We start from the raw sequence: 72089 nt of genomic DNA, 5'->3' as shown, positions 1-72089 counted from the left end.
CAAATACTATCTCTTTTCGAGAGAAGTGGGTGGCCTTGAATAGGACCGTTGGGTATTTGTTTGTTAGAAAACCAAGCTCAAACTCTTTATTTGCCTTAAGCCCTTGCCACGGCCAAGGCCTACTTGTGGACTGGCTCCTGTCGATGATGATTTGGTAGAAATCACTAAAGGTGGTATCGCAGGCGTAGTAACAGGGTTGGGTTGTTTGTCTCGGGACGTTCTTTTTCTCTTGGGTCGTAACAAAGAAGTCTGATGCATTTGTTTCAGACTCCTTAACTCTGCTAAAATGTCTAAGAGTACCGTCACCGTTTGGCTTTTAATGTTCTCCTTCTCTCCTATACCTTGTTTCTACTCTGCTGATTCTTCCTGTCTTTTCCTTCTTGCCTCTTTTTCTTCTCGCTATTACTGTTGAAGGAGAAAAACTTGCTCTGCTTCTTTCTGCTGTTGTAAAAAATTCTCCAGTTCTTGTTTCTGTCTCTATTTAAAATCGTCTTCGTTTGGTAAAGAAGGAGAAGGTGGCGAAGGTACTGGTACAGGAACAAATTCTTGCGAAGAAGAAAGAAAATCGACTAAATCCCAATTAAAATCGACCTCTTCTGGACGTAGGCCTGTGTTGACACTGGTAGCCCCTACTATACCATCTCTTCTCGTCTCCACTGCCGGTGCACCCCAATTCATTGTCTTCTTAGTGTCGCAAGCGCATCTATAGAGGGAATGTGACGTCACAGTCTGCTCTCTTAGGATTGGAAGACTGACTCCGTGTTGTGACTGAATTTTGTAACGCATGTTTGGATTGGTGAAAAAACTCAATCCGTTTCGATCCCCACTTCCCCTGTAAATAATGGCAGTTCACTGCGTTCCCTTCACCTGTTCTCGTCGCAAGATGTGGACAAACGTAGAATCATTTACTCTCGTGTCGTCAGTGCTGTTCCGTACGGACTTGCCCATGTATATGAAATCATCATGAACAATTATCAGGATCACGGATACGAGCGTTTGGAAAAGAATGATTCATGTGGACAGAAAAGGCTGTTTGAATAGAGTTTTCATCTATGGACCATCAGTCAGAAGAAGTCTGAGGAAAAGAAGAAGGCCTATGATATGTCCTCTATGTTAACGGAATAATGTTAACAAGAAACCTAAGGCCCTTCTCAGGGCCACTCATATACCTCGAACAGATTTGATTTCTTGCCTAAATTTATTTTAGTTAGTTGTATAGTTGTTTTTGTTATCTCTGTTGTATGCTGTAGATATGTCTTGAAAAGATTTGCTTTCTTGCCTAATTTTTTCTAGGTTGAGGTCAGCCCCTTGCTACATTGATACTAATCGTCTTATCGTGACGTCACTTACTTGTTCCATTCCTATTGTCCCTAGACAGTCCCAATACCTTTTTGTCCCTCTATAGTCCCACCCATGTTAAAAGTCCCCATGTTAAATTCCCATTTTCCCTATATCGTCCCAGAGGGGCATTTTAATGGGAAGTCCCATAGTCCCTAAATCGTCCCCATTCACGCTGCAATCTGGACAACAAAATTAAACACATAACACTGATACACATAACGCGCTCCAATTTCTATTTCGGATTCTTATTGAATCGCAAATCCAGTACAAAGTTGTTTGAATGACCATCACGATTGCTTTTTTTTCACATCACCTTGGTAACCGTAGATGTAAGAACTAACTAGACAAGAAAGATTCTGCAACCTATCCATAAGTTTCGTCTGAAAACTAGAACTGTTACATCAGCTCCCATTTTCATTTACAACGACTATTCGGGGTTCAGAATTATTTTGGACAAATTTGTTACCACAAACGTCTAGGCCTATCATAAACATTTTCATGGCTTCCATTTGTACCAACTATAATAAAGAATTTCATGGCTTCAAGTGTTACCAACTGTAATAAAGAAATTCATGACTTCTAGTTCTGCCAACTATAAAAAAGAATTTCATGGCTTCCAAGTGTTCCCAATATAATAAAGAAATTCATGACTTCCAGAGTTACCAACTATATTAAAGAATTCATGGATTTTAGTTGTACAATCTATAACAAAGAGCAGACTGGTAAATAAAGCTTATTTGACATTTTTCCCTTTTTCTGGTCAAAGACGAGGAGGCAATTCTTTCACTTTATCAAAATAAGCCGATCAATTAATTCAAAGCATACATATATACGTTCTTCAATTCACGACAGAGCACAAAAGAGAAACGTGTTATAAAAGCGAGCGTCTTATGGAAATTAGTTATAATCTAGTGCTCCTATGATCAGACACGCGTCAATTTGAAATGATCAATGAATATATAGTAGATACCGTGAGTTATATATTTGTATCAAAGTAGGTAGCTTTAATCTGAAGTACACAGCCGTTCATTCATTCACTAAACTTGTGTCCTGCCCTTTTTATAATTGGATAATCGAATGAATTCAGGTACGAAGCAACCGCTCAAACCAACCGCATGTTGCGACTGGGGTAGGGTGGGGTGGGGTGTGGCAGTCCTAGTGGGAACCCAAACTTGCCAACAGACAACTTTTATTATTGGGAGGAGGCTCCCAAATTACAATTTGCATTGGGGGGGGGGATTTCTTAGAAAAATGTATTACCATGCATGATATTGACACGAATATTAATTTTAATAAGGGACCCTTTATTATGACACATGCTATTGACACCTATATCAGTTTTCGGACCCTTTATTATGACACATGCTATTGACACCTATATCAGTTTTCGTAACTGACCTATTCGCATACCTTTCTCTAATTTATTTTTTTATTGCGGGAATTATGACTATTTAAATGCCACTTTTCACACGATAGGGTTATTTTATGATGGTATAAGGAGGTGAAATTATATATACAATCCATATAAGAATTTTTATGACCCAATACAAATCTAAATATACTTGCCAATAACACGTGATCGAAGTGGTATTTTGATGTAATAAATTGGTTATTATATCGTTCTCATGATTTGTCATACGAAATAAATGTGGGTATGTGCTTATCCTGCTGACGTATCTGTGCTGTCGATTTTCGGTATAACAATATTAAAGTTAAAAACGAAGTGACCCGCAACTCCAATCTGCATAATGTGGATCATCAGTAAATATTATAACTTTAACGCTTCATAAAGGAATATGATTAATTCATTCCTATACAGTTAAGTAAAATATGTGTCCATGTCAGAGAGCTATGCGTCACTTTTAAAGAATCTTAGCTATGAGGGGGGTGGGGATATGCAAATTCAATTCGGGCAGGATAAATCGATAAGTAAAATGTTTAACAAAACACGAGGCCTGCTCGAGTGAATCATTTCGTGGATTTACTTTAGGGATTTAAACATTTTTATTCAATATTTTTTTTCAGAATTAAACCACATTACTGATTTTAAAGATTATATTATATTAATCCACACATTTGCGAATGGACATTGAAAATCCGCATTCACAGCTATGGTGCTCGACATTGTTTTGAGCACAAAAAGTACCTGTTAGTATTACTGTGGATTGAAGATATTCATATCCTCGGTTGTACAAAATGTTTGCGTCAAGGAGCTTTTGGTATTGGTACCGTTTTGAGAAATTAATTCAGCAGCCTGGTTGATTCTAATTTGCTTGTGAAACTAATGAATCAATCGATTTATTTATCTATCCGAAAATCAATTAATGTGCCATCTAAATATATCGATGTGGATACCAAATGTCATGATTACTTTTGTCTCTTACTTTTGGCTTTAAATCGTATATCGATTAACCGCGTCGGCCGTGTATATACATGTACCTAGGAAACAGAAGATCGAGTATAGTGCGTAATTTGGTAGGGTCTGTTGTCGAAAAATTCACAATCAATTCATAGTTGCTTATTTGGTGTGATTTTTTGTTGCAATATTCACAATCAATACATAGTGGGTTATTTCGTGGGTTTTTTTCCCTTTATATTTACAGTCAATGCGTCTTCTGCAAAATAAAAATTTACCTAACAAAAATGTTCTTAGTAACACCATAACATCCGAAGAACACAGCGTGAATGTACAACATCCATAAAGCAAATAAGATCCGATGCGAACGATTTGGGTAATGCGAAGGCAATTAAAATAGAATGTGTACATAAGACTGTTGCAGAAGTTCAGTAATAGAAGACGCCAGTTAAATGTTAGGTGTAAAAGAAAGAGAGAAAAAAGGTCCGCAAGTTATCTATGGCCGGTATAATCTTATTAAAGACATCTCTTGGCATTATACCGTTTTTAAATATATAACTGCGTTGCTTTTAGTGCTTCTAAGGTCTGCGTTTTGAACTCCCAAATTTGCCATTTAAACGTATATGGCAAAGGAAGAAATAATGAGTTTAAAAAAATTCCTACATTTAAATGAAAAGTGACAATAGAAGAACAAGCAAAATGTGTGTGTGTGTGTGTCTGTGTGTCTGTGAATTGGAATTTTAGCTTTAACAATTTTACAGTCATATCGCTACGATGTCTGCAGTGTGACAGTTTATAATGATGTCTAGCACTGTGGCACCATGCCACAAACATGTAGTATTATGTCCCACCCAGTCACAATATTCTGACACCTTGAGCATGAATTTATAGAAATGTATTTCCAACGGGAATAATGTTTCTTATATGCTACATACGGTAAAAACGTGATCACAAGATCAGAAGAAAAATCATTTCTTGTCCTCATTATATTTCTAGATGAGTAATTGGCACAGACAATATGGTTTGCCAATTAAACTGAGGGTTGTTATTACTGCACATTGTAGATTTAGTTTCAAGCATGTTACAAGTGATCGCATCACAGCAAACCCTTCTAAACGCTGAATAATGATTCGGACAAAAATTTAGACGCGCCATCTATGTGCTTTGCATTTCACAGTTTTCTTGGAGTTAATTTGTATATTTGAATTTTTCATGAATGTCTAATACTATTTTTTCTACTTTAGTGAGTATCTAGCTGAGAGCCACATCACATTTACATACATGGGTGGGGGGAGGGGTAATGCTTGCTCCATCTTTAGTGACATTATATTTGTTATATTAAACAATTTGCTAAGTAGGTCACATTATTTGTATTGGAGCAATGGATATGGGGCTTATAAGTGAGAGGATTAACACTAAGTATAAATCCAAATCCCATATTTGACTCTTAAGTCCCTAGTCACATCCCAAACCAGTGTTCTTCCCGTTGGTAAGGCCGGTACAACTTTTCTTCATTTCAAATTATCTGGAATATAAAGTCAGATTTAAATGGCAGCTCAACAAAGTGGAGAGATATTAAAGAGATAATTTATGAGGGTACACATCATTTCCTACTTGCAACCTTGATCAGGTCTGGAATAATCTAAGAGCAAAGAATGCAATTCAAATTCTTGATGTTTTAATAAAGGACATTATATTAATGGGACCATTTTAATATAACGGTGTTTGACCAGAATGGATATAAATAAGTACACAAATCTGATTGCCGATTTTTGTCAAAATAGTTGATATATTGTTTCTTTATGAGATTGTTGTTGTGGGGGGGGGGGGTCGGGGAGGGGGGTGTTTGGGGTTGTATATTATTTTTTGTTTATTAATTGTTGACCGACTGTCGAATATCTACAATTTATTTCATTATTAGAAAGCCAACATATATCGCTATCTTGCTATTCAGTTGCATTTGGCGAAGGCAAATAATGGTGATACCAACAATTTTTATGAGTTTTAGTGCTTAATTTTAAATCAATTCTCTACACTTGATAGAAAAGGTCATTATTCCAATATGACAGATAATCGAGCATTATTAAATTCCATGGACTAATCCACTATTGACTTTTATTGAAAAGCGTTCGCCAGATATATGAACAGGGTAACAATCTTTCCTCGTTTTCAATTTATGAAGCTTGCAAAATCAAACAATACGACAAAAGTTAAAGAGTCTCTGAAACCATTCTCCAAGTATCACCAAATAAGAGATTTACTTTGAGAAAATTGATAAAGTTAACAATATTTATCACCTCTACAGGCATATTCCAACAGTTGTTTTGTTATCAGACAGACAACTGGCGTAGCAACTAATTTTGCTCGCTTTCATGTAGAGTGATATGGAAACTTTGGCATCAGAAACTCAGTGAAACCGTGTCTGGAGATTAAATGTCAGCAACCACATAACTTTTTCTGTCTAAATGGCGGAGGCTAACTCGTTCAGTGCACCAGTCTAGGAATTGAAAAAAATGGAAGAAAAAAAAAAAGGTATTACATGAAGGAATGCCACGCTAACATAGTTTAAATTTAGAAGTTTTATATCGCTTCTTGAAATTTTAAGAATGGTGCTCTTTCTGGAGAATTCGTTTCAATAAATATATACTTTGCTTAACATTTATAATTGCCAAGAGCATATTTTCAATAATTATATATAGCTTACATTTTTAACTGCCAAGATCATTTGGTTCAATAAATATATGTTTTACTTGCATTTATAATAGTTATTTATTCAGTTTTCAGAAACAATCGCTAAAATAGTGAAACCTATCATCGTTGTCAATCAGAAGACATTAGTGTCAACTGATCCTTTGATATTTCATCCACTTAAACGAGTATACGTATATTAAGCTTTAGCGAGTACTAGTTTAGATTTTCCTTAAACGAATATACGTATATTAATCTTTAGCGAGTACTAGTTTAGATTTTCCTACCTTATCTTGCATTAGCATATATTCAAACTTTGTAATAATTATGCTACAACTAGTGTTTTCATCATAAACCAAATAATAGCATTGCAAAGACACAGATGATGTAGCTTCATGCTGCAAACAGTTTCTTTGCAGTTCATAGAAATGTGACGAAACCATAAAACAATGTGCAGGGTAAGTACTCCCACCTTATTCTTTTTTGTTATTTTTATTTTTTTGGTTTGCTAAAATGCTCACAATTAGCTAACGTGTACACTTTTACATTGCACCTCTTTGCAAAATGAACGCTATTTTCTCTTTGATCAGTTTCTTCCTGTGTCATAAAACTAACATATTCATACATTCAGCAATGAAAGCTCTCTCTCTCTCTCTCTCTCTCTCTCTCACACACACACACACACACACACACACACACACACACGTGGCAATATATATATATATATATATATATATATATATATATATATATATATATATATATATATATATATATATATATATATATTGACAAATATTTTTTCCTAAATTTTGGCAAGTGAAAAATACATTACGTTGTATTGCCACAAGTGAAAATATAAGATTTCCCGTCGTGGCATGCGACGCTTGATTGTGTGTGCCTACAAAAGTTGTACCTGCAACAGCAAAAAATATTACTTTAAGAGCTAGAACAAAAAATCAATCAAAGCTGTCTTACATTTCAGACATAGAAATTAATTTTTGACAGTGAAATTTGACCAGACGCCGTTTGCGTCTCTTTCAAGTTATGTTCCCTTCCTTCCTTCCTTGGCAATAACGACAAAAATCCGCTGAGATGCATTGGTGAATCGGACTTTCTTTGTTTTCAGATAAGATCAGATAGTTCACTAATCGACAAAAATCTAATTTACTATGACAGATTATATCAACCCAGTCCTATCACTTTCTTAAGTCTCGTATTCATATGATCAGGCTTTGAAACTGACGTGAATTAAAAAGGGGTTGAGGTTAGCGTGTTGTGCTGAAGAGTAAGTTAAATCTTCTGAACCTCGATTCTGGAGCAAGCTTGATATATAATAATAACAAAATTATCTTTTTCTAATTCATACCGGATATATTTAAATTTTGGCACCAACACTTCGCCACTCGTTAAAGTATCATGCTTTTGGGTACGGCACGATGAAATGTAATCAGTATTAACATCGTATATATATATATATATATATATATATATATATATATATATATATATATATATATATATATATATATATATATATATATATATATATATATATATATATATATATATATATATATATATATCTGTGTGTGTGTGAGCAAGCAGTAGAATACAATCTGTAATAAAACATGCCTAATTAGTTATTAAGAAATAACTATCTTTTTTAACAGATTGAATCATGCTTGTTTGTCTTTGTTTTTATTCATTTATATATGTTTGCCGTGCCTTCTGGTTTTGTTTTTTTATGTCATCAGCCATAATTATGCATTTACGCGTACTGTCTTTGTACAGGAAGGAGAAAACGGTTCAGACATTGCAAGAACAAAATAAATACCAGTTGCCCATGCATACATTCTAGCACATAAATAACCCAGGAAAGTCATAACAAAACTCCCCTACTTTTGAAAATTGACGATGTTGACCACGTTAACTTCACGCACGTGAAAGCACCCGACGTATCCATCAACTGAGTGGCATATATGTTTTTCTGTGTATTTGTTGTATGTATCAAGGTATCGGATCAAAGAAGCAATATATGCCAAAATGGCACATTAAGAATGAAAAATATATAACCTCTCCGTGTAAATCATCCATCTGAGAATTTTTATTTTTTAAAACTATCATGATATTGTATTCGTATTAACAGTATATGTTTTAAAAGGAGACGTTTTGGCGGGAGTTCCTTCCGTTTATGCTTCATGCTTCTTGTAGGACAGCACTTGATCGCTGACGTAATCAGCAAAAGATTCGTATACACCAGTACTTCTTGCATCACAGTACATGGTCGCTGACGTAACCAACAAAAGACTCGTTCACACCAGTGCTTCTTGCATCACAGCACATGGTCACTGACGTAACCAACAAAAGACTCGTTCGCACCAGTGCTTCTTGCATCACAGCACATGGTCACTGACGTAACCAACAAAAGACTCGTTCGCACCAGTGCTTCTTGCATCACAGCACATGGTCACTGACGTAACCAACAAAAGACTCGTTCACACCAGTACTTCTTGCAAGGTTTGAGCAGTATTGATTCTTCTGCATCTAAGCTAGCGTTGTTTTCAGTTGTACGTTTACTCGAGCTTTGTATTAATTCCGCTCAAATATTGACAGAGAGATAATGTATAAAGAAATATGAATGTATCGAGACAAGTATTCAATTCTTAACAAACACCAAAATACGATCCTTTTTACTATCTTAATTGTTATGTTTCATACATATACAAATATACAAGTAATCACAGGGACAATCTCTCTCTCTCTCTCTCTCTCTCTCTCTCTGAAATTCAATGTTTTTATTACATGCCGGTAGTATCCAAACGCTTAGTGATCTGATATTATATTAACAAAGTATTTTCCTTTTTTGATAACATTATAGGAGTTCCCATCCTTGTTTTAATAAGTCAGAAGTACGTAATTTCCTGTATCGTCTCACAACTGGAAGAAATTGGAAGATTTAGAGTATTCTAGAACGGTTTACAACCGTTTCATAAAAGTGATAGAGCGGATAATACACAAATGAGAATAGGATATCAATTACCCATCATACATCGGTTTTGTGTTGAGGATTGGGTGTGCTAGAATAAATTCAAATGGATTAACTTCCAATATTTGGCAACGTTATGGTGAGACAGCTGTTCTAGGCGAAGAAATGTCCTTTCAAAGTTACTAAATGCATCAATAAATTTATTTCGTATTACCATTAGAAGAACTTAAGATTAACGGACGCATCATATGTGCATAGGAATATTTCTGAGTACAAATATTTTTTATTAATCATCGTGTCTCGATTCCAGCATATTTAAGGCAACCTCTGATTAGTTAAAAAGAGAACTAGATAAAAAGAAAAGAAACATACGCGTTAATAATAATAATAATAATAATATGGACTTATTAAAGCGCCTAATCCTTAGAAGCTCTAAGCGCGTACAATATTGGATTATATATAAAACATATAAAAGCATATAGATCAACAAGGTTGCAAACACAAAAACCAAGAAATTGCAAAACAAAAACATGCTGACAATACTTAAAAAAGTAAACATTATTAAATCTTCAAGTCTGTTCTTGAAATCGAAATAGGTGAGTTTTGAGGGCACTCTTGAATGATATTATGTTGTCCTTTTGTCTAAGATGAATGGACAATTCGTTCCAGTTAGCTAGGCCCTATTACGAAAAAGGACTTTGCCGGTATGACTTCGTTTTAACAATAGGAACAATGAGAATACAAGTGGTTGAAGAGGAGCGAAAGTTTCTTGATATGGTGTTTGTATGGGTGAGGTGAGATAGGTATATTGAACAAGAGCCAGTCAAGAAAATGTAACCTAGTTAACAGGTTTTGTGTTTTTGATTCTGGATCGAATGGGTAGCCAGTAAAAGTTATAGAGCAGGGAGAGGGGTGCTCAGTTCTTCGTACACTAAGGATGATCCGAGCAGATGTGTTTGGAACTTTTTGAAATTTCCGTAGGAGATACTGAGACGAACGAGCTAAAATTTAAGTACAACAGTCCATTCTTGAAAGTGCTATAGAACACAGTGATATTTTAGAGGCATCAAACAAAAGAAAATTGCGAATAAATCTGATTTCAACTCCATATATGTATCCTTGCATATGTTCATTGCATGCTGGTGTAATTAAAGCGTACTGTCGAAAGGGAAGCCTGGGTTTCATACTGACTGTGAATTTAATGTTGGTGTTGCTGATACTTACTGTTTGAGGTAAAGGCTATGATTGAGAATATCTTTGCGTGTTGATCAGGATGACCACTTTTATCATCATTGATCAGCAGCTGGTTACATTTCATCAATGATTTCACATCTGAAATGTACATCTCAACGCCTTGGATGGTAGCCACATCTTCAGTTAGGCAGCTCGATATTTATATCTGAGTTTTATCAGCGTACAATTAGTGACACACCAGATGTTGATCTGTGACACTCGAGAACTGCTGTGTTTATAAAATGAAGTAAACGGGCCAAGAACAGAGCCTTGTGGAACATCAAAACATAGATCAAGTGGACTGGAAGGTTTTCCATTTATGGACACAACTAGTGTCCTGTTGACTAAACAGAACTTGAACCATAGCATAGGCTTTATCGTGTATACCAAATGCATGCTAAGGCGAGCGTTATGCAGACTGTACACTGATAAAAGACTGCTTGAATTCAGATACTTGAAATACAAGTTGGGATAGAACAGCTTTTTCTAAGACTTCTGACATGAATGAGAGGTTAGAACAGATGCTTTACAAGGGCAGTTTTCAAAAGTGATGGAAATTTCCTGGATGAGAGAGAAGTATGGAAAACATCGGTTAGTGAAGGTGATATTGTATCTAAGCATTCAATCAGAAGCGATGTTGGAATGGGATCGAGATCACTTGATTTTGTATGTATTAAATTCATAGAATTATGGCTAAGATTTGTTTAAATTAGCCATCCAATGCTGATCAGTCCTATGTTGTTAATGCACTGTGCACGTAATTTAGTTTTAGTTCACTTTTAACGATTCAAGATTTGTTGAGATTTATCAATAGATATTTGAGCTGTAATACAAGAGAACAGTAATGTTTGTTACATTTGTCCAGGGGTTCTTTTGCATGTGTATATGTATGTCTGTGTATGTGTGTGTGTCATTTTCGTATACAGATTTCTTAAGCATAAATAGAAGAGGAAGACAGCATACATTAAAATTACTCTTGTAAATTAGCAGTGTATAATATAGAATAAGGACGACATGACCTCTTGTAAATTAGCAGTGTAGAAAAGAGAATAAAGACGGCATGACCTATTGTAAATTAGCAGTGTAGAATATAGAATAAGGATGACAGGACATCTTGTAAATTAGCACTGTAGAATAAAGAATAAGGACGGCATGACCTCTTGTAAATTAGCAGTGTATAATATAGAATAAGGACGACATGACCTCTTGTAAATTAGCAGTGTAGAAAAGAGAATAAAGACAGCATGACCTCTTGTAAATTAGCAGTGTAGAATATAGAATAAGGATGACAGGACATCTTGTAAATTAGCACTGTAGAATAAAGAATAAGGACGGCAGGACCTCTTGTAAATTAGCAGTGTATAATATAGAATAAGGACGACATGACCTCTTGTAAATTAGCAGTGTAGAAAAGAGAATAAAGACAGCATGACCTCTTGTAAATTAGCAGTGTAGAATATAGAATAAGGACGACAGGACATCTTGTAAATTAGCAGTGTAGAATATAGAATAAGGATGACAGGACATCTTGTAAATTAGCACTGTAGAATAAAGAATAAGGACGGCAGGACCTCTTGTAAATTAGCAGTGTAGAACAGAGGATACGGACGGTAGTACATCTAAGGACAAAGTTCTTAATGGTCTAACACGTTGTTTTGTCTAATGGGAACGTAATGACTCAAGAACAACTCATATAATATAAACAAATCTTTGAATATATACATAATATCAATAATAACAACTATGCAACGTATGTATACAGGTGCAGTCTTTTATTTCTATTTCTCTATATTGATCATATAATATAAACTTCAGTCTGTTGTAAAGACCAATAGTTAGTCATGGTTGTATCTCCGAACATACTGTTAAAAGGACAGACGGGAACTTATACAACTCTAATAAGGAAACATATTTTAATTTAATTTCAATCGATTAACTTAATACAAGTCATTTTAAATACATATTCAGATAAAGTAATTAGTCTTAGTTTTGGAGGTAGCACAAGCATTTTTAATCCTGATTGACCCGTTAAACAATAATAAATATATGAACTTAGTTTCAGCATATCTTCAGCAAATGTATATACATACATATATATATATATATATATATATATATATATATATATATATATATATATATATATATATATATATATATATATATATATATATATATATATGTGTGTGTGTGTGTGTGTGTGTGTGTGTGTGTGTGTGTGTGTGTGATTTTTAATACCATATAATGATTTTCATGAATTGTCCTCCACTTTCCACCACGAAAAATCATTTAAGAACTTGACAGTTTACTGAAAATTTAAAATACTTCATCATAGCTCAAGTTTAATGTGAAATATTTTAAAATTAAAACAATTCGATTAATTACACGTATTTCGCAGTATGACATGAAAATCTGAGATATTTGGGTAAACCCTTGACCAGAAACAGCCGCCCTAACTGTAACAACTACAGTCTCTATATAACATGATACTCGAAAATCAGCGGACATAATACATAATGATGATTATCAACGAGAGATTTCGTTTTATATTACTAATCAAAGATCACAAAATTCGATGACTTCTACAGAGTACTAACGCACATCAAAACATATAATACATGAACAAAGCTTCGTGAATAGCAGTAGTCTAATAATAGATCAATGTGACATACGGTTGAATGACAACAACCTTTCCAATAGCAAATGACCATACAGCCGTATTGTATTGATGGATCGATCGACTGCTCCAGAGAGAAAGAGACAGAGACAGACAGACAGACAGACAGAGAAACAATGAGATAAATTAATAAAACAAATGTATCATCTGAGTATTGTCATGAAACAAGCAAGGCCTATTTTCAAATTTACAGCTGAAATCCTCGAGAATCGCGTTTTGTCAACATGAATAATTTAGTCGTGATTTCATATCACACAGACATGAAAAATTTAAAAAGAAAATTTAAAAGCGTAAGACTCTTTTGTATAATGAAAATTTAGGTTACCCTTATTTTGTTATTTTCCTTAACAAATGACAAAATTTTATGAAAAGTGTGCATGAATTTGTTACATGGACATCCTACCCTACTCCTAAAACGTCACAATACAAACGATATCGGATGACATACGTGATGCGGGCATTTGTAAGTGATATAGAAAATATCTAATGCAACATGGTGGGTAAATATCTGACATGTCATATATATATATATATATATATATATATATATATATATATATATATATATATATATATATATATATATATATATATATATATATATATATATATATATATATATATATATATATATATCTATATGTGTGTGTGTGTGTGTGTGTGTGTGTGTGTGTATGTATGTATGTATGTATGTATGCAATCAACTTTCAATTTTCTTCATCCAATGACAACACTTTTAAGTTTTATTCATCCAATGATAACGCTACAAATTTTAAACATCTTAAGTTGTCACTATTTACCTATTGCTGGGGTTAGGGTGTGGAACTTGGGGTAAAGAACGAGATGATAGGACATCGTATTCTGTGTAACTTTTTGGGGGATGGATCAAATTTGTGGAAGACCATTGATACTCGCCTATTTACTAATACATATTTACTGTTATCTACTAATAAATAGTTACTGTCATTTGCTAATAAATAGTTGCTGTTATTGACTAATAAATAGCTGTTATTTGCTAATAAATAGTCACTGTTACCGTTGTATTAATAAATACCTTGTTATAGCTTGCAAATTAACTCCAGTATAGACGTATAAAGAAGGTTTTATTCCTACTTAATATGTTTCCATTGCGGAACGCAATTTATTATTTAGCACCGTTTAGGATGTTTAATACATGTATTATTTATGAACGTAATTTCTGTAATGTTTCCTATTAATGATGATACTTCAACGTTTCATGCATTAAAGAGCTGTACATTTATACATGTTATTTTTGTCTCCACCATAATACAGACACTGTGCTTTCTAAACATATTAATGTTTGGAAATTTAATTCATAAAAATGAAGCAAGTGAAACTGTATTTTCTAAGATAATATAAATCCATTATCTCAACAGAACCAAATTAATACCTGCAGATGCCTAATCTTAGTATTTTGTGGCACTGGTACGTAACCTTGCAAATAAATACATTCTAACAAAATAACATAAATATTTGACGAGTTTGACAAAACAAAAAATAAAAATAAAAATTATAAGTATGTGTTGATTTAAATAAAAATGAAATCGTGATGTTATAGATCGATAACGTCTAAAGCATCAGTTACATAAGTTAATTATATAAATAGATATTTCTCTATAGACTGCAAAGCACAGCTGTTGCTTGACTTATGTGCTGAGTTTCAACTAATTTTATTGCCAAGTAATACCTAATGAAACTGGACACACAGTTGCAACACGTACAAATTAGAATATGATGTAAAACCCTTATCAACTGTGTATTGTTAGGCTCCGTTTGCAAAGAATCATAGGTTACTGCATTTGTATGGGAAAATATGAACGAGTTTTGGGATGGAATACTGCACGAACTTGTGAGTGCAATATATCCTTCCGACAAAACGAGTTCATATTTTCCCATACAAATCCAGTAACCTTTTAATTATATGCTCATTTTGTTATTCTATCTAAGGTTTAATTATATAAACAAAATACACTGCAAGAAACAACGTAAATGAATGAATGCCGTATTCCAAACTAAATACACAAGCGCAGATTTGACATTACAAAATGACATCATTATTAATGCGCACATAGCTCCGCCCAGATAAATTTAAACTTAGTCGCGCGGTCGACATAACTTTCGAAAGAAAATGGCGTGTCTAGATAAAATTGAAATTTGCAGTCATATTGTGAATGAATGCGCATTGCAACAACTTTTCCATTTGATCTGGAGTATTTTGTTTCGATTCGACGAAAGTTTGTGATTTTGGACTGGATTCATCTGTGCAAATTATACATGAAATACATCGGATTGAAGTTGCGCGGGAGAAGCGTGTTTACGTCTGCAAATGTGTTTCTGTTTCTGTCATTGAATGTTTGAAATCATAACGTGGGAAAAATATTAAGTCTTTCAATTGCAATTTTCAAAAGACGCTATGGAATTTAATGTTTATTTCATTTTGAGTGCACTAAGGAGGATGCAATTGTACTTATCATAGAAATTACAGCACACTTTCGAAATGTGTAATCCAGATTGAAAACCTATGACATGACTCATGTAATTCGGATTTGCAGAATTAAGAAAAAACATTTTTAGGAAATTCAGGATGTAAAACTGTAAGTATATTTTATTTTGCCATTCTTATCACCAGATAAAGAAGACAGTATATGCCTTGTCACTTGTATGTTATTTGTAAGGACATAATCGCCCGTCTTTTATATAATGTAGCTAGCCTAAATCTGTAACATTCTATCAACGCGGATTGTGCCAAAACAGTTGGGTTTTTTTTTGCAGTCCAGGAAACATGTTTTAGTTCATTCAGAAACAAATTTAAATAACCACAACGTAAAGAGCCTCTTACGCGAGTGTATATGATTTGTTTGCAAATCAAAAGTGCTGGTGTCTGCGTCATTGTTTGTTTACAGTAGAAATTAGTTCCTTTATTCACGTGAATACTATATGTGTATTGTCGCGCGCGTTCAGTATCGGGGAATACTGAACGATTCTGACAATGTAAAGTTAACGGGGAAAAAAAATGAGCATATAATAATCACCCTTTCAAAACGGTGTTGTACCGTTTCAGGAACAAGTAAAGTTTCCCAATTTTATCTGCTAATGAAAAAGCCGTTTCGCGAGCTTTACATGTCTTGAAACGGCCAGGGTCGTTTCGCGACCTAACCATGTTCTAAAACGGCACGTGATCATTCCATACCCAAGCAGTTCAATATTCCACTTTCCGGTCCGGCACCGTTTCACGCCATGTATACTTTTTTAAAAAAAAAATATTATTGTTCTTCTTGTTTGTTACATCAGTGGGCTCACAATAAACATAGCCAGAGTTAAAAAGTAAGTGGGGCCTTTCCGTATATTTGTTTGTTATCTCAGTGGGCTCACAATAAACGTAGCCAGAATTAAAAAGTAAGTGGGGCCTTTCCGCACATTTGTTTGTTATCTCAGTGGGCTCACAATAAACGTAGCCAGAATTAAAAAGTAAGTGGGGTCTTTCCGTACATTTGTTTGTTATCTCAGTGGGCTCACAATAAACGTAGCCAGAATTAAAAAGTAAGTGGGGTCTTTCCGTACATTTGTTTGTTATCTCAGTGGGCTCACAATAAACGTAGCCAGAATTAAAAAGTAAGTGGAGCCTTTCCGCACATTTGTTTGTTGTCTCAGTGGGCTCACAATAAACGTAGCCAGAATTAAAAAGTAAGTACAGCCTTTCCGCACATTTGTTTGAGTCAAAGGCAGAATATAAGAGTATAAAACAGGAAAAACAAAACGATACAAAACATTTGTTTTCTAGGATGCTAACTTATCATGTAAAAATAGGATCCTATGGACATATCTGAAGACATATGCACCCTCCCCATTCCCTGAGGTATGAAAGGAAATGATTAGAAAAGATTTATAAGTAACACCTTCTTCCAGAAATAGTGCATGTTGTACATCTTCTGTAGAACTAGAGGGCTTCTACGCACATCCATTCACCTTTCCACATTCGCTACTCGTTACTTAGAATAGAACTTTCGAAGTGTAATTTAAATACGTTTGCTTTTCTACCTGTCAAAATTTGTTTGAACAAAAATATTAGAAAGTGACGCTGCAAGGCGTTGAAACGCACGCAGTCTTCAAGTACAAGTGTTTTGGGCATTGCCAAATCATCAGGTTTAGTAATACAGCAAAAGCAAATGGGATATCGAGACAACTTCACCAATTACACTAGTCTTACATTACAATGAATAAATAAATAAATACGCAGAGAAAAAAACGCAACAACAAAAAGGAACAAAAACAAACGCTGCGAACACCTGTATCTGTGACTGAACGATTTGAGATGATTCGCACGTTAAGGGCCATGCCGTCAGTGGCAGGCTTCGTTATAAACAACTTTTCTTAAAATGGCTACTAAAAACGGTCATATCTCTTCAGACTGGAGTCATATAGTTCTGCTACCCTCTGGAGAACGAATATTTTCGTCTTTTCTTGTTCCATTTTATGAAACAGCATTAACCCAGGATATGCAACTGCCCCGTAAGTGTGTTTCAGCCCATGTTCTTGCGCCTCGATTAATTACCCTGATCAAAACACTAGGGTCCTTCAAGGGACTATCGCTCTGTTGGGCGAAAAGAATTTCCAGGAATAAAAACAAGACTGTTTCTTCCTTTTAACTATTGAGTGTTGAACCATCTTGGGTATTCTTCAACGATAACAAGATTTTCAAATTAATTGCTGTGGTACACACACTGAATGCTAGCCTTGTACCATTATCATTGAGGATAAAGTAGACATGATTATGTTGATGAAAACCATGTGTCGTAATGATACCCCAAATCAGCAACATTTTCATTTAGGACCCAATGGATATTACAAGAAGTATTCTGGTGAAAACCCACGTCAACATGGAATTATGTTCAAGCAGAGTTGTGATTTTCAAGATGGCTGCCATATTAGACGTTGGATTGGCATTTAGGACAAGCTAGACGTCGCATCATGCGAAGTCTTCCAGAGAAAAGCCCAGGTTGTTGCGACCAACTTTTCAGGAGCATTAGCAAACAAAATCATCATAATTGCTTCTGTGGCGGATATATTGGGCTTCTCAGCAGTACCATGTTCTTGCAGGACCAACTAGACAATGGAGTAAATGTATATGACACGTTTCACTGCAATCTAGCAAGTAGTTTAGGAAGAGCAGCGATAACAAACTTGTGCAACCGTGCGGACGGACGCCAGACAACGGACGACAGGCAACATACCCACCCATTAAGCTCTTCTGCTATGTAATCGGAAGAGTTAAAAACTTGAAAAAATAATGCAAAGGATTGAATCTGGCCCCCCCCCCCCCTTGTGGTAGCAAACTTTTTGTTTAAATGTATACTGTTTGTACTGTCCTCATTGCCATTCTATACATTTGTTCTCAAACAAAAACGAACTTCGGCTACTCAATACACCTGCAAATTGTGTACACATGTAAGTATTTGGGAGAAGTCTTTTCATATGCCTAATATTTGCTAAGGAAGGTTGATATCACAAAATTCATGGAAATCCATTCTTTGTACCAACAGTTGACAAGCGACACTTTTACAGGAACCCAAAATGTCCTTTATAATAAAAAAAGTACCCATGAAAAATTCACGAAAATATTAAAATAGAAAAATGCTGAGGTAAAAGATCCGTGCTTTTCTGGTAATTGATATTTCTAAAGCCTTTAAAAATGTCACATCCGCGGCCCAAAAATATCTTATGAAAAACTCTTGACTTAGCGGGCAAATCCATATATGTGGTCAAGTTGTTGGATGGTGAAGGGCGTAGAGTAACCAATCGCTTTTGTGGATATACCACCGGTATTCTAGTGATGTTCCGGGTCAATAATCAACTTTATTATCGCATAGGAAGACTTCATTGTCCCGAAGAACGGCTGTCGTCTGCACCTGGTATTTCTGGCAGTAGCCCCACCATGATCGCTCCTCACAAACTTCCTCCTCTTTGAAGGTGAAGCACTTGCTGCCTAGAATATTGAAGTAGATCCGGCCGATCAGACTGGCGGTGGAGGAGACCGAGCTTTTTAGACAACCACGGAATCTGCAAAATAAAGGGTTTATGTATTTTTAATTAGATTGTCTAAATCAAAGCGGAAATAAAATGCTTTTGGATTACTTTTTACCCAGCTTATATACAAGTTTTATAAATATACCACACACAACCGCTCTAAACAAAATTTTAGTATCTGCTAGCTCTAAAGCAGGAATCCAGCACGAGATGTATCCAGCCAGCCTGCCACGTACTTTTTGTGAGTGTCTTGAAAGACAAAATATTTGTCTGCTTTACTTTAAATCGTTCTTGGCGCAAAATGAAATTCTCCAAATTTTATTGGTCGTCGTTTTGTTCTAATACTTTTCCGTGTTTTCCTGCAAAAATAGTCGACAACAAAATGCTGTTTAGTTGATGTTTTCTTGTAAAAACGGTTGACAACAAATATTATTTTGCTAATGTTTTCTTTCTAAAGATATACCTCCCTGTATTCTTATTATCTTGTCTTGTGGTTTTGACAAGCGAGACGTTCGCCTTTTCATAATAGGCCGAATAACAATGTGTTGCCAAGCGTGTAATAAACTACAGGAATTTTGATTGCATTTTTTATAGCTAAAGTCATTCTTATTTGGTTCATGTAAACTACCGTATGCTGTTCATTATTTTGCCGTTATTAAGCAAGGCATATTTGTAAAAATGAAATTGTTGACTGCTGTTTGATTGGATTTTAATGACTTTTGGAGCACCCTGTTGGTAATACCCTGCCGAGAAAACGGGAGTTAAATGTATTTCTCAGTGACACAACGTACTTGCGTGCCCGCGTGTGTGTGTGTGTTTGTGTGTATGTGTGTGTATATCGAACCAGCGACCCCTGTATTACGAGTCCATCGCTCTACCAAATGAACTACCTCGGCTCCCAGAAAACTGAAGTCTATATGGAGGGATTTAACGATATCGGTCATTTTCCAGCTGATGCAGTTGTATGTATACAAATACATTATCTCTAAAGACTAAAAGTTAACGAAATTGCAGAAATTATCACAAATTATGTTTCTTGTGTGTTTTCCCCCAAAGAATCGTTAATACTTATTAACGAAATAAACACAAAAGCATGAAAAATACATGTGAATGTAAACTTACTTACCTGTATTTTATTCTACTTATCAGAAATGCTTTGAGTAGTTGAAACATTGATCAACGCCAAGCGCTTCCAATGAAACATCTTTTCCGAGCAGTTCTGAAACGGGGTGTCTAATTTTAGCAAGAAAATGATAACTTCTATGCTAAGACTGGACTTTGCAGAATTTTAAAATCTGTCAGATCCAATACGAGTTGTGTGTATAAGAAATATCCACGTGACTTTTTCTCTCAACGTACGTTTTAGAAGGAAAACGGGACATACAGTTTTAAACATATGACGTGCACTTGTCTATCTGGTTTCTAGAAGTCTGTACGAGAGAGAGAGAGAGAGACAGAGAGACAGAGACAGAGACAGAGACATAGGGAGAGGGAGGAAGAGGGAGCTTTTAAAGACATCCAAATTGATACCATTCAATTTTCAGATCTTCATTTTTTACAAATATTTATTTGGTGTCTATGGTAATTAACAACCATATTCTCCGTTTCAAATCGCAAAAGTTCAAATTTTCTACTTACATTCCCTTTGCAAAGAAAGAAGTGTCGATACACATCATACGGTGTTTTTGTATGGTACTTTACGACACAAAGTCGTTACACATCAGAGGTTTGTTTTGTATGGTACTTTACGACACAGAGTCGATACACATCAGAGGGTGCTTTTGTATGGTATTTTACGGCACAAAAACGCACTGAGGTTATTTAACGTCGATACTACTGGAGTAAATTGTACTGTCAAAGGACAAACCACTGTAACTTGCCGGGGCTGATCCGATGGTAGATTAAGTCTTTGAATGTCCAGTTTTGAAAATCATTTTTCAGTTCACTTTCTTGTTTTATATCCGCTATGGCGTACAAATTAAACTCGATTTTAGCTTTATGGGGACAGTGGACAGTTTTTATGCACAAATGTATTGTTGCATACACCTGCCTCATAAAAATTAATTAAAAAAAATAACATATACGATTGAGGTCATAAATGTCCATATTTTTTGATAGTTATAATAAAGCAACATATAAGAATATCATTCACTTGATCTGACAAGTCAATGGAAATTCACAGAATAAAAAAAATGATGCACCCACCCCCAAATTTATACATGCATTTTTCATGTCCGAAGGCCATTTTTGAGAACACGTGGTGCTCACAGTGCAAACACAAGCCCTTTCCCTGGGTGATAGTTTTGTAAAACATAATAGTTTGATGCTATTCAAAATAGTTTTCATCCAATAAGTTTTTGAGATATTCTACTTGTCTTGAACCAACGTATCTACTGCTATAAGTAGCTAGCTCTACTTCCGTGCCGACTTTGATATTTCACTGGCTACATACCGTGCAGTGACTACATGAGGTGTCCATGGGGTGTACATGCCTAACATCATTTTCAAGAACAACACAAGTCGGAAAGACCAAATTCACAAATATGTCCATATCTTTAACTATCACACAATATTAGCTCAAAAAGGCACACCATACCCTTAAGTTAAGAAATTGCCAGGGGCTAAAATGCGAAACTGTCCCCTGCCACCTTTACAAACACATCACCGGAAATCGGGTCGCACTTGTGTTTTCACGTTTGCCATTTTTTTCAGTTCCGGCATATAGTTAGCAGGCATCTCAGTGTTTCTCTCTAGTTTCAATATTTTCTGGCTATACACTCAGGAATAAGTGGTGTTTCGCTGATGGATGAGAGAGTTACTTTGACTAAGAAAAAATGTTAAGCCTTCGTATCAAATTTGTGGCCGAATTTGTTTGGCAAGCGTTCAACATCTCTCGCACTATTTTTTCCGATCGTAGATTATAACACCTTCAGAGACCCAAAAAAGTGTTTCTTTATTTTTCAGCTGTCTGTAACAATTGCAGTTATCGGAATAGAATCATACATGTTTAATTTAAGGAAAGTTTACCAAAATATTAATGTAAATCAATAGATCAATGTTTAAACCCCAATATTGAAATTTACCTTTTATAAATATCAATTTTTAAACTCCTCAAATTTTTTAAAATACTAAAATACAATTTGTCAACTGTTATGAACGTCAGGAAATTTCACTTGACAGTGTCAAATATCACAAGCGAACATTTATTCTACAGAACAAAATATCCTGAACTAAAACTGGCTCTGAAAGTATAAAATATCCTGGATGAACATTGACTCTACAGTATAAAATATCCTGAATAAACAGTGACTCTACAGTATAAAATATCATGTACTAGCACTGACTCTACAATATAAAATATCCTGGATGAACATTGACTCTACAGTATAAAATATCCTGAATGAACATTGACTCTACAGTATAAAATATCCTGTAGTGACATTGACTCGACTGTATACAATATCCTGAATGAACATTGGCACTACAGTATAAATATTCGGAATGAACATAGACTCTACAGTATAAAATGTTCTGAATGAACATAGACTCTACAGTATAAAATATTCTGAATGAACATAGACTCCACAGTATAAAATGTTCAGAATGAACATAGACTCTACAGTATAAAATATTCTGAATGAACATAGACTCTACAGTATAAAATATCCTGTACTGGCATTGACTCCACAGTATAAAATATCCCAAATGAGCATTGTATTTCAACCTCTGTTCTTTTATATATCCATAAACCTAAAAGTTTCAAACAGAGCTCTACGTAATGTTTTGTTGGGTAGGAGACCAGTCTACTTTATAGCAAACTATGTGATTAGAAAAGGGAGACAATTTAGCCATCTAATTGACTGGAACTGATTAAAACTACAAATGAAAAAGCAATAAAATTTTCGTCCATTTCAGTCATTTCATGTAAAATTTGATACGTGATCAGATCAGAATAAAATGAGCATTTGCAATTCTGATCAAAGAGATACTCCTTGCATAGAAGTGATTGGTATTTCTAAATCCCAATCTCAAAGTAGTGATCGCAAATTTTCAGATGGTATCACAACGACGCGCATGCTTCAGGTTTTATCTAATTAATAAGGTTGGAAAATTAAATCGCTCCCATATAAAACCCTAATGTATGCATATTTTTAAAGTTTTGTTGCCATTAAATATTCGTAAAATTAAAAACTGGCTCCGTTCAAATTTTTTTAAAATAAATACTGACAAGGTATACATTTTCTTTAGAGACAATTATTATTGTTATTTTTAGCATTTCCCCCCAAAATCGATGAATAAGTTTGGTGTTTGCCTGGCACAACAATACAAGTAAATCATAAATGACTCATGGCATTAATTAACTTCAAAAGATTTTTTTTCCTAAACATAACTTACATTATTAACAAATCTTGGCTAGCCAAACCCATATATACTCTATTTTATGTTCATCCATTTCCAGACTAGTTCCCATTTTTCCATACATTTAGTACCGTGTTTCCTATAGTGCCAAGGAAATTGGAGGAAAGGACCTTGCTCAAGGACACAGCTGACCCAGGCTGATCGTATGGTATGATTAGAACTCGCACCGTTTCAAGCCTGTTCAAAGTTCCTTAAAGCAGCGTGGGGAGAATGGCGAGACCTTCAACGTACACAGAGCAATTGACTCCAAATCTGGAAAGTTCGGCGTTGAATATTCTTTGAAAGCGAGTAAACCGTACATGAACATGTGATCTAAACACTACTTTAATAAATCTTTTTATTCTAGTGCTGTTCTTTGTATGTGTGATTGTCAAGTTCTGTGTTAAAGTATCGTTAAAACAACGTGGATCAGTCATACCATTTTATTCTTTGCTCAATGTATGCTTGTATTGCTTGACCTAGAAACGTGCCTTTAGTGATAAATACTCAAGAGTGTGATGAAATCCCACCTCCGTAAGAAATAGTCATAAAATAATCCTAAATATTAGCACAGCGTGATATTCTATAGCACAGACGAACCTATAAATATCATTTTACGTATATATCATATCATTGTATTCTTGTACCAAAGGGACTGAAATATTTCTTTGATGAGAGCTACAAAGCACTTTAAGTATAAAAAAGCAATCGAAGATTGTTCATTTTCATCTTTGAGGACGGAAAACATAACCAGGGATAAGTTAAGAAAACTCACGTGTACAACAATAAAACGCTTCTTTTCACAATGAGATAGTTTGACAAGATTTGCACATGGCATTATCTTGAAAACAAATCAATGAATACATTTTTCTTTGTGAATAAAGAGCATCTCTGCTAATATTCCCAGGGATGATTTATACAGTTTCACTGGAAGCCACTGTTGCGTATATTTGATTTAATTTATCTTTAATTTAATTTGTGTTTGATTTGATTTGATTGTTTGTGGGTTTTGGAATCTTTTTTATTTTCTTTACATGTCATTGTAATGTAATTTTGTTTACTAGGAATTTGATATTTTCCAGAAAATTCAGTTTGACCTGAATCTTCCCATAAATATCTAATAATAGAAACACTGTTTCTATTTTTTACTTAATTCCTGGCCTTGACTGAGGGTCAAATAAACAAATTTTATTTTCGGAGTAAAATGGTTGGTTCTTGTCAAGGACATACAGGGGCTACATGATTTATATATGTAAACATGATCACGTGATTCTCTATTTCGCAATTAGGAATTTCCAAAATTGCGAAATACTTAGTGATGTTTAGAGAGTGATCTCAGAGTTTTGGGGCTTTTAAACACTTGATGTCAAGCTGTTTTTTGCCGTTGTGACCACCTTTTGAGTTTTTGAGTTTTATTTTAATTTTTCTGATTCTAAAAGATCAAGTCGTTGCTCTGGAAATATTTTGTGCTCATACAGAATTTTTGAACAAAGACAATTCTTACCAGATAAAATTTGGATTTCCAAAACCGGATGATTAATTATTGTTTTTTAACAAGGAACTGTAGACTTCAACACAGTACAGGTTAGAGAATACGTCATCGCCTTCCATCTTGGATTTTTCGTCGGGATTCGAACTTGAAATCATTTGAACGTTTTATTATTAGGACTTCTAAAATACTGTTCGTGGATTATTCTTTGATTATTTTAGGATTCGATTCTTGAAACTGTAAGCTATTTGTTTCATTTTTACAATATGTTTCCAGGGAAATAAAAAAATTATTAGATTTTTCAAAGCTTGTTGTTCTCTCTCTCTCTCTCTCTCTCTCTCTCTCTCTCTCGTGTTACTGTTTATTCGAGCCTAAATACGTAACAGCCACCAAATCGAAACATAACAGAGATGAAATGAAAATTTCACTTACGCGGTACAATTCGTGTTAAACTTGTTGAAAGAACGATTGTCAACGTTTTTGTTTCTGAATCTTTACCTCTTATTGGGCTGTTGTGTGCTTTGAACGATACGACATTGTTTTGTAGCTATTTCAAGTTGCTCCTGGTCAACGCATAAATAAATGAAACTCTCAATGATTTAAAATCACTTAAATTTTCAAAATTTACTCTTTGAAATAATGCTAAGATGCAATTGTAAGCGTGCAACTTTATTCTTTAAATTTTCATTTAGTATATAATAAAAAAAATATGACCTCTATTTAAAAATGTCCTATAAATCCTTTTCATTTTGGAAACTTGTGAACTCAGTGAGTAAGGTTTTGATCAAGTGATCAGATGGGCGCAAGTTCGATTCAGACCGAATCTATCAAAGTGGTGGTGTGCCGTGAAACAAGCACGTTCTATTTTTCAAAAAACGATGAGAAGGCAAGTTCATAAATCTAACGAAAATATAGAAGATGCTTTTTTGTATGATAATGTGGAAAATCGAGCAACAAAGGCGAATTAAAAATTTAATTAAACATTGAAATACGCGGTTTGTAACAGGAACGATGCAATTATAGCTGAAGGTCGATAATAAAAAATACAACGAAAACAAATCTCTGCATGGTTTAAATAGACACGAAAACTTTATATTTAAAGATCTGTTGTATTATGTGCGAGACCTTTCCACGGCCAAGGAAATAGCCTTGACTTTATAAAGAAATATTATGAACAGGTCATGAGGGCAACTTCTAATTGTAGCAGACTGTTTCGTTTCTTTAATTTTTTTGTTTTCGAAAATTGTGTCTCCTTCCGACATGAAGAATCAAGTTATTGACGACGTATAAACAAAACATTTAAGAGAAAATTGGGCCTACCAATTATATTAACCCGACATACGTTCTTCTTCGTTTGTCAGCCTGCAGCATATATATGGTGACAGAGTTTCTCAACTACTTGAAAAACGGGGCCACGTTGTATTGAGATGGCAAGGAACCATTTCTGCAATTTTACAATGCAGTAATTTCCATCATTGGACATAGCTGCATCGGTTACAAATAACATGATACGTAATATAATCTGCTGATAATAATGGACTGTCCATCACGCATTCTACTCTTTCATCAATCTCCGATATGGGGAACATTATCATTCATCTGCAATTTGCAAATGTCCAGTTCCCTCCATCGAGAAAAGTACATTTGTTGAACAGGTATGACCAACTAAAACCTTGACCTCGTGTAATTAAACTTCAAAAGAAGTCAATGACAAGTAAATGACCATCAATAATGGGATATTTGTCTCTGCGTTAATCTATTGAACGGAACGGAAGCTTCGTTCTGATTTGTATCAAGTTCGCTTACTGTTGCTGTTTTCCCAGTTGGCTTTGACAAGCGACAATTAAACAGATTGATCACTAATACCTTGTTTTTGTTATAACCTGACCGAAGAGATGACCGTGGGAGGGACGGGCCACCTTATGACCCCTATTATTAACTTCAACTTTAGCACTGACCATATAAATATCACTCACAACGCCACTGATAGATTTTCGGGGGAAAAACACCTCTCAACCTATTAAACAAAACTTTATCACACTCAAAGTAGCCAGCCATGTTTTGTACAACGACAACAGAAAATAGAGTTAGGTGACTCTCGTACGGATGAAATAAATCAGAACCGATAATAGACTTTCCAATTTGTAAATAAAAACTTCTATATTTTAAAGAGATAATTTCACACTATTTTCCCCATGTCGACGATGAGAAAATAATATTCTGAATTCAACCAATATAATCTTTTTTTAAGTAGCACAAATATATGTGTATAATGTTTTTGAGGTGAAGGCAAAACGGGAACAAAGACATAGAGGACCTTTCTGTCGTTTCTTTCAGTGAAAACAATAAATTCATAATAATTTATGCTGGTCTCGTGTTCTGTATTTCTGTTAATTACAATAATGTTCTGAGTCACCAAATCAAATGCAAATTTATGCACATATTCATCAGCAATATTTGCAACGTGTTTACATGTCTTTTTTTTTTAAACAAAAATTTTTAGCATATCTTAGAAAAATATGCAAATTATGTAATATTTGCTTATAAACATATGAATGTGCTACAAATTAAAGTTAACAATTGAACAAGAACAATAAAGATGACGCTCATCATCATCGTCATCATCGTCGTCAATACCATCACCATCTTTACCACTTCCACCATCAGCAGCAAAACGCCAGGGTTTTTTCTTCATATTTTAGCGATATTCCAGTATACATTTTAGTGTTGCCTTATTCATTATTGTCATTTATTATTTAGTGACCCACCAATGCAGAGGGACTGACCAACTTATGACATATGGATTATCAATTATTAATTATTAACAATCTAAAACATTATAGCCTGAAATTTGAAAAAGTGATTTATGCCTTCATCTATTTTCTTTGAAGTGATACGGTGTTGAGAAACATTTTTCCTTAATTGCTTCTGTATGTTGCATGGAAATCCATTTCTTCCACATAATATGTATGTTCATACGTACCGAGCGTCATAATAAGAGTTAATGTTTGGGAACTGTTGGATTGCAACAAAATTGGCTATTGGAATTTGATAAACTTCGCTTTTAGTATTATTTTCTTTGTCAACCTTCCATAGATATATGGCCCTTGTTCGACTTTGATAATTACTAATATATCTCTAATTTTGTTTCTGCTCCGCAACTTGACATGAATTTAATATATTGAAACGAACTTTATAATGAAACTCGACTATTCGAGAAATGATCGTCATAAAATATAAATAGGACGTTAGGAATATAGGCATACGGATAGATGAACGAATTGAATGAATGAACGAATGAATAAAAAATCAACGATAGATAAATAGACTGACCGAATAACACACACACGCACGCACGCACACACGCACACACACATACATACATACATACATACATACATACATACATACATACATACATACATACATACATACATATATACATACATACATACATACATGCATACATACATACAGACATACATACACACAGCCTATGAGTATACGCCCGCTCCAATCCTGTCCATTTATAATAAGGCGAGTGTTTTTTTATGTTAGTAGCTTGGATCGTTTCATCATTGTCCATTTCTGTATTAAAGACAGATGCAATTATCCGAATGACAAAGATCCCTTTCAGAGGATACTTACCTCTGACTACAGAACAATTAGTGAAAATCATTTGACGGGCCAAACATTCTCCCGTCTTGCCGATTGATAAATATATATCTGTTGATAGATAGACAGAGAGATATGTACTAAACTGATATATGCAACATTAAAATGGATCTATTTGGCTTACAACTGGTTTCTAGATCTTCGATTTAACGTTAAAGAGGGAGACACAAACCCATTTAAAACTGAACTACAAGGTTTTTTAAAACAAAAACAAAAAGAAGGCCTAACTATTTTCAAGGCACATGGATGTGTATAGTTTTAGTTTGTGTTCTTAACCATATAGGCATTTTCGAGTGTGTCACCCAAACTATTCGTCTTGGGAAAAGGCAAAATTAGAGGTTTCGTCATGAGATCTAAAACACAGAAAACAAGCCAGGATTTATGAGACGGGTGGGCAATTTTCATTTAGGTACCATATAATCATGTTTGTCATTGTACACAGATCTCGCACAATAAAATCTACCATTCACACAAATCCGCTTAAATTGTACCGGCCTCTAAGATTAGATTGTACCTTCTTTGGTATTCTTGGGCGTTTGGAAAACTACACCCTGATGTGGTCCTGACGAAAAATGATCTAATATGACAGCTGAATTTTCACCTTCAGTTGGAATAAAATTGCATTTATCGGTAAGTTATGACATGAATCTGAATCGGTAGGTTGTGACACGATTTCAAGAATCATCTGGCCATCACATATATCACTTGTCCACTTGTCATATATATATATATATATATATATATATATATATATATATATATATATATATATATATATATATATATATATATATATATATATATATATATATATATATATATTACATCTGCGAGAAAATAATAAAACAATGAGGCAAATATAGAGATCCAAACATAACGAATGTAACTTGAATTACAATCATCACCAATGCTTGCAATCGCTCGGGTTATGTCCGCCATGTGGTACATCTAGGTCACGGTTACAATACTTCAGATAAAGAGATAAAATTCATACCCAACAATGACAACAAACGTCCATATTTTTCTGTAGGGATTTCATTATTATGAAAAGTCCATGAGAATAGGAGAAGTAATAACAGAGAGGAAGGAGTTTTAATCAAATTTGCTAATAGTTGCTATTCATGGAACTGCCAACAGAACAGCTAGCTTAAATTTTAAGCGATGCGATTTTCGCAGAAACGCTGAAACAGTTAAAAATTATGGTGTCTGAGTAACAGACCGCAGTGAAGCTGTATTCTAAATTATTGAGTGATGAATAACGATGTATTTAAATAACTGGGATACGATATTTGTCTATATAAATGCATGGACAGCTTTGAAAGATTTTAAGGAAACGGCTATGCCACCAATAGAAATGTATTAATTATTACGTAACGATTGAAACACGTCACGTGATGATTGTTAGTATATATGTGGAATACGAGGTGTAATTAGCACTGCACCGCACAAGGACTCCCAAAATCAATTGTACATGGAGAAAGATGGTAAGAGTTTAAAAAACAGATGATGCGTCCTAACTATTGAGGTATTTTCATTATTTACCTTTATGTTATCACTTGCTATTGATAGGGATAGGGTTGCTATGGATAGGAAATGGGTTGCATCAACACATAATTGTAATAAAAACAACGAATGAGTGAGCTGGAGAAAGACAGGGCTGGAGCAAATCTGCTCACCATATCAGACCACTATCGTTGTAATTCAGAAGCAGAGCTGGAAATTCCATTACACCGGCATGACTATATCAAAGACACTATTAATTCCAAATGAAAAGGACTTATCAGCGTTACAGAATTTGGCAGCATAATTATAGTGGTGCCAACACCATTACATATAATGGAAAAGAACACACTGACAGAGATAGTTAACATTCAGTATGTGCTGTTAAATCATCACACACATTTCGGTTTGAAGACAAGTGCACCAATCTGCTTCGTTTGATAAAAACTAGGTTAGAATTCTTCATTGACCTGAATACACGTCTCAGACACAAAGGTCTCAACTACTTTTAACAAGCTTCTTCATATTTATGAATACAGATGTATTTAGTAAGCATATGAAGAAAAACATAAAAAATTATTTTAAAAAACACCCAGTCTACATATGAAAATACATTGCAACAATACTGAGGATGATTTAGTGTTTGCCGTTCTGAAAACAAATCAGATTATTAAAAGCAATAAAAGGTGGGTAAATCAGAGTTATTCGGATATCACTGCAAGTTGACACACACATAGAGTGATTGAATGAGACTTACACGTGACTGATACTGATCTGTTATCCATTCATGTTGAGACATAAAACGTCAAAAATGATATCAGTGATGACGTCAACTTATTTTATTAGTGACTGAGGACAATATATTTCGTAACCCAAGAGATGAGGTAAATGGTATCCCAAGAAATGAGGTAAATGGAATTCCAATTGGACAGTTTCGTAGCTAAGGTAAAACCATTATTCATTTAGAACGAATAACGATGATCACAAGATAAATTGGAAATTTTGTTTAAAAAATCACGCTATAATGCTGATTCTAATGCCGTTATTGAGATAAAAGCACACGTTGTCTCTGACGTGATTTATGTCCAAAGAATAACTGACTGTTGTTCATTATTTTGAATGTTTACCTGAGCACAACAAATAAACTCTACGTACAATTTGTTACACTCTACATTTCGTTTCCTGTTGCTTTTGGGTTAGTACTCTGGTGACTGTGAACAAAGAGTTTCATATAATTTATCATTACGTGTCCTTCTCATGTCATCAGGACAATAGAGGGCGATCATAGGCCCAGGGGTAAGAAACACCCGGGTCTCTCCTAGTTCTTGTTCAAACAAAAAATTTCTTTTATAAAATTTAAAAATGTTTTCGGCCCGGGCCCCAGGGATATATCCCCGATTGCCCTCGCCCCTCGTCGGCCCTACATATCATGCCAGATACAATGGTTATCCAATTAAATATTTTGTAGCACTTGTGATACTAATTTTTGTGTACTTTTGTTATTCATCAAACCATTCTTTATTGCATCCTCACGTTACCACAGTTGAAGAGTCTCAGATTCAGCCTATGTGGGTATGTGAGAAAGCTTGCCAGTAGCTTCTCGTGGGTCGGTGGTTCTTTCCGGGGTTTTCCCGGGTTCTTCCTCCATCATTAATACTGGCCGCCATGTATAGCCTATAGTGTGCTGAAAAATGGCGTTAAACCCTAAAACAACAACAACAACAACCACAGTTGAAAACCTTTGTTAGGTAAAGTTTAACGTCGTAAATGAATTTTTCTCTTGCTGACTTAGAAAAGTTTGTGTATCGCATTCGCTACCAATCTTCACAATATCAGAACACCCTCTAAACATATTCAAGTAGAATGAAGATTAAATTCCATTATAGTTGCACTGACCGCTATGTCGATAATTCTCTACATATTCCATTATAGTTGTATTGACCGCTATGTCGACAATTCTCTACACGTTCCAGTATAGTTATATTGACCGCTATTTCGATAATTCTCTACACGTTCCATTACAGTTGTACTGGCCGCTATGTCGATATATCTCTACACGTTCCATTACAGCTGTACTGACAGCTATGGCGATAATTCTATACATCTTTCATAACAGATATACTGACATCTATGTCGATAATTCTCTACACGTTCCATTATAGTTGTATTGACCGATATGTCGATAACTATCTACACGTCCAATATCGTTGTATTGACTGCCATTTCGATAATTCTCTACACGTTACATTATCGTTTTCTGACCGCTATGTCTATAATTCTATACACGTTCCATTCTAATTGTACTGACCGCTACGTCGATAATTATCTACACGTCCATTACAGTTGTACTGACCGCTATGGCGATAACTCTCTACACGCTCCATTATGGTTGTATTGACCGCTATGCTGATAATTCTCTCCAAGTTCCATTGTAGTGTATTGACCGCTATGTCGATAGATCTCTACACGTTACATTATCGTTGTATTGACCGTTATGTCGATATATCTCTACACGATCCATTATAATTGTATTGGCTGCTATGTCGATAATTCTCTCCACGTTCCATCAGAGTTGCATTTACAGTTATGTCTATAATTCTTTACACATTCCATTATAGTTGTGCTGACAGCAATGTCGATAATTCTCTACACGTTCCATTATAGTTGTGTTGACCTATTTGTCTGTAATTCTTTACACGTTCCATTTTAATTGTACTGACCGCTATGTCGATAAACCTCTACACGTTCTATTATAATTGTACTGACCGCTATGCCGATAAACCTCTACACGTTCTATTATAATTGTACTGACCGCTATGTCGATAAACCTCTACACGTTCCATTATAGTTGTACTGACCGCTATGTTGATAATTCTCTACAACCTCCATTACAGTTGTATTGACCGCTAGGTCGATAGATCTCTACACGTTCCATTATAGTTGTATTGACTACTTTGTCGATAGATCTCTACACGTTCCGCTATAGTTGTATTGACCGCTTTGTTGATAATTCTTTACACGTTCCGTTATAGTTGTGCTGATCGCTATGTCGATAATTCTTTACACGTTCCGTTATAGTTGTACTGACCGCTATGTTGATAATTGTCTATACGTTACATTTTAGTTTTGCTAACCGCTTTGTCGATAATTCTTTACACGTTATATTAATGTTGTACTGATCTCTATATCCATAGATCTCTACACGTTCCATTATAGTTGTACTAGCCGCTATGTCAACAGATCTCTACACGTTCCATTATAGTTTTATTGATCGCTGTGTCGATAGATCACTACACGTTCCATCATAGTTGTATTGACAACCATTTCGAAACTTCTTTACACCTTCCATTATAAGTGTACTGACATCTATGTCGATAATTCTTTACACGTTCTAGTATAGTTGTATTGATCACTATGAAGATAGATCTCTACACGTTCCATTACAGTTGTATTGACCGCTTTGTTGATAATGCTCCACACGTTCCGTTATAAGTGTACAGACATCTATGCCGATAATTTTCTACACGTTCCATTATAGTTGTACTGACCGCTATGTCGACAATTTTCTACATGTTGCGGATGAACCTGGTTGTTATCTAAAAGACATATTGCTTTGAAGCATCTGTTGTATCTATCTTATATTCAGCAAAAGCGTGTCTAGTTTCTGGGTTTAAATTTTATCTTCAAAATGTAAAACAACCCTTTCGCTACTGTGTATTCAATAGTAGTTCCATACTCGTGTCTTCTTGTCTCTCTAACAGTTGAAACTAGATAAACTTCAGACTAATATGAACACTAACTATATCCTCCTAACTTGGAAACTGCGAAAATCATATTGCAATATACAACCGGACATTAACACAACTTTTTCAGCAAATTTGTTTTACACTAAGGCCTCTCGTGCATCACGCCTGATGTCACCGTCTTCATTTACGTTGTGAACCGGAAGGAAAGTTTATGCGGTATCTTCTGGTCGCTTTAGCCCATCTCTTTGCAACCAGACAGAACACCAACCACTGTATGGATATATTTTCCCGTACTGGTCTAAACCTGTACTAATATTTGAGATGTATGGTCCTCTCCCTTTAAACTAAGTTGTCTACAGTCCAGTTACCCTCCCCAATGAAACTTGGGTCTAGACGAGATGTCCATCATTTGCAGGAACTGGCCTGATTAAAAAAGGCCTATGTACAGCTCAGTCGTTATTCAATATCAATCAGAGAGCACCCACTTCCTTACTTCTGCTCTCTCTCTCTCTCTCTCTCTCTCTCTCTCTCTCTCTCTCGCATTGTTCATGTGTTCAAGCTGACTAGAATCGGGCATCGACATTTACACCAAGTTTCTAATCTGCTGACGTTGACGACTACCAAAAAAGACCTAGTCGGTATTTGAAAACGTTTTTAATGAATTAGAGATAGTATATGTATACTCAATTTAAATGGAAAAGGGGTTATATTTGGAAAACCATTTGCTATCAGGTAATATAATAATAACATCATTTTGCTATATCTAGTTATGTATAAATTACGTCAGCACTGACCGTAGAATAAAGAGATTATAACTTGTCGAATATGGTCATAATTGTGTTTTGGGGCATTGTATTAATTTCCCTTTTCCTTGCATATCAAAAATAGTGTCTCTTTAATATATTTGCTTCAGACGAAAATCGTTATCTTACAGGTGTCGAATATTTAATTAACTATCGGGAGAAGGAAAAAGGGCTCCTGAAAAATAGATTAAGGAGTAATCTCAGTCTTAACGAAACATATTACGTATATTAGTGCCTGTAGAGGGTGACCCTAAACTGGCCTACTGTGTACCTGCAAGATTAAATAGCTGACATTGCATATTATTACGCTTGAAAGATTACGAACAGTTTTTGCTACTCACATATTGGTAATGGGCCTTTCTTCTTAGGAAAATACGAATTTCTGTAAATAAATAGTTTGATCTAAAGATACGTATAATAGTATAGGCTATTCTTTCATCATTAAAGTATTTGTCTTAAATTTCCAAGAGTTACAATGGAATCATTGGCAGTGTTATAAGCCTGATGAACATTATATGTAGTTTAAATCAGAAGTGTAGCCAATGAATCTGAGTTTTTTTAAGACTCTGAAATAAAACTGTTACTTTAATCATTACTAACAATCAGACGGAAGATGAATTTTAAAGCAGGAATTTTTTAAAAATCTGTTATCTCTTGAATCTGCGACATTATACAGCTGATTGTACCTCTAATATTGAACATACAATCTGATAGTTTAATTTTAACAATTATTCAAATTTGTTGTGCTTTTTTCAGTTTTGGTGTGTATAATTTGTTCCACAATCAATTTATATTTGTGTAATGAACTGGGATTTTCAGGACAACCAGCTTTAGTTTTATCCAGCTAGAATGTGTAAACACAACTAGCTCTGCTGTTATCCACTCAAAATGTGTAAACACAACTAGCTTTACTGTTATCCAGTCAAAATGTGAAAACACAACCAGCTTTAGTTTTATCCAGTCAAAATGTGTAAACACAACTAGATTTACTGTTATCCGGTCAAAATGTGAAAACACAACTAGCTTTACTGTTATCCAGTCCAAATGTGTAAACACGACTAGCTTTAATATTATTCAGTCAAAATGTGTAAACACTACGCTTTACTTTTTCCAGTCAAAATGCGTCAACACAACTGTGTAAACAAATAGAGAAAAATATCTATGACAAGACATTGTTTCTTTCATGTTATGCTCTTGAAATATCCAATCACCTTTTACAAACTGTTAAATTCAATACGATGTGGCTTTGTGCCATTATTTTCCTACGTGTGCAACATTTCAAATTATTTTGTTATATTAAGACGTGCCTCATCGTTTCGGTACGCGTGTACTACCAGGTCAAGATGCGAAGCCAATAGCATATCATCTAGTCTGTCCAAGGAGATATAGTTTTACGATATCGTAGTACAGGTGTGTTAGCGTCAGAAATGGCCTATTTTACGCCATCCATTATTTTCTGTGTCAGCTTTTATTTTCTTCTAAAGATAATATATTGTTGACTTTGTATAGAGATGGTTTTCAAGTTAAAGTTAAGAATGTTAGAGTGGGTCAGATAATTAATATTCAATGCCAGCACTTACAGAAAAACTGGCAATTATCCTAATCTGGTACTCACCCTCAGATCTACCCCCAATATAAATAATACTTTCAATGTGTGTTTAAGAGCTCTTCCAAATAAAAATGCATTTAACAGTCAGCCACTTCAAACCCATCAGAAATTATTTGAAATACTCCAAAGACGATGAAATATACTAGGCCAAAAAGAAAATGTCACCCATTTTAGGAATACGTTTTACTAGTGTAGCAAATTTTTCATCAACGATCGCACAATATGTTATCATTAATATGCGTGATACAACGCTCATACATTTTAGTAGGGAAGAAATATTTTCCCATAACCGGCACAGTCATTAAATATCTATGTATCTGCCTATTTATCTATAAATGTATCTATCTGTCAGTCTGTTTTCTCGGGTTTGTTTTTCTTCTTTCTCTGTTTGTTGTACAAAAACTTCTCCACGCGTTGAGATACACCCACACTAAATGATGTTGCAAAAACACGTGACCAGTAATCTGATAACAAATGTTTACAATGACAAATTCACCTTCAAATAACGTACACATTATTTTACAACTATATTTTGCACAATCTTTCATAAAGTAAAAATTTCAGCAGAAAGGATGTCCGCAGAAAAAAATACTTACAGTACGTTACATAGCATATCGATATCCTTACTAAAATGTAATGCAATGGGCTTAACAACTCGATGTCAAAATTGATGGTGTCTTTGTGCGGAATATTTTTTCAAATGGTATTAAAAGTTTTTACTAACCATCACCACGTTCCATTTAATTTAAAAACGGAATGTATATAGCCCTTAAACGGATTTAAGTCTTTTCGTAACCCGGGATTTTCGTAACCTGTTGGTTTACGAAAGTTACTACTTATAATTATGGTGTTGAACTTTTATTTGATGTATATAATTCTGGTAATCGTATACTCTATAACATAATTATGAACGGAATATGGCGGAATTGGTCAGTGCCAAATGTGACATAGTTGCTCGGCTCTTGCGATGTCGACGCTTCCTTTGTAAAAGCGATACTTTTGAAGAAAAATATACGCAAACGATTAAATAATTATGTTTAAATATAATAAGCTGTTAGACTTAGATAAAATTGTAGCTACCTTTAAACACATTTTAGTAACATCCTTTTAACGAAAATGGCCAATCTGATGAAAATCATATCTCCACTGTCCTGGGTGAAGATCTTACAGCGACCACTTAAGGTTCGTGTTCTGGTGACCTTTGAAACCGAAAATGGAAATGCAACTTTCAAAAATTTGAAAGTGAACCAAATCGTTTGGAACACATTGATGCGCTTCAACCACACTGCTCAGTCGCCCAAACGCGAAGATATAAGACTTTATCTGATTGGCTGATAAAATTAACGATTTATGATAATACGATAGATCACCACAACATGACCCCTATATGATCGCTATCAGATCTTCAGCTAAGACAGCGAAGATCTGATTTTAACCAGATTGAAAAAAATGTACCATAAAATGATTTGCAAAGTATTTTATTATTGAGATGAACAATTACAAGAGATTTTACCTTGAATTAAATTTTTGAATACCCATGCTTTTAGTCAGAATCGCTGTCTGGTAAATATGTGATTGAAGTGGGTGGCTGAGGCTATAGATGACACTGGCTGGTCTGAATTTGAGTCACTGGTGTCTTAACAAAATGTGATAATTGGGTACCTCTGTGTACATTTGGTCTATGCAATGGCGGTACTGGTGTGTGGTCTTCGTCTGGTCCTGAGTTCAAGTAGTGGACTAATTTCAGTGTATTCCATGTTCCGGACCAGAGATGGACGCTAGTAAGAGTACTGAGTTAAAGTTGGAATCTAATATTACACTGATGGATCAGGACTGGTTTGGTTTTAGTTAGGTATGGTCCGAATCCATCTGTTGTAACTGGTCATGCTCTTAATCTGTTTTGTGGGATTGGTCTGAATCAGAGATGGGTGCCAGATCAGAAGGCTGATACACATCGAAGCAGTTGGTGCAATGCCAGTCGATATGTGCTCTACAGCTTGTATGTACGTTTCCTTTGTAATACCACTGTTGCATTTGCGGTTTTGCCAACGTGTAAAAACATTACATTGGCGCGCATCTTGACTTGGTGTAATTTATATCTCTACAATCAGTGCTAAAATTCGTCATGTGCATTTTGTCAGACACTATGAATTAATGGATGAACAATCGGATGTATTCTAACGTTAACCTATGAAGACAGCTAAACGTATTTTTGATATAATTTGTGTATCCGATTGATATGCTTTTTGCTGTTTCTGCACATACAGTGGAGATGTTACTCAAAGATAATTGAAATGAAGCAACAATATTCATTAAATAATACATTCAACAATCTCATACACATATGCAGTACGAAGTTTGCAAATTAGTATGTACTTAATTTCGTGCTTTCGCCTCTACAATAACGAAAGTAAAGAATAGAAAAGAAGAAAACTACGGCGAAGCAAACGACGGCCACTTGAATGTTTAAAACAATACTACCACATGTATGAGCACAAATAAAAGACCTGACAAGTTCAATATTTACACACATTTTTTTGTACGAGTGAATAACATCATTGGAAGCCGACGCAGCCAACAACACTGAAACAATGTTACCACTTCAATGAGCAGACATACAACACCTGTCCAGATCAATTACTTACATCGTGCTCTCGTCTTTGTGATCAACATTAAACGAAGTGTACGCTTCTAAAGTGAAAAGATGCTAAGTTGAATAAAATGGAATCACTACTTTGTTTGCGCCTTCCTCATGTACAGACCAACTTCAACAACACTTGACAATATACAAAGAGTACAAAGAATTAAAATCACACTTACACAACTGGACTTGTTTAATTCTAATTGGGGATCATTTATGTATCTAACAATAACAATATATAATTATAAGCATTCGCAATTTTTCTGTCTATAAAATGCAGCTAATGTTAACGGAAAATACAATGCATGTGTAGAAATACCGTCTTGGTTCCGATACATTCCGGTTAAGGAACACCAGGTTATGAAACGACCTGCACGCTCATTAAACAATCTCTTACTATATGATTATTAAATACCGCTCAACTGCGACTGATACTTGTCTTTCAAAGTATGGAGTCAGCAGATTTAAGACGTCAAACTATGCAACTTATATATCCTTAATGCATAGTCCTGGTTTACTCTGACCTTTCTCACACCGTTTACGATGTTTGAACAGTTAGGTTGGAAAAGTCAGAGCACATCCGCTATTCAAAACATGAAATTCTCCAAAACCACGTTAAATTCGCACTCTGCAATGGTGTAACATATGTGTAAATGTATTGTCAATAGATCGATCGATCGATCGATTGATCGAGAGAGAGAGAGAGAGAGCGAGAGAGAGCAGGAAAATAAATACGGCAACACTGACCTGTCACCAATAGTGATATGGGAAGGACCGGAAGCAACCAGGTTATACTGACGTACGGGAAATTTTAGTTTGATCATTCAGTCGATTCAGTGATGAAATTTGTTTCATCGGTAGAACAGAACGGCTAATTGCATTTCTCATTAATTTTGTAATTCTATTTCTAAGAGAAAGTGTATCATTCAAATAGCACATTCAATTTCATTTTATTTATGTAATTGATTAAATTGTTATATTTTACATATGGGGTCTCATGTTGTTCTATTATATATCTTTGCTCAGATCTCTGACATTGCATCCATTATCTGCATATACTTTTATTGTTTGCTAGATCGGAGCAAAAACACCGTGACCGAGCATCTCCTAGATAACGATAACCAGAGTACCAGAACAGGGGGTTGGGGTCATATCACCCCCTCACACACTAACAAAATTATGTGACTTTGAAACAAAATCGACCGGCCTACAATTTATATTTAGAATATATAGCTTCTCAGATTTAAACATTAAACGTAATTTTGTAACTTCAATAAGCCGACACACCATCCAATCCAAGTTACCGTGTTTACAAACTGGATATCGAACATGGCATTCTCTTACAATACTTGATTACATAACCCGACCGCTCCGGTGGCCTAGTGGTTAGAGCGTCCACCTCGGATGTGGGAGGTCGTGGGTTCAAACCCCGGCCGAGTCATACCAAAGACTTACAAAAATGGCACTAACAGCTGCCTCGCTTGGCGCTCAGCATTAAGAGGTTAGTGTTAGGACTGGTCGGCCTGATGTCAGGATAATGTGACTGGGTGGGGACATCATGCGACATGTATGCTGCATGATGCCCCAGTGCTAGACATTACTATTAACTGTCACGCTGCAGACATCGTAACGATATGACTGAAAAATTGTTAAAGCAACGTTAAAAATCTAAATCACACACACACACACACATTACATAATCCAAATTTCCTGGCCTTCATTTCTTTAATGTCTGAAGCCACGTGATACAAACAAAACATATGTAGGGCAAGATCGATCATAATCCTATTTTTTTAAAAAAATATTTACTTGACCGATTTCTGGCAGCATGGGTTAGATTCAAAGGCGCTTTATTTGCCACACACTTTTTAGACTACCCCATGCCAAGACCGCGTGGTTTTGGCAAATTCCATGTTGTCAATAGTGGATACACGCTCCTACCTTCTACCCAAAAATGTTTAGTATAACATGCTGAGTGGTCAGTGCAAAAGAAAACTCGGACTCTTCACTGGATTACCTTAATGCAGTATTAGAATGTTAAATATGGTATCTATGACAGTATTAAAATATCCCAACTCTTTACCTTTAGGAAAGAAAAATTGCACTTAGAGATGCATGTTGTGGGTGTAACAAATAACTAAAAGCCAGTTTTACTTTCTCTGTTTTTTTTCTTCTTCTTCTTCTTCTTCATCATGCAGAGACCGAAACCTCTATTGCAAACGGAAACAAGATTTATAATACACACAAAATGTTACTCCTGATATTTGATAATGTGAGAATATTATCTAGTTTTTATCAGTTTTATGAGACGTCTCGGAAATTAGCAAATGCATCTTACCCTGACTGCTGTTTAGACTGCACGGACTACAGGTAATTTTATTCTATGCACATTTTTGATCCATACGCTTTAGAATCAATCGTGTGATACTATTCATCTATCCAACCGTCTGTCTGTCACTTACCATCTCTGTTCCTAAATCATTGAGTGGAAATCCCTAAACGGTATAACTATGTTGACCCCATTTTAACAATTGCCGAGAGGAATTTTATTCACGTTCTACACCAACCAACCACCCCCACAAAAAAATCTAGCATCACTTGGAGGATAAAAGGTCAAATGAATTTTTTTTAGCGATTTACCATGCCATTTTCAAATATTTTCGGAACAAACTGAATACGATCATGCAAGTATTTTAGACCAGTAAGCCTTCACGATTTCGGTAAGACTTCCATCTACAGGTAAAATCTCTATAATCCTATACAAGTCGAACGTGGTCTTGTTAAAAGATATTTAATGTGAACGACTTGAAAGCCTGTTGCATGCTAAATGGATGGCAGCTATTAAGGACCTTTCAAATTACGTCGCTTTTATGGAACGAATTAGATTGATCGCTATTGGACAAAGAAAAAGAGAACTAAATACAAAACAATTGATAAAGTCTCAGTTTGATGTATCTTTTTTTGATTTAAAAAATAACACATTTTCAAGAAACTGCTTTGAGACTTTTGACAGGTAAATGCTATCAATACTTCAAAAACAGGTAATTTTATTATGCGATCACATTATTGCATGATCAAAGCAGAACAGTGATCAAAGTAAAAGAGCAGTTATTTTGAGCTCTCAATCGATGCAGTCAAAAGCACAAAACTGACATCAAGCACAAGTTGAAACATCCGTACTTTCATGTGAAAATACTACACTTCTTATTCATTACGATTTTTTACATCAGATAACGTACAGCTAGCAGGTTACTAAGAATTACAAGTTCAGTGCGGAAAAATGAAAGCTCTGTGTGTGTGTGTGTGTGTGTGTGTGTGTTAGCGCGCGCGCTACACAGCTTACAGGTCTTTGAAGGGGAGGGGTGTACAGAAAAATATTATTTTACCTGTTCGTTTTATGGTTATACCTATGGATAATATCGGTAATCTAACAGAAAATTTTAATTTGATCTAGTATTAAATCTCCATTAAAGACCCAAAAACTCCGATAAATAAAATGACACACAAAAATATTCCCCTGGCCAAATGATATTGGTCTTGGCATTTTTCCTAGGAAATACCCTACACCATTAAGCGAGGAAACATACTATCCTACTACAGACTCCCTTCTGCAGTGTTGAATATAGATTATTTATTATAGCAAATTCCTAAGTTCTTTTCCCTACAAATTGCCAGACATTTAGCTAGTGTTTGTACAGGTCATTAAAATCGTATCTTGTTACATATTTTACCTGAGGGCAAGGAGATAGGAAAACCTCTCACACATCTCAAAAGTTATCATAGAGATCACATGGCTTAGTGGCTAGATGTATAAAAACTACTGCCGCTTAATAGTGCATATGACTCTGAGAGTATTTGTATTTATTGAAGAGAGAGAGAGAGAGAGAGAGAGAGAGAGAGTCAGATAGACAGACATACGCGAGAATCAAGCATGCTGCATGGTGGTAAATAATTAATCATAACGGCCACATTCCTGATGTATTTTCTAAAAATAAAGATCTGTCTTTGGTGGGTGATTTAGTCATCCTGTCATAGGACTGCTTATTAGTCGGACTCCACCTCCTACTGTAGTACAATGACGAACATATTCATTTAGGTTAGATATAACGAAAGTACATGTTGCTCTAGTGAGTGCGAAATGAATCGTGTGTGTGTGTGTGTGTGTGTGTGAAAATCACATCTTTGAGGCTTGAAGTGAGCAAAGACATTCAAAGACATCGTTAATTTTTTATACCCATTTCGGGTTTTATCTGTAACATAAAGAAACCTCTTTTAGATTGCAGTAGTAAATACATATCTTCATTAAAAAAAAATATTGATCTTCGTCTGCTCTCTCTGTTTCATATTTTAATCAACAATATTATATTGAACAAACCACCCAGTCAAGGGATTCATTCTTTCTGTGATCTGTAAGGAAACACATTCAAAGTAATTGTGTATTTAAAATTGCATATACACATACAATAATTTGTATTGATTGTTCAGATGGAAACCATATGGCATATGGCTTGGAACAATTTAATAAGCGCGGAAATGTTACGCTTGACTTAAATCCTAGTCTATTTTATGCTTGTAAATTTAAACCAGTGAAGCACTTAACTTAATTTTGGGATTTTTAAACTTTACAAGTAATAATAATTATTCCACTAAGTAGCTCACAGAAACGTCACCAAGAGATTAATAAAAGAACGACTTTCTCAGTGGCGTACTAAAGGTAAATGACGCTTTGGACGACGATGATGTCCCGCCAACAATTATCCTGCAATTTAATTTTAATCAGGCCTTTAGGACCAAGATCTCTGGCGCCAAAAGCAACCGCCCTGTCCGCCACCCCTACCCCCCTCCCCCACCCCCGTTAGGTTGCTACAGGATAAACTTGTAAGTCCAACATACCTCGCCGCGCTAGGTAGCTGGGTAATGATCTGCGACTTGGAGGATTTGGGGAGTAGGGGATGGTTAAGCGCCATTTTTAGAACATGATATGAGAAGGCAACTCAGATTCGTAATCCAGAAATCGCTGATTCGACACTCGCCCAGACCAGCCCGTGTCGGCAGCCTTGGCGTGTCCTAGTGAAAGCCACTTAGCTCCAGTTTCCTTTGCAAGATTAATTAAAAAAAAGCACCGTTAAAAACCAACAAAACAAACCATCATAAGAAGTGAGAAACTGTGTACACTATATATAAGCCAAGAAGACTAGAAAAAGACAACCATGCAAAAATAAAATTATCTTTTGCAGCCGACACATTTTCTTTTAAATAATTCTCTAAATTTACTTAATATCCTATGTCTACTATAACAATGAAATATCCGGGATATAATCTGCGCTTACATAAATTTACATAAAATAACAGATGTCGTTATGGCTCATCAATTTCTTGGTCAATACAAATATTTTCCAGTATCAGCAACAAGCTGAAATAAACTAGCTAACAATATTAGAGTGAAAAGGTTGAATTCCTGTAGAAACAGCCATGTAAAGTTTCGCAAACATAAACATTTTTTCTGTTTTATTTGTTTCTATTGTCTATGTTTTGTATTTGCCTTTGAAAAAGACTCATTAAAGAGTAAAAAGCGTTAAGGCTAGCTGGATACTCTCGCCATAAATCAAATATCCATGTAACACCCGATCCATTCTGTTTTGGGCAATCCGGTTTAACAATAATTCTCGCCCCGTTTGTGTCGATTTTCTTCAAGTCCGTCGTTATTGTTAAACTAATTTACAACGGCTGATAATAGAGTCGGGTCATACTTAGTAATTGTTTGGTTGTCGGTCTATTTCACAATCGAAAAATACAATTGAACACAATAAAAATTCAATTACTTTCGGACCTTATAGCACTTACATGTTTAATATCTCAAGAATGAATATATCATTGTAAATAGTACTTAATATCCAAATGGGTTGGGGAACATAGGAGGAATGGAAAGCCTTCAATCGAACAACAAAGAAAACAAAACACAAAACAACAACAACAACAAAATAATAATAATAATAATAATAATAATAATAATAATAAAAAATTTAATTTGCCTACGGAGGAGACGATGGACACCTCGTAATGATTCTCAATATACAGTACGAATTAATATATGTAAACGCTTCTGTATTGTGCCAGCCGATACAAGTATGTAGATTTAGTCAGTGAATGACCGCTCCAGTTGCCTAAGTGGATAGAGCGTCATCTAGAGGATATGGGTTCGAACCCCGGCTTAGTCATACCATAGACTTCTAAAAGTGATACTAGCAGCTGCCTCGCTTGGATCCCAGCATTAAGAGGTTAGTGTTAGGTCTGGTCAGCTTGGTGTCAGGATAATGTCACTGGGTGGGACACAATGCTACATGTCTGCGGCATGATGCAACACAAACACACACATTCAGTAAATACGGTTCTAAAGATATCTCTTCTACGCGCTGGACTTACCATCTGCACAGTGTAATACCGTAATGGATACAATGTTCAATATTTACCGTTTGTCCTACCATCCATACCATGTCTCGAATTAGGTATACAGATTGTGTGAATTAAAAGCCTCAACCAGTGAACTATACAGGGTCCCAAGTCAAACTTGATTTAGCGTACATGGAGAGGAAGAGGAATCAGAAAGTTTTTATGAAGACATGAGTTAATTACAAACATAGACTTGTTACATTTGAGAACAACAATGTATATCTACCCCATTCTATAGGATACGTGTACAGTCTAAGTAATTATATCCATGCTAATGTACGAATATGAAGAGTATTCATATTAAATGTCCCGATCATGGACATTTTGTGTTTTAAAGAGTCAGTATATTTGACCTTTACATATGTGTTACTGTTACTAAAAAATATCCTGCTTCTCTGACGAACTATTGCGGATGCCGATGCCAGGGTCCAGAAGTGAATCTGCTATAATTGCTGGTGTGGTCACTCGACTAGTACTAAATGACATAAAAAATCCACGTATTTAAACAAAATCGTCTCTGAAGAACCAAAGTGGCCTCTAGCACGAGCACCTGTACCTGTCTAGCAGCATATATATTTATCCTGATGTCTGTTACAGTCTTGGAATTATACGTCTTTCCTGTTCTTTAATATAGGTCAAAATACAATCAAGGTGTGAATATTTCACGCAGTATGTAGTAACATAGAGTGCTTAGTGTACAAGTTCACCTGTGGACCTAAATCTTGTTATAGTGACCCATCTTTCCTTGAAAGTAGCAATTGGTCAGAATCTTGGTTAGGGGAAGATACTATAGGTTTGGAAGGTAGGTATGATATTCGGCTAAATTGACAACAAATTAGATCAAAACGCGTGATTCAGAAAGTTACGTACTACTGGCGTCTGAGAATGGAGAACACGAATGTAAAGATAACGTAACTAATAAATGTGATTTACTGAGATGGTTGACTGTGGCACGATGTGCAGGGGAAAAGAGTATCGATAGGAAACATGTGCAAAGTATGTTGTAAAAACAACTTATGGTCCTGATTTCATATACCTGCATTCCAAGCCGCTCTAAATTTGTATTTCTAATGTTTTTACAGTTTGGAAAAAAATAGGCAAGATAAAGGTTCTGAGCTGTCCTGGCCAAGAAATATTGCATATCTTTTAGAACAGCTACATTTCCAAATAGTCAAAGAAAATTGCATGAATCGCACATTTAATAACAATTCAAGTAGATAAACATTGTCAGGAACATGGTAAATGCTCAGAAGGAACTGGCATATAACAAAGTTGGCAATGAAACTAAACAAAAAAAAAACAAAAAAACAAAAAAACACAACAAAGCAGCGGCAATACTACAATCCAAAATACTCCACCAGTTTCGGGAGACAATGTATGAACTCAGACCCAAAGTTTTATCATCAGGAGTTTACTCAGAATAAAGGTATAATTTTTTTTATTTTTAAAATGGAATCAATTTAACATATCTTCAATTTGTTACGAATTTCAAAACATATTTTTTTCCCTTTTATTTCTTATTTTGGATTCTCCAATCCTTATGCAATAGTGCTAATATGCTGTTATTCCAGTGTCTTGACGAAGGTAACTGACGGATTCGTGTAATCTTATTTGAATATTTGACACAGAGCAAATAGTGCAATACCAGTGTACACGCCAGACAATATTTCTTTCATAAAAGGAATGCATTAAAATTCTTTATGGCCACATTTCACCATGTACTGAAATTTATTTATAAAAACCGATATCAAAACGTGGACACTTTTACTTGAGTTCTACCAAACTTTGAAGGACAATTACTTTTTAATAGCTGCGCAAGTTCATCAGCTGTCAAGCATGCGAAAGTATGAAAAACGGGAAGTCGTACTGTTGCAAGGATTCAAACAGTGAAACGATAAGACTGATTATGGATATAATGATGCATCTCTTGGAGCTGGATAAAGCAATCCAGGGCCATTACAGCATCACCCAAGTGCTTGTATTTACTTGAAGTTTGCAAGTACTTTGTCCGAAAAAAATTATTTAATTAACGTACATTGAGCTGCATTAGATTACCTCAGTCGACTCTCAGATTCTGGGGGAAATAACAACTTAAAACGAAGCAAACAATGGTAACTCAGTCAAGTTGCACTTGAAAATGACCTGGTATATCAGTGGTCACCTAGTCAAAATAAACTTGAAAATGACCTGCTACATCAACAGGATTGACTTTTAAAAAGAATGACAAACACCATGTCTGGTAGATATATTCATACACTCTCCGTCGCGAAAACACTTTTGGTAAAGTGTACTTAAGGACCTCTTATTACATCCACTAATTTTGAATCAAAACAAGTCCGCGACTGAATCAGAGAGCATTTGCGGGCTTGTCATAGCCTTATAACTCCAACAGTACTCCATATGTTCTTGACATGCAATCGCCATTAAACATGTCATATGGAAGAAAATAAACATTAAAAACGAAAGTAAGATTACCACTACCTCTTGGCACCAATTTTCTTTTTTATGTTTTCTTTAAATTTGTCACATTACCACCTTCTCTCCATTGTCTCCTTTGTTTGTTTATTCCTCCTTTTACGTCCAGTTCTTATTTTTTTGTAATTTGTATTTGAAAATATATAAAACTACTTAGTTCTAAACTGGAATGTTGAATAGTCTTTTATTTTAAAAACTCTTATTTTATTACAAGTTTGATAATCTTTCGTGAATGCTTGAAAAATGACGAGCTATGTTCATGGCATATTGTCTTTGCCTAATCACCTGATCATGTTTTGTTTTCTTCTTCTTCTTTTTTTTTTTTTGGTAGGAGGACGGTGTTATGATTTCCGTTTTAAGTTTCTGGCCTACAAATTGCCTGATTTGTAAAGAAAAGAACAAAGTATGTCAATTATATTAGTGGACCCAAAAAATCATCTTGAGCTAAAACAAAAAAAAAGGAAAAAGTTGGTTCGAATAAAAATACCGTGTACACCCAACACACCACCAGCATCACCCATTACAAAATAAGATTGTCGACCCCAAAAGGACATCATGTTCATAACTAATGAAATAGTCTAATGAAATATTGAAAACATGAACCTTCTGTCGACAAATGTATGACTATTATCTATTATTATAGATCCATTATACCGGTAAACGTTACCTGTAGAAGGCAATTTCCATGCTCTCGTAGTTACTACAAACTACAAGCTAAAATTAACGCTTCCACACGGATCGGTCATTATGCTGAGTCAGAAATACTATTAGATCAAAAGCATTTTGTATTACCCGACTGCTGGGATCGTGGAACAACTATGTGTTAATCAAGCAAGTGTAAATTGGAACGTCTTACCTACTACTCCTTGAAGATGGAGTGGTACAAATTGTATCCTACTATTCCATAAAGATGGAGTTATACAAGTTGTAGCCTACAGGTCACGCAGAGAGAGTGACACAAATTGTAATCTACTATTTCCAGAAGAGGGAGTCATACAAATTGTAACCTACTATTTCTGGAAGATGGAGTCATACAAATTCTAACCTACAAGCCCAGTAGAGACAGTCAAACAAATTGTAATTTACAATTTTCAGAAGAGAGTGATACAAATTGTAACACACAATTCTCGAAAGAGAGTCATATAAATTGTAACCTACTATTTCTGGAAGAGAGCGCATTACAAACAGCAACCTACTATTCCTGGAAGACAGCGTAATACAAATTGCAATCTACCTCTCCAGGAAGAACGAGCCATACGTTTCCAGGAAGAGAGTGTTTCTTTACCAATATTGTATAACTAAGAGAAAAACAAGAATTGGGAAGTAAGCGATGACCTGTGTGTTTGTGTGCATGCTATTATATTGCTACGTACGAAGTCAGGTATCTTTGCTATCGCCTTTTAAACACTGCAAGCACAAAATGATTTGTACGAAAGCATATTAATTTCCGCATTTGAACGTCCTGTTTTTTTCAAGGCATTTCCAGAGCATAGTTTTTGTAATTTGTCCTAAAGGTAGCACTTTGAGAGACAGGCAATACATGTCCATGTATGAGGCTAGAAATTTTGTTTTGGTTGTAGCATTTATCTTTCAGATCCATAGCTGAGTCATTGGTGTGGAGGGTACATTATGACCAGCAGCAAGACATCGGAACAGATTAATTTATTCTAAATGAAACATGGACAAAGCAATAAAGGAATTGTCCGAGCCCCTCAGTATGATAAAGGTTACCAATCTGCCAAGGATCATTACGATACAGCTTGAAAAGGACATATCAACAGCACTGATAAAAAATACACAATATATGACACATGTTTATTTAATAAAGATGAATAAATATGTAGCTATATGTAAAAACAAAAATCCAAAGAGAAATCTAAATATGAGCAGGAAAGATCTAAAGATCGGAAACTCATCAATAGTGTTGGAACAAGACCAGAAGTGTAAACTTCCTTCATTAGATAAAATATTTGATTCCTTTAACGACACACATGAAAACAGGTTTGACAAATGTGATGAAAAAGATATTTCTTTTCTCCCACGAAATTTATTAAATTAGATATGGAATAAAAGTGTTATAGTTGAAGAAATATCAGGAAAATATTATAAACAATATTAATTTTAAATAATGACAACGTGAATAAATACATAATGTTATATAAAGTTAATAAATGAGAAATGAAGTAATATATTGTTACCAGCCAGGGGTCTTTACATGACCGAGCTGTGTCAAACCCTGATGCCATTTCTGCTAGAAGTCATAAGTTTACCCCAAATTTCCTAAGATTTCTATACAACATCATATGTAAATTAGAAAGCCCGACGTGTCCATTCTATACATACATTTTACTCTAATCAATGCAAGACCACAGATCTCACAACTAGTCAAATATACATCAACTGCACATCTGCATGGTTCTCTTAATCAGGTTTCCGTACCGCCTGCAGTTCACGCAGTATAAACTATTAAACCATCCCCTAATACAGGGAACTATTTTAACTAAGCCACCTTAGGTCAGTCAATCCACGGATTCCAGGCGCATTTCGCCAGTACAACTGCATCACGTTTGCCACCATGGCGACATAAACGGTATCTGCCGAGTGCCTTCTTATTTATTCCTTTGTGTAATTTACCGGTTTCCTACCGTAGATACTGCCACTACAGCCACACCACCAATGCACACCTCTACATTTTAATATCGATTATGGTACGACAGGGACACTCATTCGGTTTTGACCCGAATTCACTACTAGTGAACCATGGCATCATGGAAACTCACTAACACTTCACTCTGTGACTTTTGCTTCTCGTAACTGGCTAAATATTTTGGACTAAGGAATATTTCCATTGCACCGATTTCCAATAATCAGACAAGTAATCACAATAATCTAATAAGTCCTTAAAACGGGGCGCTATAACCAAATGCGCATACTCCAAATTTATTACAACATAATGCTATACGAAATTGATATTAAAAAAATGGCAAAGGGTAGGCGATTTATAACATCATTAAATATAAGACAAAATTTTACTGTAGATTTATTCATACCAACATATACTCGTAGTTTTTATACAATTGTACCTATAGTAACAGTTTAAAACTATGGATAATAATAATTTTATTTTGTTTGATAGTATATACAAAAGCCGTAACAAAATGTACGTGTAATTGGTTACATTAATGAATTTTGTTACTGTTCGAAAGGTTTGCGGCAGGGAGTAGACTTTTCACCTCTTTTTTAAAATTTTTAAATATATATACACCTATAAAATGAAAATAGATGTAATGATTTATCAGTTAACATGGAAGAGAGAGAAGTTTCAATATATATGTAAATGATTTTCCTTTTTGCAGATGACATTCTTATTGTTGACGATGATGTTATTTATCTACAACGAACATCAGATACTTTTGGTTTTTCATTTGAAGGAAATTTAATGTATATTTGAAGGAAAATTAGTGCAAATTTGACGGAAAATTAGTATAAATTTGAAGGAAAATTAGTGTACATTTTAAGGAAAATTAGTGTAAATTTCAAGGGAAATTAGTGTACATTTTAAGGAAAATTAGTGTAAATTTCAAGGGAAATTAGTGTACATTTTAAGGAAAATTTAGTGTACATTTCAAGGGAAATTAGTGTAAAATCAGAAGAGAATTCAGAATTTAAATTTATTGTTAAACTGTCAATTCAACCTTTTTTTCTAAGCCATATTTCCAAATTTGACATATGGTGCGTGTTAAAAGAATTTGACAATCCTGCCATTATAGAAACAATTTAACCGAAGTTTTTGCAAAATTTTCTGACTCATACGAAATGAGAATATAACATATATTGAAGCAAACTAGATTAATATTTACACATCTGACTCCCTAATTTAGGCCTGTGGCATTTTTTTTTAAAATTTTTTTTCTCTCACTCAAATAGAAGAGATGGAGTTTATTTAACCTAACTCAAAGACTACACTCAAAACCGTGTATGCACATCTCCTACAAACACGCCGAAGAATGGGTCTAACATGAATTAAGGAAAGGCTTTCCTGACACGATGTGGATAATTTAGAATGAATGCAGTTTTATTTTTTTATCAATTTTTGGAATGTTTTCTATTACCATTGATAAATCCGTATAGATCATTACTCCGCGATCTCAGTTGCTCTGCGCCTTTCTAGATTTTGCAAGTGGAGCCCGTATGCGGCTAAGCGAGGACAGCATGGGTTTATCGCAGCCGACCGTGGTGTATCAGAGTTGCAAGGATCATAGGGTGTTAAATTGTTGTAGTCGCTTTACAATGTAAAACACTATAATTCTGGGATACATATCGCCTGCATAAGGAACGTCTAAATATTCATTTTTCACGAATAGAGCAAATTGTTCCAATAATTACAAACATACATTAAAATTAACATGGCTTTCAAAGTGTTGTGATAAAGCAGTTTGATATACTAATATTGTTGGTAAATCAATTTGTGATACAAACATGGCGCATTAATACGCATATATAAATATGTCTCAACCATAGGTTATCATTTATATGCTCTCTAAATCAGTGATGAATTTCCACTAGCGACGTTAGAAAATAATAATCCCCCCTTCTAAATGAAATAAGTACGGTACACAATTTCATCGAAATTCTCTCTTTCTCTCTCTCTCTCTCTGTCTCTATGTCTGTCTGTCTCTGTCTCTCTGTCTCTGTCTATGTCTGTCTGTCTGTCTGTCTCTCTCTCTCTCTCTCTCGCATAAGGGACCAACTACAGGGAAGTATGTGGAGTGAAACAGAAAATGAAAACTGAATTTTCATCACGTAACGTGCAAGAACATATGTCTTCGTACTGGTTAGATGTACATATTGGCACCCGCACACTGGGGCAAGGGGGCTGGCACATCCTTGCCCCATATTCCACCTCTAAACATGTTTTGGCCTTTTTAACAAAACGTAATAGCTGACTACTACAGGTTTGCCCCCCTCCCCGAAAAATATTTCTGCAGGCTTCTGGGTACACGTTCCGTCTTATTTTAATGCAGTGTTCACAATACCAAATTAAGGATTGTACGGTATACATCTTGGTTAGAAAGAACAAATATACTAGAATCTATTGAATCCTTTATATATCTTGTTTCTCTTCCTATTTCATAAAACATAATAATAAGATTCTAAAAACAAATTATTTAATGCTAACATTTAATGCTTCCCTTTATGGAAAGTCTCCCCAGCCTCACTAGCCCCCCCCCCCCTCTCTCTCTCTCTCTCTCTCTCTCTCTCTCTCTCTCTCTCTACACCATGCACCATCGCAGGAAGATACTGGCGAAAAGTTCGTGTAAAAACGATCGTGGCGGATCTTCACCTGTAACTGCCACTATGTCTCTGTATCAATGAGTGATCGTAAAATTCACGCTTACAAAAGCAAAGGGGAAAGAAAGAAATGGAGGATAGAAACAACTGTGGTCTGTAGCAAAGTTTATTAAATCATAAAATGAACTGTGAATACACTTAAATGTTTGAATTACCTATTGTTGACTGTTTGTAGTGATGTACTTTCTTCATTTAAATCATCTTTCGTGTTTAAATCATAATGTGTTTTACATTTATTTAATTAATGCGAATGAAATAGAAGTTCAATAAATAAAAAGCACACTTGTTAATTTGCAAATAAGATTGTGATTACCTGCAAAAGGTTAAGAATTTTTGTTGTAGCGGACTCACAAAAGGAAAGTGCTGAGTTCATTCATTCTTTCAATACACATTTGACTGCAGTTAATGTTTCTTTTTTATATGACACTAGCTGCATACATTTTTCATTAAAAGGAAACATTTTGCTCCAGATTCCAACATTTCAAATGACAATATTTAAATATATTTGAAATCTACATAATTCTCGGATTCAGCCTTCGTGTGCTTACTCTCTTAAGACCCTAAATAATAACATAAAAGATCGAAAACCGCAAGTTTTGTAAAATTCAACATGTAATTTATTTTTCCCCAGAATACAAAAAGGAAAATTTAAATTGATTTTACAGTATTGTAAATTAAATCCTAAATAGTTGTAAAAGTTAGATCTCAAGTCCAAGCGTATGAAGTTCCAACTAAATTACAGTGGTGTTCAAAATAAATTCCAAAAATGAATGTGTTGATAAGTTTTAAGCCTGAACGTGCTAATGGGCCTGTGGCCTGGAATGTGGTGATGTGTTAACGGTCTTTTGATGTATCACAATAATATAATTCAAATTGGCCTTGTCTGAATTCACTACAATTCCAAAAAAATATTTAGTCCTAGAACACCGTTCCTATGGCTTAGTAATTAAAGCGTCCGCCTTGGATGCGGTAGATCGCGGGTTCGAACCCAGGCCAAGTCATACCAAAGACTTATTAAAAATGGTACTAACAGCTAGGCGCTCAGCATTAAGAAGTTATTGTTAGGACTACTCGGCTCGGTGTCAGGATAATGTGACTGGATGAAACATCATGCTACATGTCCGAGCACTATGTAATTCCAGTGAATAAAAATTTGAATAGATAAATCAACCCAAATTAAAACTGAACAGAACAATAAGACTGTTTCTGTTTCGATTGTTATGCAAGAATGAGTAATTTTTCAAGTAAACAACATTATATTAATGGGGCGCTCAAGAGTTATTATGTACGTTTGAGAGAGTGACGTATGTAAGGTGAAGCTGCACGCATTTGAAACATGCACATTGGAGAGAATGTTGGCATACCTCTATGCTGTTTTGATATAATGTGGCTGACATTTCTTTGGATATTGTACTTATGGAAAATATACATGATCTATGCACACTGCTAACTAAAATGACTATTTCCTTGTGCTAAAAAAAGTCAGCCTGAGTTAGTCTAAAGTACACTATCCATAGCAGCTATTAAAATAGGGATAATGAATTTTGCCCAATTAGACAATACCAGCTGCTGAAAGTGCAATGGATGAATTACCAAATATATAAAATCTATAAAAAAAAATTATAGGCTCTGTTTTTTATATACAATTTACCTCTGAAGTCCAGGAAGTGAAAATGACCAAGCGGAGCATGTAGTTTTTTTTTAAAAGATGCACATCTGGAGTAAGGCCATGCTGTATATTCTATAACCCATATTACACCCATCAAGCATACACCAAAATAAAGGGAATTAAAGGTTATTTGAACAGTACCTAAGATATACAAGGTCTTTTTTTAAATAGCCAGTATAACCAGTGAGGAAATCCCGGGGAAATTCTTTTGCTTTAAAATTCTAACCCCTATGCAAAATACAAAACTGTAGAGCGCTACCTAAACGACAAGACACAATATTAGAGCAAGGATATTGGTCAGTCTGCTCCTTAGAAACATTCAAAGTTGTCAAAAAGTTAAGGAATTTCCAAGTGTAAAAAAAAATGTCCTAGACTCTGATTCGAATAAACAAGATTAACTCCAACAATAAATATCTGCATATTTAATCTATACTCATAAAGAAATGGTAGCAATGTATTATGCTGTTTACAAAATAAATGTCACTGGTCAGATAACCATTAACTTGAGTTCGGACTAAGATCAGTTACAAAATACAGATATACATAAGATAAAATCATTGAGAAAATCCAACAAACAATACAAATTAAGTATTCACAACAACTTAGTAAATAAAGTCACAATTAAACTGATCGTTTTTCCATGTGTTCCTTATTTTAGACGAGGCATTGTAAACAATTAAGTTAATTATATATTAGTCATTTTTACTGAGTTTGTCACAATAATAGCATTTTATAATATTCATAGTTCTTAAAATTTAGTTATGAACACTTGGATTTTGAGCAAAAGTTGACAATGCCAGTATACAGTCATAATTAAAAAATATTAATTTTCACTTCTTAATAACACAGTAACCATGTGTCATAGATTTAAAATTGCTAATTTATTTGGAAAAAAATTACTTCTTGCCTTTATGATAATTACATTAGGAAACAATAATTTAAATATCGTGTGTACTGCAGAACAAATTAGTATTTATTTCTGTTGACTCTTTTATTAAGACTACATTTTCTCTAGATTGTTTGTACCGCTCCGGTGGCCTAGTGGTTAGAGCGTCCGCCTCGGATGCGGGAGGTCGCGGGTTGGAGCCCCGGCCAAGTCATACCAAAGACTTATAACAATGGTAGGCGCTCAGCATTAAGAGGTTAAGTGTTAGGACTAGTCGGCCTCTCTTCTCTCTTTTCAGCACATTCTCCACCAGCACAACGTTCTCATTTTCAGTCTACACTGCACATATTTGTTTTCCCTTCACAATCATCCATGTTTTATACTAAACACAATACAACGTAAGTAGAAGAAGCCGACCGATTGCGTAGTCAATGATGTGAGCATTACGTCATCCTCAGCGGAGTTCACTCGATTTTGAGGAGACTGGTGTTCGTGAAACGTGGATTAAGAGAACAGTCACATGTGGGAAAGACTCAGATATTTGAATAAACCAAGAAAATATTTTCAGTGAAATCAGAACATCTAAGCACAGACAATCAACAGGAGTGAGATGCCGTAATGTAGCGAAGGGGACATATGTATACTATGTAATTTCTGATCATGCTTGATTCACTAAATACTTGATTGTTCAGATTTCTATGTAGAGAGAAAACAATACACACCTAAATTTTAGTTTTAGTTTTCTGAGAACTCATTAAATTTTGTACTGACTTTCATCTTATATGATGTATCTTATTCATTATGTGAACTCTTCATGCGAAAGTGGCGTCTTACGAACCTCTTCTTCGCCATATTGACATACTTAACACAGTATAGCTGTATTTTGTAACTTCGTCCACATGCAAATTATTGTAATGTAACTGTATGATCAGTTACTGCGTATGACACTATATTATTAACCCAAGTGAAATAAAATACTCCTCAGTTTTCTGGTTTTTTTTTCATATTTTTTTAAAAATTATTTGGGGGGAGGGTTTGGGGTTTTTTGTATTGGTTTCGTTTTTTTATTTTGTTGGGTGTGTGTGTGGTGTTTTGAAGGATAATACAGAAGCAGAATTATGATCTGTACACATTTATGAGTAATGGACAGACATTTTATGTTCAGACCACCCGCCTGGGATGTTTTGGGAATAATCATTCCTGTCCCCCAAATAGCTTGCAAAAATAACCTTGCTCTGATTGCAGAAAATATAAAAAAAATTAATTTCCATTATATTTTTAAAAAAAACAATTATCTTGAAATTACAAAAAAGCTCATGGTTGGAAAAAATATTCCAGTTACACCTTTCGCCCCCATTAAATGCTTAGTCCGTAACCTAAGAAAAGGGTATAAATTATGTTTACGTCGTTCTAGATAGATGCATCATCATTATCATCATCATCAGCAGCAGCAGCATTATCAGTAGTAGTAGTAGTAGTAGTAATTGCTTAAAATAGTGGTGTTGGTTCATTACTTGCATTAGTGACAGTTATTAGTGCTGGAGATTCTTAACCTAGTTGAGAATGGGATCAAAAGAGCCGTATGCATAGCTTAGACGGTTAAGTTAACACGGTTACAATTGAAAGGTAATATTGTTGACCAAAAAAATTGCTAGACACGCGTACACGGGAATGTGAGACGCCTTTTAATAGAGGATATGAAATGTTCTGCGTGACCCAGATAAAGCATAACATCCACTTGCCATTCGTACTTGAATTATTTAGTCATGTATGTTATGCCTTTAAGTATTACATGTACAGCGCAACACTCCTGATGTTGCACTTTTAAAATGCTTAAATGAATATACTCAGCCAAGTGCTTTTGAATAGTATGTACTTTTTAAACTCTTTAAGTTACATCTTGCATTCACTTAAAAAAATTATTTAGATATGCAAGTGTACTGATTGAACAATTATCCTTTTCTTCATTATAAATACACTGGTAAAAATTTTGGAATTATGCACCAGGGTAACAAAGAGACAGATCTTATAATTTTAGGTTCAGTTTTCTTTTCTTTCATATAGTACAGAAATATATTTATATTCCTTTACCCTAAACACCGTCAGAACCGCGTTTTCGTTCCTTAGGGCCTGCCCTAAATACAGCCAAGACCGCGTGTTTGTTACTTTAGGATCTGCCCTAAATACAGCCAGCTAAACTGTTCATCTCAAATGGAAGCATCAAGACGGAAACTGACGACTGGTCAGATCACGTTATGAATAATTATTATTATTTAATTATGCTTCATTTACTCGGACTATTGTCACAATGGGGTGGGTGGGAGGTGAAATGAAAGTTAGCTGTTCAGCAAAGTGAATACTTAGAAAGTTTACAAAGAAAGGACAAGAATGAAGCAAAGTAAACGGAAAAAAATCTGATACGTTGACAGTATAAAAATTATATATTTTGGAACACTAAAACAACAACGATCTTTGGCTGTCAAAAATGCAAAGATGTACACAACTGCTTTTCTTGATACATGCCGGACACAAGTGATTAGTGAAATAATTCATATTAAAACTAGTTGCTGAAACTTTCATGTAGACATAATCTTTTTCATTTCGATTAAAATCCTTGTAACCTAAATAACAATAGTTGATCTATACATACTTTGTCCACAATTATATATGTGATAGAAAAATTTGCCTCCAAGCTACTTTGGCTGTAAATGAATTCATAAAAAATAACATAATATTTCTGTATACATGCCGGAGCCTGTAGCAAGAATTTATACTACTCTGTGATCCATAAACAACGTCAGTGTTTGATTACTTACAAATGGCATTGTTTCATACATTGTAGCAGGATCCGTAGTGTGTGTGTGTGTGTGTGTGTGTGTGTGTCTTTGTGTGCGTGTGTGAGAGACACAGAAGCATTGTAAGCTACATAAACCAGTGCATACGTATAATTGTTTATTTTGCTTCATTCGTGATCTTGCATTAAATATTATGGATTACGAATGTTGTTGTTGTGGGGTTTAACGCCATTTTACAGCACACGATAGGCTATACATGGCTGTCAGTGTTAATGGTGGAGGGAGAACCCGGGAAAACCCCGGAAAGAATCACCTACCCACGAGAAGCTACTGGCAAGCTTTCTCACATAACAGTATTGGCCGAATCCAAGACTTGAACCCACGCAGACAGAGGTGAGATGGCAGTGATCCGTAAGGGAGAGCGCTTTAGACCACTCGGTCACTCGGTGCCCGATTACGAATGTTAGAGATTCAGTATTCACAACACATTTACGGGGGAAAAACAAAGGCAGCCATTAATGGATCTGGAATTAAATTTACCCTTCCTAGCCATGCAACTGAAATTAAATTTAGCCTTATTTGCCTTGCCGACAATATGTTGATACGGAAATGAAATTACTAATCTGTGATTGTGAAGAAAACGGATGATGATGATGATGATGATGATGATGATGATGATGCATTTGTAACCTGAAAAAACCTAATTGAGGCTTATATGGTAAAATGTTAAATTTTTTTATCTTAATTGATACTTCTAGGTCAAAACAAAGAAATCATTTGGATTAGCGTGTTTATCTGTCTGTATGTAACTACGATGATATTTATGTGTCTGTCTCTCTGTCTGTCTGTCTGTCTGTATGTATGTATGTATGTATGTATGTATGTATGTATGTATGTATGTATGTATACTTGTGTATGTCTATAATGTATCCAATCTCACCATACCTGTCGTCGCAGTCGCAGTGGATGAGAGAGTGAAACCTGTAGTTGAAGACATTGTACCGAGAGGTAAAGGGAGGTATGATATAGGGGCAACAGTCGTGGTCTCTGCAACAGGAGTCAGTCTCTTGGTCAGGCCCCAAATCTTCGTAACATTTTGCCAAATCTCCTTTCCCACACCATTTTGTCCCCGGAAAAATCAGAACATTGTTAAAGTCAAAAACCGCCCTCTTTAAGCGCGATCGGCGAACAGGGGCCGTGGAATCTAGAGGGTACTGTTTTTGTTTTTTGTCGCCAATTTCAAGAGCCATCTTCTCTAAAGACAGTGTTTCTTGAGAATAAAGAGGCGATCGCCAAATGTCCGCAAAAGGTGGTCTTTCTGGATCGTTGCGATGTTTACGAGCTTCCTTTTTAGCACTTTCCATAAATTCGTGACACATTTTGGTGAATCCTTTAATATCAACCATATTATGAAACTGCCTTAAAGAAGAATTCGAATCAAAATATTGAATAGCCGAGGTTGTGTTCCCATTCATTCTATTGTAAGCGTCAAAGACATCGCCGGAATCTTTTCCATCAAAATCCATATGGAATGCCAGAAATTGTTCCATGAATCTCAGAATTTGCTTTGGGCTTTTAGAACTGTCACACTCTTTAAGTTGTCCCTCTTGGTAAATTCCTAGAATCAATTTCTTGCCATCTGTCATCTGTCGTATTTCCAGCTCTGCCTTGTTGCCCAGAAGTCCTGAAGTTTCAAAAGCAAGAATCTTGTCATAAGAGACCCTTAATTCTCTTTCATGTCTGGTATTATATTTAACATGAATGAAATTTTTCATATAATATTTTCTAGTTTGTATGCTCTTTGTATCCACATAAGGGAATTTCACTAAAGCCGAAATGAATATAAGATAGATAGTGCCAAGTACAAGGAAAGGAATCCTCATGTTGGAACTTTCTGTACGAGAAACACCTGTTCCATTCACTGTGATACCTGGGGGTGAATTAAAAACACATTGAAGTAGCGTTATAAGAAGCCCTTTTACGGGAATAGATCAATCTCCACCAGTTTAATGAGAATGCTGTGACACTAGAAAATTGTTTAGGTTGAGAGGGAGAGACATGACCTGTGCACTACAGAACCGTAAGGTGGTTTCTCTATGTGCCGACTATCGGCCCGCCCACTGTCACTTCGCCTCAAATAGCAGACGGATCAGCGAGAGAAATGCTCCCCATACAGCCAAGCAGCCGTGCTACCGGATTGGTTCAATCCATTGACCGTATATATTTATTAAAAAGATTAATTGGAGCAGATTTCGATCCCTAAATAACACTAATCACTGGCAGGTCAAGGCCATGAGAAAGGATATTAAATCTTATCTACCATTCACGCAGACGCAGATCTATATTTGTCCAGCCATCCGTCCGTCCGATTATCTATATGTCTGTCCCTAAGTACTGTTAAGAAACAAGTAGGAAAAATAGTTCTTTACACACAAATAGACACCATCTGAATCGGAGCTAAAAGCATTTCCATGAATATGTACTTTAAACGACACAACCATATATCGTAGTCTAATTGCTGGAGAAATCCACCGATATGCTTGATGTGATAGGTGTATGATATATTTTATGTAAAAAATAGAAACTAAAATAGATTAATTAAGAAGCCTAATTAAATCGTGTCTGTGTTTGGGACTGATCTTGACAACTAATTTGGTAATCACTGACTAAAATACATCCCGATTATAATCTACATTTTAAAAAATATATTAAAGCTATATAGAATGCGAGTGTCGCAATGAGCAAGTTCATAGGCCACAAGATAATTCATTGTACCGTCTGTACTAGCTTATAAAACGAACCCAACTGCAAACTGCACAGACCCAGATCTGCCGTCGCATAATGAACAAGCAGATCTGGATCTGTGCAGTGTTTTCAGGAGTAATCATTAAACCAATCAACATAGACCCTGATCTGTATGAGTATATGCTACGGCAAAACGGGATCTTTGTTGATTGCAGATTGATTCGATTTATAAGCAAGTAAAGTCGGTACCAGATTTTTTTGAATGATGTCGTTAAGTATTACTGCAGTAATACAGCAGCTGCTATGCGCATGGGCCTACATAATAACATATTGAACAGGACAAGGAAAACACGTGCTCATCTCTGTATAACTCAATCTAACGCTGACTGCCAATTTCTAATCCTCCTCGGGCGTTTTCTTTTTTTACTTTAATATTAAAATAACAATTTAAAGTAAGATCACATGGGATAAGTTAGACTATTTCAACCTTTAAAGTTTTGTTTTGTTTCTTGTGTGTGTGTGTGTGTGTGTGTGTGTGTGTGTGTGTGTGTTGCCAGGAATACACACAATATCCAGTATATAATAATTTTCATTTCGGTGTTATTATAAATGTTTTAAATTAAACTACTTTAAAATTATGTTTAAATAATAACTACAAATAATTATTTCAAATTATACCATCTTCTTAAGTTCTAACAATTCACATGTTTTTTGCATGAAAAAGTTACATGAGTTATTCGAATTTGTCACTGGGAGAGAGAGAGAGAGAGAGAGGGCCAACCATATTTCATCATGTGGTGCTGTAAAACTTTTTTTTTATATAAATGAGTGTTTCTTGTTTGTTTGTTTTTTTTTTTTGTTTTTTTTTTCTTTCTTTTTTCTTCACTTTTTTGTGCTAGAAGATGAAATATATGAGGTATTTACAGGAGAAAAGAAAATTTTCTTTTTTATTGCAAAACAGATATGTTCTGGAATCGACATTTAGAAGGTTAAGCTCACTCTTCAGTACCCCCCACCACCCCCACACACTTCATTTTTTTAATTCGTAAATTCACCTTACTTTAATTGGCCGATGACAAACATATCAGCAATTTAGGAGAGCGGTAGGTTTGGGATGATCGAATCTGTAACATGCTGTCATTTTGCAAATTATTTTACCCTCTCTGACCACACAGCAAGTCCAGTTCAGCAATGCACGCATCATTCTATCATTATTGTCAAGGTAGTTAGAGTAAATAGCTTCATAGAAACGCGAACAGTGGCGAATCAAATTTCTTCAGCATAGCAAAATATACGTGTCTGAAAGGTAATGAAGTTTCCATTTATTTGTTCTAGTTCACAAAGTCTTCCTTTTTTCTTGCTGCAAATATAACTTCTTTGGGTACACACAACCAAGAGTCGCATGGCATGATGTGAAATCTATAATTTTTACATCCAGTTTGATTAAAATCTGATCTCCACCGTCCTACACAAAGTTCTGACAGCGTCTGCTTATGGGTCATTTCCACGTTCGGGAGACGGAGCAGTGTGGCTGAAGAGCCTTTTGTTAGGTTTTAGGCTCGAATAAACAGTAACACAAGAAAGAGTGAGCATTAAGAGTTAGTGTTAGGACTGGTCGGCCTGGTGTCACGATAATGTGACTGGGTAGGACATCATGCTACATGTCTGCGATATGATGCCCCAGTGTTATGCATCATTATAAACTGCCACACTGCAGACATCGTAGCGATATGACTGAAAAATTGTTAAAGCTACGATAAAAATCCGAATCACGCTATTTTCAGAACTAGAAGAGCGATCATAGCGTGCAATTAAAGAATTACACTTCCTCAAACCAAACATATTATGCCATTTAATTTCATACTCTTTTATTCCTTCTGCAATTGTTGTACGTTTGATTTAAATTACAGACGAAAAAAAATGCAGAATAATGGCGTTGGTAGAGTGCATCCAATTTTCCATGCCTGGATGGTTTATATATTAACATTACAATACTTTTTTCGTTCTTTTATCCAATGAATTAAATATTGGGTCTTTCAGCTTGTGCACACACACACACACACACACACACACACACACACACACACACCACCACCACCACCACCATTAAACAACAACAACAACAATAATCATTATAATAATAATAATAATAATAATAATAGTAATAATAATAACAACAACAACAATAATAATAATAATAATAATAATAATTATAATAAAAACAACAACAACAACAACAATAATAATAATAATAATAATAATAATAATAATAATAATAATAATAATAAAACGATAGCATAAACATGACAAAAATTTACCATCTCTAGACCACAAGAAATCTTCGATACAGCACAATTAGATCAACTGCTTGACTTGTTTGCTGTTAAATACGGAAGCCTTAAAAAATACGTTATCGAAAATGTCACCATCTTATGGACAGAATAGCACATTGACATCGTACCTTTTGAGACAGAAGAACATATTGACATGGTATATTTGGAGACAGAAGATTACATTGACATCGTATATTTGGAGACAGAAGAGCACATTGACATCGTGTATTTGGAGATAGAAGAGCGCATTGATGTGGTGTATTTGAAGACAGAAGAGCACATTGACGTGTTATATTTGAAGACAGAAGAGCACATTGACGTGGTATATTTGGAGACAGAAGAGCACATTGACATCGTATATTTGGAGATAGAACAGCACATTGATGTGGTGTATTTGAAGACAGAAGAGCACATTGACATCATGTATTTGAAGACAGAAGAGCACATTGACGTCGTATATTTGGAGACAGAAGAGCACATTGACATCGTGTATTTGGAGACAGAAGAGCACATTGACATCGTGTATTTGAAGACAGAAGAGCACATTGGCATCGTGTATTTAAAGACAGAAGAGCATATTGACATCGTATATTTGAAGACAGAAAAGCACATGAACATCGTGTATTTAAAGACAGAAGAACACATTGACATCGTGTATTTGAAGACAGAAGAGCACACTGACATCGTGTATTTGAAGACAGAAGAGCACATTGACATCGTACCTTTCGAAACAGAGGAGCACATTGACATCGTACCTTTTGAGACAGAAGAGCACATTGACATATTACCTTTTGAGACTTTAATCAAAACAAAATCAGAACGGAGAAGTTTGTAAACTAAACAGGAAACACAGTAAAGTGTGAGACACCTTTTGCAATATTTGTCCATTGTCCGGCTTTTGGAAGGACATAAAACTGAATATTTTGAATAAAATGTTATGCATACTTTATATAAAATCTTTTAATTTTTAATGGTCTAGATTAACGAATATTTCTCTTCATAGACTAGAAAAGAACAGATTGGCGAACCTACATTGGTACCGGAGATGACTTTCTTTTCTGGGCCATAGTGTATTACATTTATATGTCTATTGATGCAATAACGTGTAGATATATTATTTGACAGACGAAACAAATATATTTATCTACTCGATATAAAAGGCGTTATTGCAGTGACATTATTTCTTGGGCAACAACAAAATAATATGTATTGTGTACGATATCAGTTCTTGGAGTTTCTCAGGTGTATTGTGTTTATATTGCAATGTATTATTTCAACTACAGGCCATCTGTCTTTATGTCCTTATACGTGTCTGTCTTTCTGTGTGTCTCTATGTCTCTCTCATAATGTGTCTGCTGGTACATCTTTTTTGTTTGCCTCTCAGATTGTGTTCGTGTTCGTGTTTTTTTTTGTCCGTCTCTGTTCGTGTTTTCTGTCTGTCTCTGTTCGTGTTTTCTGTCCGTCTCTGTTCGTGATTTCTGTCCGTCTCTGTTCCTGTTTTCTGTCCGTCTCTGTTCGTGATTTCTGTCCGTCTCTGTTCGTGATTTCTGTCCGTCTCTGTTCCTGTTTTCTGTCCGTCTCTGTTCGTGATTTCTGTCCGTCTCTGTTCGTGATTTCTGTCCGTCTCTGTTCCTGTTTTCTGTCCGTCTCTGTTCGTGATTTCTGTCCGTCTCTGTTCCTGTTTTCTGTCCGTCTCTGTTCCTGTTTTCTGTCCGTCTCTGTTCGTGATTTCTGTCCGTCTCTGTTCGTGTTTTCTGTCCGTCTCTGTTCCTGTTTTCTGTCCGTCTCTGTTCGTGATTTCTGTCCGTCTCTGTTCCTGTTTTCTGTCCGTCTCTGTTCCTGTTTTCTGTCCGTCTCTGTTCGTGATTTCTGTCCGTCTCTGTTCCTGTTTTCTGTCCGTCTCTGTTCGTGATTTCTGTCCGTCTCTGTTCCTGTTTTCTGTCCGTCTCTGTTTGTTCATTCACATGCTACTCGTTATTTGTTTGCCTGAAGAAATTTATGTTTAATGTACATGACATTACACGTCGATTATAACTTTCATATATTTTATTGAACCAAATAATACACATATGTTTGTGAGACTCTAAGCAGGTATTTAATGAAGAAAAAAAATGTAACAGCTTGTACATTTAAAATGCATGGATGTCCAACTGGGTGCCAGAGATATAGATATAAGGATACCACCAAACGTAATCAACTTGGTTAGAAAGTTATAATTAGTCCCAAGCAGGAATCAAACCCACACTGACAGTAACAGCAAACATCGCCTAGTTCTTATGCACCAAGGCTCTAATCTACTCCGTCGTACGCCCATATGCTGCGACATTTGCCTGATTGTTATATTTACATCGTCTGTGCAATTTCTGTAATCGATAACGATACGTGCACCAATGAAAGAAAAAGTGCATCTAATTAGATACGATATGCAAAATTAATGGAAACAGCATAACCAGCTATACCACTGGCAGTATGCTACAAGGGAATGTGTTTGGCTGAAAAGAAAACGAACTGCTACGACAAAAAGTTTCTATAAGGCATACAATGTCTGGACAATTCTGCATTTACCACAAAAATGCTGTTTATCCCTTTTCAGGGAATAAATGGTCACTTACCTCCCTTATTTTGTGGTGGTGAAAGGCGGCATGTTATCGTCTATCAGTAAAATTTGAATTCGTCTTAATTATTTACAATTAAGTTTAACTTCGTTGCTCTGTGTGATATTGTTTCAGACATCAACAAGATAAACTTTATTAAAATAGTTGAATATTCAGACAAATTATCAGCGAGATACCGGGATCGATTTAGTGACGTCACAACTACTTAGATCATGGCCACTCTTTTAGCCATGCCTATGGAAACAATTTTAAAAAAAAATGTGCCGTATCTTTAAAATGGCTCAGTAGATGTAACACAAGTTCGGTATATGTTTCAATTAGTTTCGTATTTTCAATCATTCGAGGCATATGTGAGAGTACTCTTTTCTTTAACTTCTAAAATGGTGAACGATAAGGAGCGTTCGTTTTGTTTTCTATTATCTTCTAGAGGTACACGCGGAAATACTATATTACGAAAGATATTTACTTATTGAGGTTGGACCGCTCCGGTGGGCTAGTGGTTAGAGCGTCAGCCTTGGATGCCGGAGGTCACCGCTTCGAACCCCAGCCAAATCATACCAAAGGCTTATAAAAATGGTACTCGCAGCTGCCTCGCTAGGCGCTCAGCATTAAGAGGTTAGTGTTAGGACTGGTCGGCCTGATGTCAGGATAATGTGACAGGGTGGGACATGATGCTACGTGTCTGCGGCATGATACCCCAGTGCTAAACATCACTATAAACTGTCACACTGCAGACATCGTAGCGATATGACTGGAAATTTTGTTAAAGCTTCTTTAAAAATCTAAATCACACACACACCTACATATGTAAATTTGACCTTTTCTCTGACACTTTTGGAAAATAATGTTGACCCAGAAGAAACTATGAATGTATGGATTATGTAAGGTCTTTGGATGTTCTGTATTATTAGGTATTAACATAGATTCATTTTGTTCAGATGAAAAGGCATGAAACTTTCACTGTGGAAATGTCTAGGATAATGCAAATAATACAGAAAACGGAACATTAAAGACGATCTTGCAGGCTTTTCAAGTACTCTTAAGACATAAGGGTAGAACAGTTTTTCTTAAGAATATCATGTTTTTACATTAAATCATCTGTTATATTTCGTATTTAATACAACGTTATATAATGGCATCACTGTGAGCGGCCTAATACAATCAACCATTAGGAATATTGACTATTTGTTATGCTGATGTAACATGATCTAGTTTTCTTCAATAGGCGAAATGAGGTTTCTTACGTAATGATGTAACATAATCTAGTTTTCTTCAATAGGGGAAATGAGGTTTCTTACATGCTGATGTAACATGATCTAGTTTTCTTCAATAGGCGAAATGAGGTTTCTTACGTAATGATGTAACATGATCTAGTTTTCTTCAATAGGGGAAATGAGGTTTCTTACATGCTGATGTAACATAATCTAGTTTTCTTCAATAGGCGAAATGAGGTTTCCTACATGCTGATGTAACATAATCTAGTTTTCTTCCATAGGCGAAATGAGGTTTCTTACGTAATGATGTAACATGATCTAGTTTTCTTCAATAGGGGAAATGAGGTTTCTTACATGCTGATGTAACATAATCTAGTTTTCTTCCATAGGCGAAATGAGGTTTCTTACGTAATGATGTAACATAATCTAGTTTTCTTTAATATACGAAATGAGGTTTCCTACATACTAATGTAACATAATCTAGTTTTCTTCAATAGACGAAATGAGGAGGTTTCTTACATGCCGATTAAACACGATATAGTTTTCTTCAATAGGCGAAATGAGGTTATTACATGCCGCTATAAAATATTTTCACCACATACAAGGTGTCGACAATATTTTTAGAAGGTTAGTGAAGAAAACTCTGACCGTATCCTACAAGTTATTTCTTTTCGGTAAATAAGATACATATGATGATGAAAGCTTGATGAGTGGCTAGTTTATTTTGTTTTGACACCGGGATTTATCGCCAATTTCAGATATTAAATACGTTGTTTCTCTTGATATCTTCCTTTTATCATTTTTACATCTTCATAAAACATTGCTGGAAATGACACAGATAAAATTTGTTACTGTCCTACAACTGTAAGCAGGAGGAAAAGAATGTGAAATTTTGTTGCTGACCCTAATTAAACTTTTACTGTGTCTTAAAGAACATTTCTTTATCTCCACATGTTTCATATAAATATTTTGAACACGTAGATTTTTAATGTTAGACCCAAGAGGAACATAATAAAACAAAAGCGTTTAAAACGAAAGTATAGTGTGCACTTTTCCTTGTATTTTGTATTTTGTTTGTTTTGTTCTGGTGTTTGATTTTGTGTGTGAATGTGCGTACGTATATGTGTGTGTTTTCATTTGCTTGCATATATTTTTCCGGTCACGCTCTGACCTACCTTTCATGTAAACGGTAATAACACATCCTGACGTATATGACGTTTGATTGATTATTCCCAGGCAGATTATCTGATTTGCCAGAAGCGTCTCTGATGTACTTAATTGCAAACACACTTTTGCGGAGCGAGTCATCTTGAAATATAGGTAAAATGGAGTGTCATCTTGAAATATAGGTAAAAGGGAGTCACAACAGGCCATCGTTAATGCCAAACTTTTTCGATACACACACACAGAGACGCACACGCACATAGATTGAATGTAGGTGGAGTTGATATAAACACATTGGATGACTCCTTTGCTTCATTGTTCTGGTCTTTACTTGATTGTTTGGTCTCTAACTTGATTTGTTGATCTTTGACTTGATTTGTCGGTCTTTAACTTGGCAATAAGATATCCTGGATTGACAAAGCGTACTTCAATAAAAAATATGAACACCATCTCTCATACTCCAATGTATTAAGCAAACACCATTTCACATATAAAGATCATTCTTACTAACTTTCACGGTATATTTTCAAAGGATTAGAGTATCTTTGTGACAAGCTCCGATGTTTGTTCTATGGGATTTGTGTTCATTGTATGATGATTAATAACGACCCGATGTACACTTAACAAAAATTGTGTGTCGTATACTAGTACTTTTCTTCAAAAGTTAGAGGAGTGACCTTGACGAGTTTGATAATTAATCACATTTAATTCAAGAACCATATATTTGATTAAATCTCTCTGTGAACTTTAATATATGTTTTTTTCTCACAGTTTTTCACTCACAAAGGAATCAATGAGCTTTTGAATATTTTTCCTGAATCAATTACGTTTCATTGATAAACGATTAGAACTAATACTTACGTTTGAACAATACATTAGAGTGTTAACATTAAATGGTGTCGAACTTATTCATGGTGGGGGATTAGTAACACATTTCCGTTCTGTTTTGATGGAGTATAGATTGTTGTCTAGTCCATTTTAAGTGCAAGTTTTAATTTCGCTACTTGATAAAACTTTATATCAGTTGGTACATAACTGATCAATTATTATCTTGACTTCGACTTAAAAAAATTAAAAATATTTGTGAATACTGATTAAATCTGTAAATATTGAAATGGATTTATATCATTAAATGCTATTTATTGAAACCCGACGTTACTGATTAAAGGTTGGATCATCGGATTTATTGGTTCTGCATAATGTTTACCTTGCAATAAATTATGTCGTAAATCGGATATACATGTACGGGCCCAGCACAGTTGGATCAGCTGTACCTTCGAACACCAAAATGAAATACAATTAATCAGGGCCGGCCTTAGGCCGATTGGACCGATTTGGCCTGCGCTCAAAGAGGCAACGCGCGTTAGTAATTTAAAAAACTATATCTATGGAGAGAAATTAATTTTAAAGTGATGTAAGTAAATTTTAAGTTCAATATCATATAAAACTTGTTTAAAAGTTTATTTCCAAATGCTGTGCTCACAGGGAGCCCAGCGCATAAATCAAGGGGGCCCCTCCAAAACGATCCAAATCGGGCCCACGTTTGCTAAGGCCCGTGCTGCAAATAATCTCATGATTATATGTAGCTTTTATGTACAAATGTCTGAAATTAATTATTACACAATGTTTAATGTATGCACCAAAATGGGGGTATAAGCAGCTCATGTACACGTAGTCCCCTCTAAATTTTTAAAAGTGCAGAAACAACAGGTGGATGATATTTGGTCTACGGCCGCTGCTACCGTTCCTGTTGCTTCAGTTCTTGCTGATACAGTTAATAATACTAGGTTTTGATCCCTTGTTTTTGTTTTCTGGTCCCTCTGCACAGGAGCCGAGAATCTTTAGAGTGACACTAAACAAACATAACAAGTCTGATGAAGGTAACAGGACAGCTTTCTGGTATCTGAAGAAGCGAGATTCCACTAGATTTGTATATTAACCACTGACAAAAGCATATTGTTTCTCACACATTCCTCCTTTTTTCAGCAACTTCTATGGTAAAGTGCATTATCATGTATCTGGAATCGGCAAATTCGCAGACCCGATCAATCAAGAAGAGTGTCTTATTTGACAGGTATGACGAACCATAATTACCTTAACTGTCAGGTCTAGGTAAACCTCGAAATAAGTTCATAACGATGAAATTACCATATATTGTTTGCTTTATTTTAAGGCTATCCATTAACAGGTAAGCAATCTTCATTCTGACTTGCACCCAGTTTAATCTCCCAATGACAAAGGAATATACCGTATGTACTCGCTTATAAGTCAAGTCAAACTGCAAACAACACAGAAGCTGATCTGCAGTAGCTGTTTGTTTAACTAATTACTCCTAACAGACTGTAAAGACCCACGTCTGCCGGCGCATTATGCACATCTGGGTCTATGAAGTTTGCGGTTGAGCTCGATTTATAAGCGAGTACAGAGGTAATACATTGTCTTCTGCTTTTTACTCTCAATGAGAAGACCGCCCGTCTAATTATTGAACTAATTTCAATTACCATGATGTTAAGGTTATTTTGATTCATGGGAGAGTGGCTATGAAGCTTATTGTCAGGGTCGACAAGGGGGGGGGGGCAGCCGATAATATATCACCGGGGCCCGGGCCGAACAACACTTTTTAATTTTATAAAAGACAAATCTTGTTTAAACAAGAATTAGGAGAGGCCCGGGTGTTTATTACCCGAGGTCCCGCGATCGCTCTCTACGGCCCTGCTTATTGTAATTTTTAATTGATGTAATGACCTTTTACCTCTTCACAGGTAACTATAGGGTGTTTTTTTTCTCTTACCCCTTCTACATGCAACTAAAGGCTTGCGTTTTCTAACCGACCTCTCATGTGACCTAAGTGGTTAGAGCGTCCGCCTCGGATGCTGGAGGTCGCGGGTTCAAACCCCTGCCGAGTCATACCAAAGACTTAGAAAAATGCTACTAGTATCAGCTGCCTCGCTTGGCGGTCAGCATTAAGAGATTATTGTTAGGACTGGTCGTCCTGGTGTCAGGGTGATATGACTGGGTGGGACATAATGCTATATATGTGCTGCATGATGCCACAGTGCTAAACATCACTATAAACTGCCACACTGCAGAGATCGTAGCGATATGAGGGAAACAATTTTAAAGGTACGTTCAAAATATAAATCACACACACACACACACACACACACACACACACACACACACACCTCTATACAGACTTCG

At 35.3% G+C, this 72089-nt stretch overlaps 1 protein-coding gene across 1 annotated transcript; it reads right to left on the bottom strand.

The window, feature by feature from the left end:
- Positions 1-18652: 18652 nt before the first annotated feature.
- LOC149775269 (uncharacterized) lies at positions 18653-61095 on the bottom strand. The gene is made up of 2 exons (XM_089944384.1): positions 59763-61095; positions 18653-19362 (listed from the first exon to the last, which is right to left on the bottom strand). The coding sequence occupies exons 1-2, from the start codon at positions 60698-60700 to the stop codon at positions 19146-19148; spliced, it is 1155 nt and encodes a 384-aa protein (XP_089800510.1). The 5' UTR covers positions 60701-61095; the 3' UTR covers positions 18653-19145.
- Positions 61096-72089: the final 10994 nt, after the last annotated feature.

Source organism: Sinohyriopsis cumingii, chromosome 19 (genome assembly GCF_028554795.1).
Source record: "Sinohyriopsis cumingii isolate HCF-2022 chromosome 19, ASM2855479v2, whole genome shotgun sequence".
Taxonomy (NCBI): Eukaryota; Metazoa; Mollusca; class Bivalvia; order Unionida; family Unionidae; genus Sinohyriopsis; species Sinohyriopsis cumingii.
Note: the sequence above shows the minus strand (reverse complement) of the source record. Positions and strands in the feature narration are given on the sequence as shown.

Coding starts and splice junctions, on each gene's coding strand:
- LOC149775269 (XM_089944384.1), bottom strand. CDS start 60,700: ATGAGGATTCCTTTCCTTGTACTTGGCACTATCTATCTTATATTCATT. Junction 19,363..59,762: donor CACTGCGACTGCGACGACAG/GTATGGTGAGAT, acceptor TTTATTTTGCAG/ATTCCGTGGTTGTCTAAAAA.